At 32.6% G+C, this 51,107-nt stretch overlaps 6 protein-coding genes across 7 annotated transcripts in view; 2 read left to right on the top strand and 4 right to left on the bottom strand.

Annotated features, from left to right (window-relative positions):
- Positions 1 to 529: 529 nt before the first annotated feature.
- Positions 530 to 5,756, bottom strand: LOC132738362 (proton-coupled amino acid transporter 1-like). Its single transcript, XM_060725849.1, has 9 exons — positions 5,497 to 5,756; positions 4,512 to 4,602; positions 4,090 to 4,178; positions 3,494 to 3,586; positions 3,172 to 3,256; positions 2,331 to 2,606; positions 1,836 to 2,014; positions 1,176 to 1,354; positions 530 to 812 (listed from the first exon to the last, which is right to left on the bottom strand). Exons 1-9 carry the CDS (start codon positions 5,727 to 5,729, stop codon positions 589 to 591), a joined length of 1,449 nt encoding a protein of 482 aa, XP_060581832.1. The 5' UTR covers positions 5,730 to 5,756; the 3' UTR covers positions 530 to 588.
- Positions 5,757 to 7,350: 1,594 nt separating this feature from the next.
- LOC132738361 (uncharacterized) lies at positions 7,351 to 13,019 on the bottom strand. Its single transcript, XM_060725848.1, has 5 exons — positions 13,014 to 13,019; positions 10,459 to 10,740; positions 9,506 to 9,697; positions 8,697 to 8,844; positions 7,351 to 7,667 (listed from the first exon to the last, which is right to left on the bottom strand). Exons 1-5 carry the CDS (start codon positions 13,017 to 13,019, stop codon positions 7,528 to 7,530), a joined length of 768 nt encoding a protein of 255 aa, XP_060581831.1. The 3' UTR covers positions 7,351 to 7,527.
- Positions 13,020 to 15,157: 2,138 nt separating this feature from the next.
- LOC132738360 (uncharacterized) lies at positions 15,158 to 17,523 on the bottom strand. The gene is made up of 3 exons (XM_060725847.1): positions 17,316 to 17,523; positions 15,727 to 15,953; positions 15,158 to 15,328 (listed from the first exon to the last, which is right to left on the bottom strand). Exons 1-3 carry the CDS (start codon positions 17,389 to 17,391, stop codon positions 15,158 to 15,160), a joined length of 474 nt encoding a protein of 157 aa, XP_060581830.1. The 5' UTR covers positions 17,392 to 17,523.
- Positions 17,524 to 20,053: 2,530 nt separating this feature from the next.
- Positions 20,054 to 21,351, top strand: LOC132738359 (thioredoxin domain-containing protein 2-like). Its single transcript, XM_060725846.1, has 2 exons — positions 20,054 to 20,116; positions 20,854 to 21,351. The coding sequence occupies exons 1-2, from the start codon at positions 20,054 to 20,056 to the stop codon at positions 21,349 to 21,351; spliced, it is 561 nt and encodes a 186-aa protein (XP_060581829.1).
- Positions 21,352 to 39,719: 18,368 nt separating this feature from the next.
- LOC132738355 (plasminogen-like) lies at positions 39,720 to 45,557 on the top strand. The gene is made up of 4 exons (XM_060725841.1): positions 39,720 to 39,852; positions 40,892 to 41,068; positions 41,895 to 41,962; positions 44,481 to 45,557. The coding sequence occupies exons 1-4, from the start codon at positions 39,786 to 39,788 to the stop codon at positions 44,925 to 44,927; spliced, it is 759 nt and encodes a 252-aa protein (XP_060581824.1). The 5' UTR covers positions 39,720 to 39,785; the 3' UTR covers positions 44,928 to 45,557.
- Positions 45,558 to 50,511: 4,954 nt separating this feature from the next.
- Positions 50,512 to 51,107, bottom strand: part of LOC132738371 (E3 ubiquitin-protein ligase SH3RF3-like) — a 22,587-nt gene continuing 21,991 nt past the window's right edge. The window contains exon 16 of one of the 2 annotated variants that reach the window (XM_060725860.1): positions 50,512 to 51,107. This exon is cut by the window's right edge and continues 2,235 nt beyond it. The gene's annotated coding sequence lies outside the window, so the exon portion shown is untranslated. The other variant, XM_060725859.1, reaches the window with a different exon arrangement.

Genomic DNA, 51,107 nt, shown 5'->3' with positions numbered 1-51,107 from the left:
TTTATTCCTTTCAATTAACAAAGCATATCAGAAAATAAAATTAAATGTGCGACATTTAAGACAACAAATGTAAGTTCACAAGAACAGAATCATAGTAAATGTAAATGAATGGCTAGTGTTGCTTCTTTCATTGTCGGAGAAAACAAAAATAAAATACAACTTAATACTCAAATAAATTATATAATAAATGCATGTAGTTCATACATGAATAAAGCAGTCACTACTGTTAAACATTTCAACAACAAATTTCCATAAAAATGCAAGGCAAACATTTTACTACTTATTGATAGTTGCATTGCACAATTTCTTTTGTATCTGATAACTCATACACTTCGGCTTGATTACCTTTGAATGTATAACAGACACAGGCAATGCTAGAAAATTATTCATTTCACAAAACATTTTCGACATGTGAATACTTAACGGGTGGCCATGATTATCCTTGGAATTACGCTCGGTTATCACATTTATGGATTAGTGCACTTATTTATGTATTGTCAATCGATTTATTAGCGGTACAAATTGAAGTTCGTAGGGATAACTCTAATTTTATTAGTCACCATCTTTGATGTGAAAGGACAATTTTATTTAAAATGTTTTAATTATTTCTAAAAGAGAAGAATATGTTCCAGTAACGCATCCAACAAGTCCTAGTATTATGAAAATTCCATTTTTGATCTTAACATTTTTTTTGCAGTCAAATGTGGTTATTTCTATAACAGCCGGCAGAATAAGAGCTAGGAAAGAACTTTCACACGCGCCAATCAGTGCAATAAGAAGATCTAGATGTGGTACAAGTGCAGAAAGTCCACCTGGAATTGTAATAGTTAACAGTTATGGTTTCCTTGTCTAAAGTAAAATGGTAACTTTCAAACTGTATTTAATAAACAGAGTTGTTTAATGATGGCACAAAGTACGTACACACCTTATAACCGTAATGTGAAGTAAAATTCGTCGTGAACTTAAGCGCGTTTACGAAATTTCAGCAACTTCGCACACGTTAATCTATGTTAAGATCGATTTGTACATATGAATATAGAATATGTAATATTTTTATTGTACAAGAAGACGAACAATTTGCCCCTATATGTTATAGAAATGATAAATTAATCATGCAAACTTCCATGTAAGAAGGTGTCTTCTGAGACACTGTATAAATGTAAGAAAGAACTTACATGTTAATAAAACTAAGACTAATCTCAGTATATATTCTGCATAAAATGGTATAGATATTTGTCTTGATTTACTCCGTTTCTTCGTATAATGCCATATTATCTCAACAGGTACATAAAACTGTACAGCATAACTCAGGAACACTGAGACCGCAAAGAAAAGCTTCGCACACAGATTGTACCTGTAGATTGAAAGTAACTTTTTTTTAAAATGTTTATCAAAGAAACAAGTAAAAACTAAAGTAACTATCGTGACAATAAAAAAGTGGTTTAAGTATTTTCAACTCAACACAAGAATCATGTATTCGAGTCGTACTGACACAATTACTGGTCAATAACAGATACTAACCTCGATATAGGTTCAAATAAGTTGCAAGCTTTCATCAATAAATAATGCTAAATTTAATGGATGTAATACTTTTTTCTGCTATTCATAGCCAAATTAGTTATACCTTTAGATAAATCTACTTAGGTTATATACTTTGATTTTTGATAAATGTTAGTGTTTTATATCACTTTCTATAGTAGAAGAGTAGTAGACTAATTTTATTTCTAAATTTCTTTCTCAAATTTAGACAAGCAGAAAATGTGTGTTTTTTCGTTGAAAGGATGAGGAATATAAAATGCATGTTCTACTAATTTGGCAATAACGATGTTATATACCACTGGTCATTTGGAAGATTTAGTGTTATACTGCCCCTGGTATCTTCTCCATATTTCAGGTAGCCGTAGAAACCTACAGCATTGTCAAGTACTATAACTAAGGTTAAACCAAGATTGAGTACTCCAACTTTACCCAGAAACGCGTCTTGATCCTTCATCTTCTTGTATAACGGAAGTACCTGATCAAAATAAGGACAATTCATTGCGCAAGTACCGAGAACTACATATTAACAATAATTTTGTTGAAACCATATTGTAAGAACATCAGTTATTCTGACTTTTGTATTCAAGCTGACTTTATTGTATTAATTAAAGCACTGTGTTCGAAAACATTAATGCTTCATCATTAGTTCTTGAAGTAGCAATCACTTGTGGATGACAATACATGTATTTTATTGAAATTAACTTACAAAAACCAAATAAAGGTAACAAAAGGACCGGCGTTATAATACAAATTTAGCAAAATCGTGCACCTATTAGCGTGCACATTCTTACCAACCCGATACCTTCAAATGCAAACAAAACTTGTCCAAAGAATAATGGCAAATTCTGAACTTCAGCTATGGACTTTCGAGTACGAATATCTGGTATGTTTTGCCACAAGTTCACCATTATCAACACAAATCCAGCCAGGTTTAGAAGATTGGCAATAGCTGAGAATGGTGCTAGAATTTTTAGGCTTCTAACCATCGAGTACGGTATGAGCAGCGCCGTTACCATGACAATGTAAAGTTTTGTATCTAATAAAACTGGGGCAGAGTATTCAATAACCTGAAACAAAGATTATGCGTTACTGGTATTTTCAAGTGATAAAATGATTCAAATTTATTGAATACTTTCTTTTTATATAGTACGTAGATACTCAAAGTAGTTGACAATTTGCATACTCATTTTTCTTAAGTATCATAACATGCGAACAATTATTGAATGATAAAATAATTTTTCAATAGAAATCCTTTAAACCAAAAGTAGACTGATTAGTATACATAAACAGACATATTTGATAAATTTATATTCTTGGTCCCTTTCATCATCTCCTGGTTTTGCTATAATACACGTATATTCATTCACTACATTGTTTGCCCTGATTTTGGTATATTTTCTTTTTTTTCTCAGTTCTTAATAACAATTGCATTGTACTTTAATTTTTATGCTTTAGACATTGTAAGTGTCCAGAATGACAATTCTTGGGTAGAATATGCAACTTTCACTTTTAGTGCTGCATTCTTTGTTGTAAAAACTCTTTTTCAACTTTTGCAGTATTATTTTAATATTTAAACGTTTTCATTTGTCTTATTAAGTCGGTGTTAAATTTATAGTATAAAATTGTATTTACTTGTTTTATATTTTCAGCGATAAAGACTATATATGTACAACAAAACCCAAGTTGTGTGGTGACTAGAAATGTATTTACCATTCTCCTAGAACAGAAAAATAACACAGATATGTCGCTCATATTGGTCCATGATAGTATTGTTATTTTATTAACAATAATTTTCTTAAGAGTTGAAATCAAAGCAGTAAATAATCAGCTATAAAACAATTTAACAAAAACAGTTCCACTATCTAGAAAAAGTTTAACTTTACAATCGAAGAATTGTTGGATCGATGAATCCTAAAATTTATATGATGAAATAAAAAGTCGAAGTCATTCTTACCTTGCAAAATTGCTCCAATTTTTTAACCAATCAGTTCTTGTTTCAAATGCCGCCTCCATGACGCTTGCATAATCTAAATGCATGCCTTTATTTCTGTACAATAATTTTTTTAAAATTTCAAACTGTACAAAAGTTTAGTGAAATAAATTCATAATAAAAATGAAATATTTCTAAAAAGTAAGATGTTATCAAGTGAACAAAGGTAGCAATTTACACATTGCAAACTACACTAAAATCTACGAAAATTTCCAATGATAGGTCAGAATATGTGACAATAGCCGTTATGGCGTTAGCGCCGCAGTAAATATGGTTTTAAAAAATGCTGAATCAACCATTTATTTCATATAACATGAATATCGTTCTTGAATTGTGAATTTTTTACTTTTCTTAAAATCTTGGTACATATTTTCTCAAGGTTCATTTTGGCTAACTTTGAGGCAAGCAGCTTTAACAGACAAAGATACTGCATACTATATCGGACATTATTGAAAATACATGTACATATTATATATTTCATATCATTCGTATGCGTTTTAACATAAAATCTATTTAGAAATATAAGCATGTCATTGACCAGACATAGATTATTCACTCACCTCCTCTGAAGTTCGTTTCCAGACCGTATTAAAACGTGCATACAGTGAGTGCAAATCATTCCAATGACAGTCACAAATCCAAGACTCAGCTGAGACGAAATATAAAAAACAAAGTCTTGACCATAGCTAAACATGTTACGATTTTTAAATATGAATTGATTAACACACATATTATCATGTCCATGATAAATAGTCTAATGAATTTGACTGGTAAATACACTATATATACATTGTATATACAGAATTTAAGCCACTATGTGTCACTTAATAAGGTTGCATAATAAATTAGAAACGAGTTAAAGCCTTACAAAACAACATAGTAATTTGACACTAAAACAAACTTAATTTGCTGAGTTCTTTATTACAGTATGTGACTTGACATGATGAACATATGTTATTATGTTTTTAATGATCCAGCTTACCCAGAGTCCACCATTCTTATAGGCAACTGGCAAAGCAAGTATCCCTACTCCAGTGTTTCCTTTCAAAAGGTGCATAAGACATTCTGTATTCCTTAAAAAATGATAAATGACTTTAAATAAGTTGTAAAGATTTGAACTTTTCGGATGTTTCCTGAAAATTGTTAAATAAAGATTTTTGAAACATGTCATTCTACCTCTGATTTTTTTTTAAAGTTTTTAATTTTCCTGCTAATTTGTAATACATCATTTTTGCTTTTAGAACTGATGGAACATTAATTTCTTCTTTTTCTTCTCAAACGTAATGTAAGAGAGATTAAAAGAATGCAAAGACTTGTTAAATTATTTGATTGCGATAAAACATTGCTATTTTAAAGATAATTGTAATTTAGGAATAGGAATATTGAATTATATCTGAAAAAGACGTTGTTTATGACAACAATAAGTTACAAAAATATTGATAAAGGAAAACAAAAATTCAGGAAATGAGATAGTGTAGGAAACAAAGATGTTTTATACAGTATAAATCAGAATTACCAGTTTTTCTTTTCCATCTTGAGCTAAAAAATATATAATTATAAATTGTATAATGAAAAAGATTTATTTAATTGTGTGTCATTTTTTTTCTATTTTATAACTTGAATTCCCGTTGTCTGTTTCAAATGATTTATTGGCATCAATATTCTCAACACATGATTATGTCCGCTGAAAGCAAAGCACTTAAATAAATAGTTTTCTACAGCGTTAAGGGCTATGTAACAGATACTATCAGTGATGTTTCAAATAAAAGAAATCTAGCGTGTATTTTAAAAACAAACAAAACAACGCCACAACAAAAGTATAAGATTAACACCCGATTAATTTGTGAAATGTTCAACCCATGCGTGTGCTCTAGCTTTAATGAATGCACGGTCCTCTTACTTACACACTTAAAAACAGATTAGTGTAGGCATTCAGCAGCATTTATATAACCAAATTAAACCCTTACGTTGTAGTATTCCTAGGTACATCATCAGGAATCTCACCATTTCTCACATTTACGTGACCTCCGGAAGCAGTGTGAATTTCATACAGTATATCCTTCTCGTTAGTGTTTTCCTCAAAACGCAATTGGTGCTCTCTGCTACAACTGTTTTCTTGATCGAACCCTGCATTGATTTCTGTTTCTATAAGAGGGGTTCGCTCTGTGTCTAATGACAGCTCTTGTCTTTGATGCGACATGTTGAATTTTATACCGTCTTATTTTTAACTTTCCCTAACAAAGCTGGTTACATTTTGGCAGTTGTTTATTATGAAAATGTCTTACATTTCATATTTAGCTAATAACCACTTTAACTAGTTCACTTAATAGATCACAGTACTATTCCACTCATCGAGTCGACAACTGACGAGTTGACACAGTTTTCGTGAGTCTGCATATAATTATAGGAAATATTTTGACCTGATGTATCTTATTATTTCACTTAGTCATTTCATAGTGCTTCTTTTTATATGTGGTGCATGATGGAAGATAAAAATGTGAATAGTATGTTAAAAGAAGAAAAGTGTTCACGAATAGAAGTAACAAAAGTCATTTATTTCATTAGTTTTGCTAGTTTGACTGCGATGGTTATTGTATTTGTGTAATGATGTCCTTTATTTGGTACAACTACCTTTTATGTTGTTACACTTTAGTCATATTTAATTTACTGTTGTATTAAACTGTTGTCTGTTGTCACAGTAAGTATTTGTCAGAATAAGATTAAATAATAAATGGACACCTTGTTTAGTTCTTCTAGGTGTTTGGACTTTACACCTCCTGGATGTTTCACCCCTGGACGTTTCACCCTCAAAACCCTGGTCTTTTCATCTCCACTTTTTATAATATTATGGTATCTCTAAACAGTATTATAACCTGTTAGCACTATAGAAATGCAATAGAACCATTTGGTATTGATTGTTGCAAGTGTTATAAAATACACATTACACAAAAAAAATCAGGAATAGGTCCGTTGCTATATCTCATGACATGTTCATTTTACATTACACCTTTCATGCAGCAAACTTTAAGTCTTCACAAAAAGTAGTATGCAATCGTACCTATATTACATACGAATGTATGTAATATTTTTCTTGTTACATCTGTTTCTAGATTGTTCACTGTGTTTGGCGAATATCATTAAATTTCAAATCAGACAACACAAGTTATCAAATATACGTAATCAGGAACATGCCATAAACGGCAACAGTGACTGTTACTGTCAGTGTAGTTTGCTTATAATTTAGCAACTCACTGCCGCGGGCCATTCTTAAAAAATGTTCGTTTGCAGTAACGCGACCGACTCACAAAATTTGCCCCTGCTCAAATTTTTTTTCATGGTCTGGATGAAAAAAAAATATCAATCAGAAAATTATGCCTTGTGCTTTGTTTTGGTTCTTTTATAGGTTAATGGAAGAAATAAAATGTAGGTTTCATCAAATTAGAATTCAGTTATCAATTTATTAATTGTTACCAGATTATCAAACCATATATTGTCCAGCATTTTGAAAGTCCATGTTTATTTGGGAGTACAGTTCAATAAAAAAAAATCGACCGACCTACCCACCTTCAAAATTCTGGGTCGGGTTACTGCAAACAAACATTTTTTTTAAGGATGGCCAACAAACATTTGTTTTAAGGATGGCCAAGTCCAGTTTGAACTAATGTGCCCATCCTGTAATATGTTAAGTACTTCAGAGCATTGTTGTTGCACTTTTGAAGTACATTGTATTTACAGATATAAGGATAGAGTTATATAAAATGAAACATCTTTAATTACACATAACATTTGAAGACAATAAAGACAAAAGTAACACAGCAGTTATCTATATCTTTTTATTCAAAGGCTACAAATATAGTAAAGGAAATAAGTGAAAATAAAGGTGAACACCTTTAAACAGATGCACAGACGCACTCTGATTAAATCTTTGTTCCATGGTCGACACGTTCTCAAATTAAAGATGATTATAAATAAGCATTGATCTTTTAGTGTCTGTTAATTTATCCGGTATATTTCCAGTTCCCACACCTTGGGAAATTCTTAGGTACTTGTGGAAGGTCAGTTTCGTTTCCAGTATGTATGATTAAGCCCATACCAATATCCACATGGAATTCTATATGACAATGAAAGAACCAGAACCCTGAAAAACACGTTTTAGCAAATAATAAATGATGGCAATAAAATATTTTCATGTCACGTAACTTTCATTTGATCCCAACAAGTTAGAGTCGATGACTTCTAATCCAGTTATCTCTCTGGCGTGGGTTCGATCCCCGGGAGATGCTTTGGTAGTTTAGCGCGGAGGAAGGTAGTCTAGTACTGGTGTAACTCTCCAGGAACGATGGTTAGGAAACTACCCGCCTATATGACTGAAATACTGTTGAAAAAGGCGTAAAATGAAACAAACAAACAAACAAACAATTTAATACACTAAGAAACAGCATGCACAAAGATACTTAAAAATTCTGACAATTGCTATAAAGGCTATTTCTAATTTTACAATCTTTTGAGTACACACAGAGAAGATATATTACGTTACTATAGGTAAACACAGTATAAATACATGGTAAAATTTGAAAAATGGCATATTTTAAAGAAATGATCAAATTAACTTGACCAATAAAAGGGAATGAATCTTCCCAAACATAGTTTGTGTATTCTCTTAATCAAATTTGACATATGCAGTAAGAGTTTCCTAGATTCCAATACATTTCTTCATTATAAATATCTTACATAAAGTTTATCACAGTTTATCTTTGAAGAAAGATAACTGCTATGCAAATATAAGGATATCTAAATATTCCTGATATCATGGCATAGTAACATACAATGATGCAAAATTATATTTTCTCCATATATTTTTGTAAAATAATCTTTTACCAAACGAACGTTTTTCAATTAAGATTCAAGAATTCCACGATAATGAAAATACATGTTTTATATGAAGCCACCCTGATCAAAGATCGTTAAACTTCTTTAATTTGTATCACTACAAAAAAATTATCAACATTTTAAGATATTTTTTATACGTTTCCAGTGGTCCAGTGTGACTACACATTGTTGCGTTCCGTGAATTTTTCTCTCGCTGGTTAATCTTTGAATCCAGATATTTTAATGTATCAATGCTGTTGGGCTTACAAAAAGTACTATAACATAGAAAAAGGTTTACCCGGATTGTTTGCGTGGAATCGTATAATAGTGTACCCGCCATCTGGTATTGTAACCGTATCCTTGAAGACGGGATCTACAAAGTTTCTGTGTAGTTTTCCCTCGGCATCAAGCTGTTTCACTTTATCCAATGTCAGAGTGTCTCCTAACTGGAGGTAAAGAAACCAAATTTCACAATAACTTCTTTTAAACTGTTTTAGAATTCAATTAAATTAAAAGGAAAGTAGCCTATATTTGTTGTTATTTTGTTTTAATCTATACTATTTTATATTCTATTAAAGCAGATATAACGTGTGTCCTAATTTTATAATTAAAAGGACTTTATGTCCATTCAAGCGTATATACTATATAGTGACTAAATACTAGTAGGTTAAATTCAAAATAAGTGCACATTTTACTTAATTCCTTACAATTTCATAATTTGGATATTCATCGAAATTAACCTTCAAAGTTCAATTTATCAAAAGAGTGCGACAGTCGTTTTATATTTGGGGGAAATTTATATTTTATCCTAAACTTAATTTATATACTAACTTTTGATCAATCACCATAAGTCTATCTTTTGGTTTATATATAATCAATTCAGCTCAATGTGACAATGGCAAATGAGCATGTCATTTTAAATACAATACAACAAAATGAAATGTCACTTTAAATAGAATACAATACAATTGAAAACAAAATCAAATCAAAAGCAATACAAAAACAAAGGTAAAGATTCATGTGAAATGTGGGCTTCTTATCACTATGTATGTATCCAATATATATTGTCACGAAAACTAAAATCGATATAACTTAATGATTACATACTTTTTCCATTCCAATTACATTGAACTTATGGCCATGTAAATGCATCGGGTGATTTGCGTTGTATGTTTGACCTTCATCTAAGATCACCAATTCCACAACATCATTTAAATCTACATGCAGTCTGTAAACACACTCGCAGTAATTCTCTGTGCAGTTTCTATCGTCAACTGTTTCATAGTTGCAAAACAAGTTCTGATGATTTAAAACATTTACATGTAATTAAAAAGTGTAGCAAGTACAAGATGTTTGCGTTCTGTATGGAACAAAATTGGTTTGATTATCTAGATCAGAAAACGAATATCGGCTAGTCATACATCAGAAAAAAGTAATAAAAAGGTTTACACAATAGGGATTAATGCCAGGATAGATAAAATACAAATTTACACGTCAGAACATCACTAGTTCTATTCAGGTGCCCGCTCGTGCGTCATTTATTATAGCTTGTTAGCACATACAAGCAAATGGTATTACACGCATTTAATTGATTTTTTAATGAAAGAACATATAATAACCGAAATTGTATCATAGTATGGGGACTTTTCTGTTGAAAATGTGTCAAGAGTTAAATCGTATATATATACATGCACAGTTCGTTAACTGGAGTGCAGGTATTAGTTACCCGTACGCCACTGCATGTCAATTGATTGGCTTATTTTACTGGGGACGGCAGAGTAAAGGAAAGCGATAGAAAATCATATTCAGATGCTCGTTCATTGGTTACTCTTCTGGGTTTCATGTTGTGACGGCAGGGAATGCGTTCTTATGTTTATACACAAGAAAAAGAACATCGAAACACTTGGCAATCTGATTAATACTCGGGGGCTACACCCCTCGTACAAATCAGATAGCCTCGTGTTTCGATGCTCTTTCTATTACTAACATATCTGAAAAAGTTAATCTTGCTAATAAGGTGATAATGAGAAATAAAAATACAAGAAAAGACTTGAGCATACTTTATCTAAATCAGCAAGCTGTGTGAGTGGCGGCGATGGTGGTAGGATTAACGACACGTGGTTTATCTGTGGTACAAACAGTCTCAGTGTATCATTGATTGCAGACAGTGGATAATATTTGTTGTCATGGTAGTGAAAGTCATCAACCTTGTTAAAGTCCATAGCCAGATAAAACTTCTTATCAGGTATAGGTTTCAATGCAGACGTGTCGTTGACTAGTGACGTAAGCTTAGTTACAGGAACATGCGTGACGTCTTCCTTATGATTCCAGGGGTTCAGTTTCTAAAACAATACAACGTGGTTGTTTATATAGAGGATATTTGTTTGTTTGTGTGTAAGATGAAATTTTATTTCATCGAGTGAGCTTTAAAAACAGTATTCTCACGAGTGGCGTAGCCACGAGTGAGAATACTGTTTTTAAAGTTCACGAGATGAAATAAAATTACATCTTACACAACAAACAGACAAATTTTCTTTTTATTTTATGCTTAAAAACAAGTTTAAAACGAAAATTTCCATTATAATTTTAAACGTTAATATTAAAATCTGTTTTCCCCCATTGTAGAGCCCCATTTAGACGGAATTTCTCATTTAAAACAAGAAGTCTTGAGCTGAAAAATAAGTCGCCAATCAAGTTTAAATGACGGTGATATTTATTCATTTTATTAAAAAAATATGAATGATCGCTTGTCTTAATAATAAAAACAAACAATTCTTGCAGGAGAAAATTCCAACCATCCATCCATATTTCTGTTACTTACTGCGAATTTATATTAGACCTGGCTTTCTAAAATGTAAACGGCAGCCATTTTTTAAAGTTGTGTATTTCATGGGAGGAAAATAATTGTGTAAGATTCAGAAGGAAATAATTTGGATTTGTTAGTCATACACCTTTTTAAAAGAAAGAAAACTTATTTGAGGATTGTAACAGACAAAAAAAAGTGTTGACAGAAGTAAAAACATTCAGAAAAGGAGCTAGGAAAATGGAAAACTTGGAAGCTTGTTGAAGGAACGCTGGGTTGTTTTACTTATTTTACGAGTGATGGCTGTCAATGCTTTTCAATTTTTCAGAAAGCATACGGCAGTTATTGCTCGTAGGATACTTTAATATGCCCAAATGTCAGTTTTGCATAGGGAAGGAATGTATTTTTCAGACTGTAAAAACGAAACAAAAAAAAATTAGAGACGAAATTTGGTGATTGGAATTTGAAAGAATAGAATTAAGTTTTCTCTCTGTGTTACTTTTGACATTTAAGTTATTTATCTATTTCAGCTTTGCTATTTCTTTTAACAGCCTGATATTGTCAGAATTGTTCGTAAAAATAAAATTGAGGTACCACTTGGGGAAAATCTTAAAAAAGTAGTTTCGTCATTGAAAAAAGTGAAATTATATTTTGATAATTTTCACTGTGAAATTATCAAATATAATTTTCACGGATAAATCAGTAATCCACTGAAAAGCATAAAATAAATCACTATATTTTATACATGCTATACAAAATTTTCAACAGTTTAAATTTTAAACGCCAAAAGTAAGTACATGTATGTATCATAAGTAAACATAATACTGTTATGACTTTGTTATAATATTTCTTTCGTAAAATAAACTCAATCAAATGTATCAGATACAGTTTGCAGTCATTTGAGAATATATAAACGCAGACGTGTTTGAAGCAGCATACAAAGATATTCTACTACATAATTATTCAATCAAATGATGAAACATAAATTAAATCGATCATCAATACCAACATAATGGGTTTGCGACCAGCATGGATCCAGAAAAGCCTGCGCTTCCGCGAAAGGTCTGATCAGGAAAAACATGCTGGTCGTTTATCACTATTTTGTTATAAACGGTTTTAGCGAACAGCAAGACCCGGGTCAAAATGCAGGGGATGCGCGGGCTGGTTAATCATCCATGCTGGTGAAAACGCTTTATTTTGGGTTTTTTGGTCCTGAGGGCCGGAAAAAATTTAAAACGATCGTAAATTTAATCCCTTCCCCCACCCCGAACGGGCACCCTGCCAAAAATTTTCCTTCCTTGGAAAATCGTCCCATGCCCCATTCATACCGAAAAAATGGAAAACCTTAAAAATACCAAAAGGTCAGTATCTTAACAAATTTTTAGCAAAAGTCATAAAACATATATTTTACCACAGAAAAGTTTTTAATTTTTTTAAAATAACTCTTTTGCCCCAGAATTTGGGAAATAGCCCGCCTAGTACAAACGCTTACTGGCGTTAATTTGAAAAAAAAAAAAAATTTTTTTAAATAACAGGGTTGTCTAAAAAAAATTTTTTGGGTTCCCACCCCTCGTGTTTAGTGAAGTTTGGGTTAAATTTTTTGCAATAAAATTTGCCCCTGTAAAAAAATTTCACTTCTTTTTTTCCACAAAAAAACCCTTTGTAAACCACCCGCCTGAAAATAATCTGGTCTATAAAGGCCCGGGCCCTCTATAAAAAAATGAAAGCTTAGGAAATACAAATTGTAATGTTATGTTTAAGACCAAACTGCCCGCAAAAAATTTTAAAAATTTCATTATGAAAAAGCTTTACCCCCATACCTGTTGGGGCTTTTTTTTTTGGGTTCACAGTTTTTCCCAAACCCCCGCACTGGGAAACCCAGTTTTTTTGCCTACATTTGTTGGGGGTTCAACCCCAAAAGCCCTTTTAGCGCTCCCCTGCAAACAAGTTGAATAGTTGCTATTTCCCAATTTCCCCAAAAGGATTTCCCTTTCAAAAAGCAATAAATTGGGGAAAAGGTTTGTGGTGTTTGTTGGGAAAATTCTAAAAAAACCCCCAAAGGTTTTTAATATAGGACTCTGATATCTTAAAGTAAAAAAAATTTTAAAACAAAATTTTTGCTTTTTAGAATTGTTAAAAATGCTTTAAAAAAGGCCAAGTTTTTAAAAATGATATACTTTTTACCTACACATTTTTTTTGTAAATGGTAAAGTTATAGAAAATTTTAAATCAAAAATGGACAAAAATGATAAAAAGGGGAACCCTTTTTGGACTTTTGAGCATTTCCGTTGCTGAAAAACCCCAAAAAGGGTTTAATTTTCCCCCCCCTTTTTCCAAAAGCGAAATATTCGACAGGTGTTTTGAGTTTTGGTTTTTTAAAATTTCAACCAGTCGTTTTTTTTGAAAAAAATTTTTTTTTTCCCCTATCATTAGTGAGACACGGAAAAATACGAATCGTTATAAAACAAAAAAATGTTTTTTTGGGCATAAAAAATAGGAGAATCTAAAAATTTTTTGAGTGATATAAGATAAAATAGCATAAAGGGTAAAGTGACCAACAATGACTAAAGTACAATGAAAATTTATGCAATTCCAGTGTCATTTATTTTTTCGCCCTTGCAAGGGCGATTTAAATGCGATGACACGATGATAAAACGCGAAAAATATGTTGTTGTTTTTTGTTGTTGTTTTTGTTTTTGTTGTTGTTGTTTTTTTGTTTTTGTTTTTTTAATGCGAAATTAGGAAGAACCTTAAAGACATTAGGAGAGCTAGATTGACATCGCCATTTTTGTCGTCTTATCATGCATGCTCTCGACCAAGTACGTACGTGCATAGGGTCTGATCAATATAGAAAAAAGCGCATTAATCAGCATTTTTATCGTGCATGTCATCAAAGTTTAACATTAACTACACGACAATGAAGACGGATACTTTTATTTACTTTGCAAATATCTCACTGAAGTAAAATAAGGCTCAATGGGACTTAACGTCATTCAAAATGATCTTTGCACATACAATTTTACTGCAACTGCCCTTTTTTGACTATGGTGTAAAAAATTTCGATCAATTTTAAATTTAATTTTATGTTTGAAAATTTGTAAAAACAAGCTAATTTGGGTTTCCCTTTTTTCAAAATAGATTTTGGGGGCTGTTTATCTCCCTGGGGTGATGATGGGCCGGGGGCAAAAAATTTTTTTTCCCCTCAGTTCCCCCAAAATATTTTTCAAAATAGTAAAGTTTAAGATGTGGCGATACAGTCCCTAGTGAGGGTTCAAACTCGTCATTTTACGGACAACAAAGCCAAAAAAATTTCCATCGAACGCCCCGAAGGGCCCGAATGGGCGTGCCAGAAATGTGTACCCCGGATATTTGCTTTTAACCTATGAAAAGTAAAAGGGAAAAAATGAAAGGGTGCCCAAAATTCGTTTTTAAAATTTTTAAACAGACAGTAGCTTCCAAAATTGTCAAGAACGAAAAAGTCATCGGGGGTATTTGGTGTCAACGCTTTGAAAATAAAAATCCCTTGACGACAAGGCGGAGATTTTTACAATTGGTAAATACACGTAATGTTTTTTTGAATGGCCTAATGAGTGGTAAATGCACTGCTGGGTAATTATTTAAAGAATAAACATACAAAAAGTAAAATACTTATAAAGAATGCAATGTAGTCAAAAGTACTGAAGGTCCACGTAAATGCGCCTTGAAAGGAATATCGAAAATAAATTAGTTTTCATGCTAAATAAAACTTTATGTTTTATGTCATGATAAAGTATATTTTCTTGATGTAACAGTGTTTAGTCACATCAGTACGGTTTATTGGTAAAAGGATAACTGCAAGTGAATAACAGTAAATCCCCGCTAGATTCTTCAACCTACTCTCATTACTTTTTTACGCTTAACTTTGCTTGATAGGCTTTAAAGTTTTCAAGCGCGTGTCTGGTCTTTGAAACAATAACCTACTTGTATTGAAATGAAGTTGCTACAGGTATTGGACACTGCGTTACCATGCCAACGCCATCCATGTACTGAGACCCATGCTGTAATACCCCGTGCCAGTGAATGCTGGTTCCCTCACCACCAGTTAAGTCGTTAATAACGTTAACAATGACTGTGTCACCTTCGCAGACCTTATCGAAAGAAAATTATTTTAATTTCAAAACTTTAATGGCATTATAAAAAACGGTACAGCGATAAAATAGTCCTGTGTTTACTGTGTTATCAGATAGAAAATCGTTTGTACGTTTAGGTATTATCGACAAAAAATGATGACAAAATAGATAAATACATGTATGTGTTAAATTTCACAAAGCAGAGCATTTGATACAGTATATTTGAAGATATAAAATAGAATTTCAAATTTTAAATTGTTTGAACTTTGAAGAAAATAATTATTTTCCAAGTTTATCTATGAAACTTTGAATCAATAGTCTTAAATGCGGACATTTTTTAAAATCAAGTTATGATGGCAATGAGAATGGACAAAAAAAGAATATATGTGAAGTGACATTCGTCATATTTTACTCACATGTATTCCTGGTCCGGGTAGCATCCTATTTACTACAAGAACACCGCGCGGGACCCCATCAGCCGCAATACAGTGAGGTCGGGAGCAATCTGTTTTGTTGATTGGACAATTATAACACGCCTTTGAAAGTGTGAAATAAAGTTCCAATGTGAAGTCAAAAGAACACGTCATTGTTTTGTTTGCAATGCATGATCTCCGGCATGGATGACTGGTATATGTGTCTAAAACTTTATTCAAGTAAATATACTTCAATATTATCATCATATACAGTAAAACGAGTAATATCAAACGAGAATATTTTCTACCACATGTTCAGTGTCACAGTATCAGTTTCTGCTAAAAGTGTTTATGCATCGCAGAAAATTCATCATGAATCTAATGTTAGGAAAAATCTTTGATTTCAGTGTATCAAAAACAGTTCACTTTTATGATATTATTAAATAAAAAATAGAAACATCATTTAGCGTTGAATGTGTAATAATGTGTCGTGAAGATAGCACAAATTAATATAAAAAAGTAGTATTTAGACTTCAATACAAATTACTTAATAACTATGATAATACCAATAGCCAAAGAGTAAAAGAAGCGGAAGATAGTTCATCTAAATTGCCAATGAGTAATGTTTTGGATAACAAAACAGCAATGATAGCATTCCGAAGGCTTAATGGGCCTTCAATCATGTATTTTATTTTTTAATATTCAAGAATTTATGCATTTAACCTAATCATGTAAGAAACAACAAAACCATGCCACTGATATTGATACATTTCTGTCAATGTGTGACGAAACTAATTAAGAAATAGTAGATGACCGATCAACCAGCCTGTAAACATTTGTGCTATTTCTCTAATTATACTGCACTTTGCCCTACCATTATGGTAAAAGTTAAACGATGGACCGGAAGAATTCATTTTTATAAACATTGCTGTAAAATGTACCGTAAATATTTGACATTTGAATATGCGCGCTTCGTAAATTCCATCAAGATAATGCACCGCTTAATTTTAGATGTCCGATTAAACTCCCAAAGCGGACGCCATCGTGATTATTATACTATTAAAAGGTTTGCATTTATGTAAAGTATTATAGTTTTATTTGTTGAACTCTTCCATAAAGATGTTCAATCGCTAAAATACAACTTCTCACAAATATTTAGTAAAGAATTGAAATGCAAAAATGAATTTAAAATAAAAAAACAAAGAGAGGAAAAAATATAAGTGAGGATTGATTGGTTAGAAATTGACATTAATAAATGTAAACTAAGAGTGGCTTACACACTCGTTCTGATGTTAAACGAAATACAGTACCTTATAGACAGTTATTGATATAATACTATACAGCTTTCCTGCTGTCGTATTTTCTCTTAATATGTACATTTTTTTTTAAATTCAAAACTGTAAAAGTTACTGCTTTATTTCACTCAATACAATATAAAATGCTTTACTATTAACATTTAAGTATTATCAATAAAAGAAACATTTTGATAGCTTTCTTTATCACAAAATTGTCAGTATGTTAAGAATTTACATTTTTTCTCTTTATTATAACCAATGACTTTGTGTTTTTATAAAGTTATCTTAATTTCTTACCTCTGCAATCAAACCAAGGCAATAATACAGCAAATACAAAACATATTTGCAATATGATAAATAGTTTATAGTCCATATTAAATGTATGGCATTACAACAAATGTCCGGTTACTTGTTTTGATATAAGTTAGTGACTTTCTACGTTTATATAACATCTGATTTAAATAAACATAAACTTTAAAGTCCCGCTAAAGATTAAATTTGATAATATGTCCGCACTGATAATAATTCTTCACAACTCAGTGTGTACTCAACGTTTTGAAAATGATAATATTAATATGACATAGATAATCAAATTCAATGGCTTCGAATATTGAATGTTTATTTGTAAAGGTTTCAAAAGAAAAAGAGTGTGTGCAAATCGTGTTTTCTGCGATATGAAAAAAAAATGAAAATTAAAGTGACATTATGCTCATATTTTCATAGTCAAGTTGAGCTGATTTAACTTTATATTTCAAAAGATTGACTGTTAAAATGGTGTTTGACCAAGAGTTGATATTGGTAAACGTTCAGGATAAAATTATAAATCTGCCTAAAATATAAAAAGACTGCCCCACTCTTTTTATAAACCGAACGTTAGAGGTAAATTCTAATAGATATTTAAAGAATTTTATTTGGATCTGTGCATTATTTATTGTTTATGGGAAGTAAGTTATAAATTTAAAGGAATTATGATAAAATTAAAACTTATTTTGATATTCACCTGTTCACTCACTTTATACCCTTGGATGGGCATAATGTCACTTTAAATTAAAACAGGTTTTACATGGACAGCAAAATTCACACTCAAGCAACAATTAAATAAACTCTTGTGCTGCACGTATTATTATATACTTTCTCTAATTTAAACCGTATATTAGAAATAACGTTACATTATACCTTAATTAATGTTTACCTTATTTTTTGAAATGTATACTGTTTATAAGTATCAGCGGGCACTAACATTATTTGATTTCTGTATGTTTTTGTGGCTGGTGGATATCTACAATGCTCAAAGAATAGTAAAGTAGTTTATTAAGTTCACCAGATAAAGCCTTGCTAGATGAAAAATTGAATCCATGTAAGTTCAGTTTTTACTTTTGGTTACAGTAAGTCAGGAATTACACATCATACAGTATTTATTCCGGATAATAAACGAAACAGCACTTAACTTTATGAGTAACAGTTTGAATATCATATATCATAAAATACACTGTAATTTGAATGATCTTATTGTAACAAATTATCAAATGCGTTCCTCAAAGGGATTCGATATTCATTACATAATGCCGAACTTATATATGTGTAAGATCAGAGTGAACACCAAAATCACCAGATGCAATATTTTTATGAATGTCGTGGCCACGAGTGAAAATAATTTCACATGCATAACAATTGTCCATTTATTGTATGCTTTTTAGTGGTTTCAAGTCATTTTTGGCTGATCTTTGTCGCGTGAAGTCATAAATTATCCTTCTTGATGCCATAGTGTACATGATGACAAAAAGAATTGTGTAAAATTTCTCGAATTTTTGTTATATTTTATTATGTTGTGTGCAAATATTTACAGTTTTCCGTAATCATGCAAATTTAACTTCTGACGGCATTCAAATGCAGTTTGGTTCTGAGGTGCTCGACACACAATCAATATACCTTATTTTACGCTGATCCTATACTATATATACAGAATATTCTGGTGTCTTTAATAACGTACAGTAGAAATCTTACGGAAGACCATACCACCTCGGATTTAAGACCACTCCGCTAATAAAACTAATGTTAAAGTAACGGAAACGTCTGTTCTTTGTTTAAATGACAAAATGATCCACAATCACGACCGCTTAAGTAATACACTTTTAAAACCACCAGTTTTTTGTTTGTTTATTTTTACTCCGCTATTAAGACCAGTGATGATAAAGTCAATAGACACCTATACAAAGTTATTTCCTGTTTTGAAGGCATGAAACCTGATGAAACAATGTATTAAAACTGTTCTGAATGAAATGTTATACAAAATTTACAATCAGGTGAGAAAAATAACTTTAGTGTTTGTTCTTGTTCTACTTTGGATGTTTGTTTTTTGGGGGGGGGGGGGTTTGTCATCACCGTCGTCGTCGTGGATGTTGTTGATAATGTTGTCTTTCTAATTTTTACCTTGTAATGAATTTTGTTTCTCGCATCAAATAATGTTAATTCATCATGTCTCAGTTAGTATTTGAGCCAAAATCAGCCAAACAAGGTCAATAATTGATTAACTAAAAGTACATTCATACATAAATAATACTACGTATGAGACTTACCTGTCGTATATTTACAAAGTTTGATGTTATTCCAAATGAACAAAATACAAACAAACAAAGTTTTGGCAAATAAATGTCAATAGCGATTTCATTTAAAACACTATCTTAAGAATACAGTATTGAACTGTATACTACCTTTCGATTTGGCAGCATGATTTTACATTTTAACTTTCAGTTCGACTAACCTTGTGTATGTAACACACATTCTATCCGCAGGTCACTTCCCACGACTTTGTACATTTTTATATAAGATTCTTTAAAATAAATGGTACCAAAGATGCCATAATGCGATTCGTAAAGCAAGGTCACGTTCCTTTACTGCACTTCATATGCGTATACAAGAAAAATAATTTCTCAATGATAAACTTGAATTTCCGAAACTGTAACGATTCTTTAGGTAAAAACAGCTTACATTCGCTATAAATAAAAACAACAAACAAATGCGTGCTAAGCCAGGCAATGGGTATACTCATGATGACCGGAATGAAAAAAACTCAACAGATATATGTTGTACGGTGTTCCGTTTGTGCAATCGGAAATCTGTGATATACTTACAACGCCAAAGCGACATAGAGTGATAAGCTAAAGCGACGAGGGGCGTCCGTGGCCGAGTGGTTAAGGTCGTTGACTTCAAACCACTTGCCCTTCACCGCTGTGGGTTCGAATCCCGACAGGGACTTTGGATTCTTTCATCCAGCTAGCTTACGGAAAGTCGGTGGTTCTACTCAGGTGCCCGTTCGTGTCTGAAATAATGCATGGAAGGGCACCAGTAAAGCTTGGATGTCGCGATATGACCTATACTGTGTCGATGTGACGTAACCCCCACCCCCCCCCCCCCCGAAAAAGAAAAAAAAAATAAAAAATAAAAAAAATAATGAAGCGACGAGACGATACGCCGAAATAACGAGACGATACGAGAACGCGAAATAAGTATCGTGACGTCGCATTGTCTCGTCGCTCTATTGTAATGCCTTATCGCCTTGTTGATTTGGTCTATCATCTTTACACTTCAGCATATCGTTTTATTTTGTCCCCGCATTACCGTGTCATAGTTGTGGCGTATCGTTTTATGTTGGCATCGTCTCGTCACTTCGGTTTATCGTCTTGTAGCTTAGATGTTTCGTCTCGTTGCTTCGGCATCTCGTTTCAAAGCGACAAATCGATACACGGAAGTGACGAGACGATAACGCAATGGTAGACAAGACTTTGTGCCAAAGGCACGAGACGATGTAATAAAGTGACGTGATGATGCGGCAAAGCGACAAGAGGATCAAGCAAAGACACGACGTGATGATGCGCAAAGGCGACAAGAGGATCAAGCAAAGACACGACGTGATGATGCGCCAAGGCGACAAGAGGATCAAGCAAAGACACGACGTGATGATGCGCCAAGGCGACAAGAGGATCAAGCAAAGACACGATGTGATGGTGCGCCAAGGCGACAAGAGGATCAAGCAAAGACACGACGTGATGATGCGCCAAGGCGACAAGAGGATCAAGCAAAGACACGACGTGATGATGCGCCAAGGCGACAAGAGGATAAAGCAAAGACACGACGTGATGATGCGCCAAAGCGACAAGAGGATCAAGCAAAGACACGACGTGATGATGCGCCAAGGCGACAAGAGGATCAAGTAAAGACAAGACGTGATGATGCGCCAAGGCGACAAGAGGATCAAGTAAAGACACGACGTGATGATGCGCCAAGGCGACAAGAGGATCAAGCAAAGACACGACGTGATGATGCGCCGAAGTAACGTGGCGATACGCTCGAGCGCACTGTCTCGTTGTTTTGGTGCATCATCTCTTTACTGCAGCATATTGTTCATCATGGGATCGCATTATCGTCTCGTTTAATCGTGTTATCGACTCGTCGCTTCTGCAATTTTGATATATCAGTAGCCGATGCCATAGATCGACGGCTCCAACAGAACACCGTTACGGGCTTAACGTAATTAGTTCATGTTTCTATGCTTGTAGTATTTTGTCGTCACCTTAACAAAATGTTACTTTGCAAATACATTAAAAGCACCACTTCGCCTTGGGTCATTAATGTTTTCAAGTATATAAAGACTATTCTAGAACAAATGATTATCTTTCAAAACATTAAACTTAAAATAAGAATCGTTAATAACTTTCAAATATCAAATGCCACATTATTCAATTTCTTTAAACGAAACAATTTTTTCAACCTCTTAATAATAAATGAAAAGAACTACAAGGAGCTTTTGATTAGAATTTATTTCATGATCAGCACCAAACAAAATTTAAAATAATAACATGTTTGATTTACGATTATGAGTTACACTAATCTTTTTAGATATGACTGTCGTGAATATATTGCCATTGTCACAAGACGAAAAATCTCAATAAAAACTAATGAAGATATATGGATCGTTCAACATAAGCATCACGTCTCCAGCTTTCTTATTTCAATATTTTGTGTTTAAAGTTACCAATTAAATAAGATATTTATTTTACAAAATGGTACTCTCTTTGTTACTCATTATGCTCAATAGTTGAAACACAAAAAAATAAAGAATTAATGTTACTCGTATTAGAGAGTTGTCTACTTTATACTAAACAAGTGTTAAAATGTTAATAAAAGTGAAATTCAACACTTTTATTTAACCTAATTAAAAGACGTGTACATGTATCTTTCCCATACATACATTTGTAATTACAAAAACAACCAACAACAAAAAACAACAATCTAGTAATTAAAGCCTTCATTAGCAATGACTGGGTAAATATTACAGCAAAACAGATCATAAAGAAAATATATTTCCCTTCACGAAAATATCAGTAACTGGTGTGATTCAAGCAGTACGTGATGTGCAGTCTATCAGTTAAAATTATATATAATTAGTAATCAAGAAAATTAACAAGTCATTTGAGTAAAGCTTTGATAGCAATAAAGTTAATTTCATAATCGACTGAAAGCAATGGTTTGTCAACGTGAAATTTTACTACTTACGGTTTTTATTGTTTCAAGCAAAGGTAAATGCAGTTTTCTTTTTCTTTTATGTTTCGGATTTAAATTAATCTGTACATGTTTCAAATATTCTTTATTATGATTCTTGTTTGTCACCCAACGCAAACCATATAATGAGAATGCGCGATACAAAACCACTTAAAAAATTAATCAAATGATATATGCAAATTTTCTTTAAGGAAATATATCTGTTTATGTACAGGATGCATTTTCTCTCCGACATACAATGGTACTTTGAACATTACAACGAAGGGATATACTTGTCAACGATGGGACAGACAGATACCACATAAGCATTATAATACAGAAAATTATCATTTTCCGAATGACGAAAATATACATCACGCCAATAACTATTGCAGGGATGCTAGTGGATCATGTAAGTTCAAACTGAAAATTTTTTCGTATTTTTTTCTTTTTATATTAAAATGTAACATCAATTCTCCTTCTCCTTGTTCGAAAAAAATATTGTCTTACAAAAAGTGAAGTGCTAGTTTTGGCAATTTTGACCGTTTGTTTCGTCAGGATTAAAACAATAAATAATTTAATTTATGTTTATTCAGCGCGATACTAGATCTTAATTTTATTGGGCCAGGATCGCACGGGAGGCGAAAACGCTGGATGAAATCACACTATGTAAAATCCACGAGAGAGCTAAATACAATTCTAATCTCAAGGCACACCTAAATTGATTTTAATCATATAGATCAACTTGTTCTTATAAAGCAATTAATAAATCTAAGTGTTTCTGCAGATGTTAATGCACAAAAAAGTCGCATTAACGCTTATCTTGCATAAAATATGTACGCCCAAATCGGTTATTCCGCATTTCGTTACCTATATTTCGTATATATTTTTTCCATGTGTGATGTGAAGAGACAGTTATGATTTGATAATAAAACTACCGGGGCCGTCATTGCATTTAGCAGTTTAAACATGGCACCCGGAGTCACGCATATTAAGAACCAACGTACAGTCACACTTCGTGTGCTGTTTTTTAACAAGAATAAATGTTATTCACGCCTTCGAACGAAACTTCAACCGTGTCTTAAAAATAAAAACACAATAATCTTTGAAATGTATGACTTCTATACACTCACAGATTGCTATAAAATAAAAACAGTTCTATTTCGCCTCTCCAAAGTTAAACAAAAAGATAACAATAGTAAAACTCAAGACTCTACTTTTAGACATAAAAATACGTTAGTTATTTACATGTCCTTTTATTTAATTATAAATGATTCCACACACTTTCATCAAAATATAAATTAGAAAATATTTATGAATTTAAAACAGTACAAGAAATCATATACATGTATTTATTTTATTATATGATCTAAATGTATAGTTGTACATAATATCATTGGCCCAAACAGTAGTCAACAGAACATCTTATAAAATCATATTCACTGGGTGTAGTATCATATTCAAGGGCTGAATTGGAGACTTATATTCAATGACTGTTAATTACGCGTGCGCATAGAAAATAATTGTTGCATTTTTGTCCTTTTTGGAATAATTCTCGATTTCTCGATATATTTATTGCTTTACTAAAATTGTTAAAAGTTCCATTGCAATGAGGAGTAAAAACTTGAATTACTTTTGTTTGCGCAACGTTCGCGTAGTCGTTGAACGACAGACATGTTTGTTGTTTTTTTCGCGCGCTTCAATGAAACAGGAAAAGATTTTGTGATTCTTTTAAGTCTTAGCCTATTCATATACTAAAACAATAACTGACTAGTGTGTCATTAAATATGATGTAATATTCTGTCGCCTCGGTCAATATGTACCTTTCTGTTGAAAATGTGTCAGAGATAAATCGTATACATATACATGCACAGTGCGTTAACTGGTATATGTTACCCGCACTCCAGAGTATGCCCATTGATTGACTCATTTTTGCTGGGGTTTAAATATTGTGACGGTAGATATTTATAGGGAAAGCGACAGAAAAATCAAATTCAGATGCTCGTTCATTGAATACTTTTTCATGGGATTTCATATTGTGACAACAGGGAACGTGTTTTATGTTTGACTATGATAAAAAAGAGAAAGAACATCAAAACACTCGGCAATCTGATTAATACTCGGGGGCTACGCCCCCTCGTACAAATCAGATAGCCTCGTGGTTCGATGCTCATTCTATTACTTATTATAATCTATAAATAGCTTTGAAATGTCTCTCCCTGATTGGCTAACACACAACTTTTTGTAAAAAAAATAACAGGTCAATATTAGAGTATATTCACTGTTTTTTCCTAAAAAGATTTTCAGAGTATAGTCACTGTTGATTCTTCTAGAAAAAAGATTTTCTGGAAATCCCCCCGAAAGACGCGATACTATGACGTGACGTCACGCCAAGTTTGTTGTTATATATTATTCTGAAAAAAAAAACAACAACAAAAAACATCGGATGACTCTTAAATAACAGTCAAATTGGTATATTTCAGTTTCTTTACATTTTTAAGAACAATAAGAATGTGTGTGCTAATGCGCTTATTTAAAAGATAGGGCCAATTTATGGAAAAAGTAGACAAGCTGAAAAATGTCGATTTCCGTCGCAGGCAATGGCAGATTTAATAAGCCATATAAAAGCTATTACATAATAAAACAGCTATCGCATCGGTCAATATTTTTTTTTTCCAGTACATATCATATCATATTCACCAGCCAAAAAGTCCATATTTGTGTAATATTAAATGGCTTACAAGTCAATAATTGTGCAACACAGCAATTGAATAATTCTCTTAATGTTTGTAACATGAATGCAATGCGCATCGCCAAAATGCTGTGTTAGTTAGCAAACGATAATTCAACGATGAATAAAACTATATCTGGTTATGTTTACGCATAATTATCTGTCTCGAAATTAGTAAATATCCCATGAAATTCAATACCAATGTCGACATTCAAAAAAGCTTTGTCATTGTTATAACTAGTAATTTGATACTTAATAAATATATTACAATTCTATTTAATAAAAGTACTAGACGTTAAGACATCTCAAATATTACGCGGTGAATTCAGTAAATAATGAAAAATGCATCTACATAAAAAATACTAATGCGTGTATTTTCATAAACAATAGTAACCATAAATAAGAGATATCCAAGAGTATGTTTACTTTCAAGTTATTTAATTACTATGATTTATACCAGGGATATTCCTGTGGAATACAATTGTACATTTCCATGCTTTGTTTAAATTTGTAGATTAGTCAGCTGTTTTTACAAACGCAACTTTTTCTTTATGTCTAGAACTATGGTAACACTGATTCTTTGCAAATGAGTTTTTAATTGTTACACTTGCTCAGGATTATTTTATGTCCTTGGCCTATAACAATAGGACAACAAAATGATTGAACAATGATAATTTGAAATCTTTCAGTTTCGAAACCAATAAGAAGAAGATAATTGTATAAGTAATCTTTAAGTCCATTTATCAACCCTTTTTCTTTTCTATAATTAAATTTACAAATGAACAATGTAAAACTGGTACTGCAAAAATCTAATTATTCCCTTCTTGGGAGAGAATAGAATAAAGAAGAAGAAAAAAATATTTATTATAGTAACTTGCGATACATGTATATAGTACAAACAAATATAAAACAATTACAGAACAAATAAATCGTCAAAATTAACCAATCTATTCCAGAATCTAAGCATATTCAACCACCTACGGTAACGACTTGGTACCCACCCCAAGTCCCTGGAAAGTGCAGCTATTGGTGCGTAACGGTGTACCCCTAAATAATATCTCATAGATATATTGTGAACGTTGTCAATTTGCTGGTATGTTTTTTATCCCCAAATAGATGAACAGTAATCCATGACTGGAACAACACAATTAGATACAAGTTTTTCATATGATTTGAATCCGAAATCCGTAATACCGTGGCTTTTAAACGATAACATTTCAACAAATATAACACCAAAATATATGTATTCAGTAACTACATACAATGTATTGCTACCAGCATGATAGTTGAATTGTGTTCTTGGTAGACGCGGTTTTCTGAAGTGCAAACATTTTTATTTCTCCGCATTTATCAAAACGCGCCATTATTTACACCACTCATGAAGTTTATCTAACATTGTTTGTAAGTCAATTTCTGATTTTGCGATCAGAGCAATGTCATCTGCGTAAAGTAAAATAGAAATCGAGGCATTGCTAATAGTCACACCAAGTTCAAGGTCATCAATTTCTCGGACTAGATCATTTACAAAAATTGCGAAAAGCGTCGGCGATAAATTACTTCCCTGAGCGACGCCTGACTTACAGTCAAACCATGATATAACGATGTTGTTTATTCGAATACATGAAATTGTGTGTTCTTACATACTTTTCATTGCATTGTAAACTTTCCCGTCTATTCCATTAAGCAGAAGCTTGTAAAATAACATATCTCTATCAGCAAAGTCAAAAGCTTTCCGAAGATCTATAAAGGGAGTATGTAAGTTGTCTTGGTTACGAGCAAGACTGTTTAAAGTAAATATATGATCCTCACACGATCTTCCTCGCCGGAATCCATTCTGCTCATCGGCCATTAAGTTTTCGTTTTCTAAATAGTATGTTATTTTTTTGTTTATCAAAGAGCTAAATAATTTACCTACACATGACAGTAAATTTTAAGATACACCTCTATTGTTCAACGGTAATCGTTTGTCAGAATTCTTGTCTTTTAGAATCGAACAAATACTTGTCTTTCTCCAGTCGCTAGGAATAACACTTGCGTCGTTGAAAAAGTTTCAAAAGCAAAAAGTTTAAGCAATACTGCTATAACCGAGGGGGGGGGGGGGGGGGTGATTTTAAAACTGCATAAGGTATGTTATCGATGCCACAGGCCGACTTCGATTTGGCACTCATTACAACGTTAACGATTTCTTCGATGGAGATATTATTATTCAGCAGTTCTTGTGGGCGTAAAGAGGGTCAGCAATGGACATTTCAAGTATATGTTTGTGTAACTTCGCTCTTTTGTAGAATTCAGAGACAAACTCGTCACTTCCGGTGCTATTATACAAGTTTTCGAAATTCCGTTTCCATTTGTCAAAAACTGCATTTTCATCTTTATCAATGCGCCCTTGTTCATTTACTATTTCAATTGGTATCGAAGAGTCACGGTTTGGACTGAGGTGCTTAATTTTATTCCAGAACTCATTTGGGTTTGAAGTTGACATGAATTCTATTTCTACTGAAAAGCTTCTTTTATCTCTCTCCGTTTTTCGTAAAAATTTATTGAAGTTATTTTGCGCTGCTAGATATTTTGATCGCTTAACCGTTTTTATTTGTCTCGTGTCGTTACACTTGAGAAAATCATTTTCGGCTAGGCGCATTTGGTTCCATTTCTCTGTCAAAGCTTCGTTCCAGTACGGCTTAGCATTTTTGTTACGCTTACTTGTCCGGCGTGATGCATTATAACGCGGGATGCTGTGATTCATTTCATTGGTAATTGTTTCACACAACTTGTTATACAATGAGTCTATTTCATCTTGACTTTCTGTGGTGATTCTATACTTTCTATAATTTCTAATAGAGCACGTTTTGCTATATCACTATCCATGAAATTGTCGGGAATGAGTTTAAGTTTATACCTTAACTGTGACGGTGTATTTGTATTATTATCAAATTGTCCGTTTTGAGGGATGAAATAATCACAATTCAATGAGGCGTGTGTCAATAACGCCGAATGATCTGGTAGACATGATCTATGACCGATATATCCGTGTAATTCGTATTCATCAACAAAACATTGCATTGATAATATTTTGAATATAATGCACGTTTGAAAAACGTCATGCGGCACACATATATAATCCACTACTGATTTTTCCTTTGGCGAAAAACTAGTAAATGCGACCTTTTCGAAGCGATAATTCAAGGTGCAAAACTTTGAATCTATCAAGAAATCTATAAATTCTCGTCCATGTTGATTGATACACTTATCAATAAGTTTTCTTTCATGCAAAGAGTCAAGAGTTTGTAATATATCTTATAATGTCCTAATCTGGCGTTAAAATCAGCAGCAAGAAAAATTGTATCATACTCACTATTCAAGCGTATTATGGAAAGAATGTGTGCAAGAAAAGTCTGAGCATCTCTTCCCCAAACTGATTTTTCCGGTGATAGATATGCAGATATTACCATTAAACAGTAATCTGTATGTTGACATTTAAGATGCAGAGAAAGGATTCCTTCAAATGAGCTTTCGATTATTGAAATTTCAAACACCTCAAATAAACGCGCTTTTACTAGAATTTCAACACCTCCCGAACTTTGAACTGCATTAACATGAATATTTTTACTATTATTCTTTCAAATATGTTTTTGTCTCGTTTATTCGTGAACCTAATTTTGAAATATTGCAAATGCGTAACAAATATCAAACAAACATTCATTGGTTAAATAAATCCAAAATCTATAAGTTTAGAAACTTTCAATGACTTCTTTAAGAATAGAGCATCTGAACTGTCTTTCTCAGCTGGACGCCTACTCATCGATTCGTGAAATCTGGTCACCAAGATATAGGTGTTCACGCTACTAAATGTTAGCTTGGTTATTTTCCGTACTTTAAGGTCGCGTACTGATAGAAGGTCACGAATCGATGAGAATAAGTCAAAGTTATACTATTTGATAAATATCATTTAGAATTTACCCGTAACGTTCAATTTATAAAAAAAGTGGGGCAGTCTTTTTTATATTTTAGGCAGATTTTAAATTTTATCCTAAACATTTTCTAATATAATCTGTTGGTCAAACATCATTTAAACAGTCAATCTTTTGAAAAATAAAGTCAATTCAGCTCAACTTGACAATGAAAATATGAGCATAATGTCACTTTAATTTACAGATTTTTAACTTGTTCAAATGTTTGTTTAACAATTTTAGATAAGCTGTGGTGCTATACAACAAATCCGGCAATGAGATGGGACACGTGCAATATACCTTTATGCGAGGTAACAATTTACCATCACTGAGTTTTGGTTTCTAATTACTGAGTATTAATATAAAAGATATCCGGTTTAAAGTGTTTAAAGCTATGTAAATGCTGAAATTCAATGTAAGTTACAAACTTGTTTTTGGAATTTTGAGATTTAATATTTTTACAATTATTGTATGAAGACTTGTTTCTTTCCCTAAAGGAGACTGGTGCATGTACGAATTAATTGCTTGACGCTTCCTTCGAAAGCAACATAATAGTTTGCTACGGAACATTTTATTCCATTTACGGTCAATTGTCATGAGTGTTAAACAACCGTCATATTCGACAGAATCAACATTATGTTACCGTTTATGAATTTGATAATAAAATATATTTCATTAGATATAGCTTTATACACCTTAAAGTATTGGGACTCTGTTTTCATTCAAATATTTTCGTATAAAGTTAACATAAAATAAACATATTTTTCATTAAAACAAGGTAACAAAACAAACAAGAATGACTTTTACAGTTAAAGAAGTGTGAAAGTATTTACAAATCGAGTGAAATAGAAAAAAAATGTTACTTCTGTAGATGTTATGTGTCCATGACTAGTTTACTTTACAATTATTAGTCTCATTTGTAAACATTTCTTTTACTTATTTCACCAGTCTTTCAGCATGTATCAAAGACGTAAGTCGATTTGCAGCTGTCATTATGTCTCAATGTATTATAAGCTCTTATCATCAATAAAAATATGAAAACTTTAGAAGCAGTGATTCACAGAGAAAGAAAACTGTTCATGTGAAATGGAAAAAGACGACGCAATGTATGCAAAAAAGAGAAAAATTTGCAATGTCCAAAAGCGAATTCTTTTAGATTTTAAACGGTTACCAAATGAGAGATCAATTTCTAAAACTTACGCTTATTATCATCTGTTATTCTTATGTATGTATATTTTATGTTTTATTTCATTCAAGAGATTACCATGATATCACGTAGTTGAGCAACAAATTAGTATTTGTATTCCAGGCGCCAGATCAAGATGAAGCTAAGTGCGAAGAATTACCAGCGAATATGACCTCTCAAGACTGTCCTCCAGGAACAAATTTTTATATTTGTTTCGTCGGTATTGTACCTATCATAAAAGATATTCATTACCACTTTGAGTGTGCTCGTTATCAATGCTGCACTATGCCTATGGATTCTACAATATGCGTAAATAAGATTTTGGCAACGCCGTCGACAGAGAATGGATCAAAGTCATTGAAATTTGCCAGTAACTTTAATGAAATCATTTACTTTATTTTGGTATTAAAGGTCGTTAACCTAGTCGTAGTTACAGTTCTGTAACACGTGTAATTTTGAATATTGTGTAACAGCAAATTTCAACAAAGATTGACATTGTTTAGATAATAGGAGAGAGAATATTATGTAGCACAGAGGTAAATGCAATGAATATTTAGAAAATCTTGTGTGACGCCCGATGGTAAATGGTAACTTTTAGTATAAAGCTAAGGATAGGAGGGGACCATCGACCCTCCCTTTATTCAGTATAATATAATATGTACAAATATGTACTTTGCTTCTTTAAGTTAGTGAATACAATTCAAATATTCTGATTGTCATTAGCACATTATTATGTTAACTTTTTCTCTCTTTTTTCTTTTTCAAATGGACGCTTGTCTGTTGGTTCCCGGTGATGTTGTTTTTTGTTTTTGTAAATTTGTTTCTATTTATTTTATTTCCTATGTTTTTCATATGTTATTAGTCTCCTAAAACTGCAATTTGGTTATGAGCAATCTTTGATAAATGTGTTCTTACAGTCATGCCATATGTAGTTAAGAGATTTACAAAAGTCCCCGGTATTTTTTAAATCCTATTTCTATTTTGTAATTTAGTTTGTATATGTATATTTTAATGAAATAAAATATTGTTTGAACTAAATATGGTGATAGAAGTTTGATCTATTTTTTCCCCTTGTACAATACCTAATATTAAGTTAAACAAAGGTTTCATTTTGTGTCCAAATTGAACTTAAAAATGTTCTATTATGTTTGTAGTGATAATGTTTAATGTTACTTATTTCTATGTTTCTATGCCTTCTGCCTTTTAGAGATAGCATTCTATTAACTTTGTATCCTCACTTTCAAAAAGGGCGCTTTTATCATATAAATATGGTATATTTGATATATTATTTAAATTAGTTTCACAATTATACTTTCTTGGTTGGATTTTACTGTAAAGGTCATACGTCGACTTTGCAGCTTTACTGGTGGTGGAAGACCTCGGTAAGTTGGATAGCATTCCTGGCATAAAAAAATCAAGTCCATAGCAGAATTCAAACCAACAACATCGAGGGGCAAGTGGTTGAGGCCAACGACACGGACGCCTTAATTTCAATTTCACGAATTGTCTTAATACCCATCAGAACTAAATTGACTTAATTTTGTCTTCTACATTGCTTCGTCGGGCCCTTGTATGTGATTTCTTGTTACATTGTACTCTGTCTTTCTGTTATGGTCATTGGTTTTACTTTATGTATCTGCATAATTCTCTAATTCTCTGTTTTACTTATTTAACCTTTTGTAACCGTTAGAATTTCACTTGGCGGGGATTCATTTTATTTACATTGTCTCGTTTAATAAGAATATGGTGGGACTAAGAGTGAGGTCTGATGCACCATTAACAGTTTTAAACTTCCCAGCAGTGCTTATGCTTCCGGCGCCCCTCTGTGTTCCTCAGATGTATCAATTCTTGTTTGTTTTGTTATACCATTACGGTGACACTTTTTGTCCCTTCTTGTTGTTTTCTCGTCTACGGTAAGTATCTTACCATTGTCCCTAGTTTTGTTTTATTATTTTATTTTTAATTGATGTTTTAAATAATGATAAATTATAACAATGAGTTAAACACTTATTTACCTTTTAAGAATTGTGATAGCAAGTTAAAGGGTTTTAAATACAATGTAGTTAATAAATATCCGTACATATATAATGGGATGAAAACTATTCCAATCGTCACATCTTGATATGACAAACCGCGTACACTGCTAATTATTTAAGTGTGTATATTCTGAATAGGGGAGAATCCACGAGGGCTATGAGAACAAAGTAAATAGTTGACAATTGCGGCTTTGTTGATGAGATGTTGTGATTATAAACACTCTTAAAACAGGGGAAATCTCTCGTGAGTTATAAAAAGACGGAAGTAATATTTGAAAATTACAGAAACATTATAAAAGCTTTTTTGAAAACCACCTATTTGTACAAAAATCGTCTAGTGGAGTGCATATGAAAGAAATAGATTGAGTGTCATATTCCATCCTGAATTAGAAGTTCTCTTTTTAAAAGATGATGACCTTTTTCTCCTAGGAAGGATAAAACGTTTCCTTAAACTCAAGACGAAGTAAGATACTGTATATGTAGTTATAGATATGTAGATACATGTATATAAGTAATAACGAGACAAGAATTGTTATAACGCATTGCATTTTATAGAAAATCATTGACATTACTTTGCCAATACAAGTTATAAATTCCGTTACGTATGCTTTTACTTGTAACTTGATGAAGATTCTAATCACACCAATTGTCAGCATTTTAAAGATAGTAATACTCATGCCACACCAAGCACATTCGATGAACGTTCTTAAGCATAACCGAGTGATTAACCCCGTCAGGGGCAAGCCAAAATGTATAACTTTTTAACAAGACCACAGTCCATTCAAGCTTATTTCGAGGGTTTAAAACTAGAAGCATAACTAAAAGATTCAACCATTGTGTAAACGAAGGACTCATCGAATCAAAATGGTAAGAGAAATCGAATGGTATGGAATAAACTATCTACACTTTGTCTATAGCTGTAAGTTGAAGGATAATCATCAGTGAAATAATGTAGATTTAGCTTGTATCTCTCAAGGAAGGCTCTTATGTATGGAATGAACCTCGATACTTTTTAACGATTTACGGAATGTGTATTTTGTATTTGTGTATTATGAAAGAGAGAATTGTGAAAGAGAACATTTTGTATATGTCAGATGTGCGCAAGGGTTTTTTTTTAACAATCTGATTAATGTTACGTGATTTATGGGCATTAATGAAAAAAAACCATAATATTCTAATTAGTTTCTAAACCAAATAACAATTATATTGCAATTCAGTGATTGAGTAGACCATAAATAACACAAAACATTATCACCATTACATTGCACAATGCATTGTGTTAATTTATCAATTTTTCATGGCATCGCATATATTAGAAACACTCGAATTGCACATATATTATCTATGTAGACATTATGTTACTTCCTGATTAAAATCAGATTATATTATAAAAATCTGGATAAAGTGTGATCTCTCGGAAGCATTAATCACAACAAAATTACATGAAACTCGTTTTGATTGAGTCTATACACAATAGTATTACTATGGAAAGCCAAGGCTGTCTTATACTGTTCTTTTTTTACTTTGGTACAATATATTGAAGACCTGTTATCATATAATGTGATACTCAACACATAAACATATAAATTACTACTTTGGTTCAATACATTCACAAAATTGTTTCATATATTGTAAAAATGAATTAATATATTGATAATTAAGTTCCATATAAGGACACCTGCCATGGTTCCATACATAGTTAATTTGGTACCATATATCGAAGTATGGGTAAGATATAATGTGAAATCAACTTATATATTGATACTTTGGTCTCATACATTCACGACATGATTTTATATATTGGAAAACGAATCAATATATTGATAATTCGGATTCATATAAGGATATCTGGTTGCATATATGGCTTCTTTGATACCATATAATGAAGATTTGGTAATTGATAAAATCAACTTATATATTGCTACCTCGGTTTCATACACTGACGGTATGGTTTCAAATATTGACTATGGATTTATATAATGGTTTCCGGTTTAATAAGAAGGTGTTTTCAATACATATATTGACGAAGCGAACTTATATATTATCCAAATGGTTAAATTGATTGAAAAAGAACAATTTAAGACAACCATGGCTTTCCATATATAACAAGTAATTACGTCACTATTGATCCTATTTTGTCTATCTAAAATTCTTTGTCGAAGAAAGGAATACCTTGCAAAATTTAATGCAAAATCATACTTGATAAATCTGGCATTGGAACATTTTCATTATATTATACATGTAACATCTTTTGAAACTAGTGCTAAAAAGACTGAAATATGAAAAAACGTTGTTATTTTTATGAAATACACGACATTTTTTTCTCCAAAAATTGCCTTGAAATAAAAGCATTGCCAAAATTTTCTCTTTCCAAAAACTTAAGTCTGCTTCTGACGCCCACCAAAATAAACTATTAGAAATTATACATAATAGATATAATATCTATACAAAAAAGATAATTCATATTACAAATATCATTCATTATTTTGACTGTAATTATAAAAAAAATGTACATGTACCATACATACTTGAATCAGTCGAAATTGTACATACTTTATGATTAATTCATCAAAGTAAGATCGCGAAACTTGCCTTTTGGATTAACGGTAACTGGCAAGGGGACCCGAATGTAAATTTGAATGGGAATGATAATGAGACGTAATGAGACATGAATCCAAAAACTGATTCCGGCGTGATTCGATAGAAAATAGAGCAGGTAACCTGCTAGAAATTATTCCAGTCGTGCTCCAAATTAATAGGACGGTGAACCAAAGTCGCCTCCGATGAACAGCAGGAAAACTTATTTTCCATAATTTTGCTGTACTTCCGGCGAAAGTATCCAAGTCTATCACTGTACCAATCCGTTTTCATTAGGGAGGACAAATCCAGCATCCCAAATCCTGAGGGCGAACCATCCCCCACAATGCCTGACATAGAGATAACCAACGAGGGAGTGCTTACACTACTTAGGAAGCTCAACCCAAAGAAGGCAGCATGCCCAGACATGATCTCTTCGCGCATCCTGAAGGTGATGGCTGAACAGTGTTCGTCATACCTGGTCGTCATCTACAAAAAGTGCATCTTTTCTGGTAGCATACCTGAGGTGTGGATAACAGCCAACGTGTCAGCCATATTTAAGAAAAGGGAGCGTTTCAAAGCCAGCAACTATCGACCGGTATCCCTCACCTGCATAGCCTGCAAGATGCTGGAGCACATCATCGTTAGCAACATAATGAATCATCTGGACAGTCACAAGATACTAACCGACAGCCAGCATGGATTTAGAAGAAGGCGGAGCTGCAAAACCCAGCTTCTAACGCTGACACAAGAGCTCACCAAGTCTATGGACCGGCGTAAACAACATGACCTAGCAGTACTGGACTTCAGCAAAGCCTTCGACCGCGTCCCACACAGTCGCTTGCTAGTCAAGCTCCATCATTATGGCATCAGAAACCATACCCTAAAGTAGATTGAGGCATTTCTCACAGGCCGCACTCAGCGCGTAGTTGTTGATGGAGCATCGTCCGACCCAGCACCCGTTATCAGCGGAGTCCCGCAGGGAAGCGTGCTCGGACCCATACTCTTCCTGGTCTACATTAATGACCTCATTCGGAACTGCCTCGGCTATTATCTATAATAATAACCTCGGAAACAATACGAATTGAAAGTAGTTCTACCAAGTGGTTTCAGATGTAAACAGAAACAGAGATAATGTAAAACGAATGTATATATTTGACATCTAATGCCTGTTCCGGTACTCTTTTGCTTGAAAATATGTCTGACAACAATTTGTAATTAAATATGCCCACTGATGTTCAATTTTAAACAAATCCGACGAAATGTCAACAGTTTGGTTTTTTGAACTTTCGGTTTCTACAACCATAATAATAAATATATAAATAATGAATTGTTTGCTTTTGTACCTATGATATCACTTATTTAAGGTGAACTTTTACTACATATATAAACTTGTAAACAACTCCCAGCATTAAATTATTATTTGTTTACATGTTTAGTTTCTTAGCGTAGGTTAGACCGAAATACCGCATCCGTTCTGTGTATTCATACTATTTTGTTCGAGGTACTTATCCGAAGACAGACGGAAAGGGTCGAGTAGTTGCGGTTGCAATGACCTGCCACTTCATGGCACGTCCAAGGCCAGATTATTTGCTGACGACTGTTAGGTATACCGGGAAATCGCAAGCTCGAGATGGTCAAGAGGAGAGCTGCAAAATATGTGACGAACCGTTACCACAACACCAGCAGTGTATCCTCTATGATCCAACACTTGGAGTGGGAGACATTAGAGTCACGACGGAACAAAGCCCAGCTGATCATGATGTTCAAGATCACCAATGACCTTGTGGACATACCAGTCAGCGATTATCTCACCCCTGCCCCGAGCCGCACTAGAAGTGACCACTCCAAGACGTTCCATCTACCATCCACATCTACATCGTACTACAAGAACTCCTTCTTCCCTCGTACAGCCACAACGTGGAACAGCCTACCTGCCTCCGTTGCAGAGGCCCCTGACTTGGTATCCTTCAAGTAGGGGCTATCAGCCCTCACATTCTAATCCACCTTAGGGGCCCAGCTAAAAGTACCCACTAGTGATATCAAAGGCTGTGCCGGCCGCGGCCACCGTAACCGGAGAGGTTTGGGTTGAAGAGGCGAAATGTAGCTGGCCAGACTTTTTGTCTATATCTCTTCCTTTTGACCTATCCAACTCTTCTAACTTTCTATCATTTCTTGTATATTGCTTTTTCTTGACCTAGCGTTATAATCAAGTGTGATTGCGCCGACGTACGATGTATATGTAGATGTATTAATTTTCCCATAGACTTACATTATAGCAAATGACCATTAAACTACCATTAAAATTTAGTATTTGTGCTAAAGATGTGAATTCTCTAAAAGAATGACATGCCTGACACATTAAACTGATCTTGTTATATAGGGTTGTTTGACAATTATTTTTCGCAAAATGTCCCTCAAAATGATTACCCCCTTCCAATTTACTGCCGATAACAGAACTGACATATATTTTTAAATGCAAATATCCGAATGAGAAATTATCCAAGACACTATTACACGGATCATTTTCTTTCAAAAATAATGCAGTGGAAGTTTCTAAAATAATTTTCACACTGGTAAACATTACATTTTTCATCCAATCTGCACTTTTTACAGCCAATCGATGGCCATGTTACAACACAATAATCTGACCTTTAGAAGTTACCGTAATTCGCTCCACTCTTCGGGCATACGATATCTTTCGACAATGATTTCTGCATGTTTTTTTTCAATTTCTATCTGTTTATCAATTAATTTCTATTTCGCTATACTCGCATCGCTGGTATTTGAGTCATATGCCCTACTTGCCTCTATGTCCGTTATATTCTGCAGACATTTGCTCAGTTTTGATTCAAGTGAAAATATTCGATTGTCCATAGATGTCATTTTCTGTGCCAAATCATTAATTTGTTAATTTCAATTGTGGCCAATTTCCCGAGTTTATTTTCTAGAGTCTCAAATTTTCAGTCTGTCTTGTTTTCTAACTTTTCAAAAAGCAATGCAAAATCCAAAGAGGTTGCCAAGGGGGACTGCCAATGAATTTTATACAATGTATAACAATTTGTAAAATAACAATATATATTAATGTTAGAAATCCGGGATGTCATAATTTTAAACTGTTATGATAAACTATCGAGATATGGAGTCACAAAGCAGTGTCGGTAATGATGTTTACTGTCTTGATTTGTTAGCTTTAAAATATATCCAGAGACTTATGAAAATACCATCCATATTCTAAATATTGTAAAAGTGTACAATTAAATAAACCATTTTTTCAAACATAAACAAGTTAATACTTTTAGTGGATGATTAGAACATCAAAATACTTTCAAATTGATGAGCAAGATACATTTTCCGTTGTTAATGGCATTGCAACCGTTTTATCTACAGTTGCAACACAAGTATGACAATATTATTATAAGAATAATTATATAATTTGTACAAAAGTAAGTGTAAGTCTCCTAATATAGTAGCAGAACATGAGAACAGGTTTTACACCATCCAAATTTAAAAGAAAAACAGCATCAGCTAGCAAATTATGCAAAATACTAGTATACGATTCAATCTTGATAGTAGGTTTCAAATATTTAACCCATTTATCTGAAAACCTGGTGTGACAACCTCCCATCGGTTTTTAAACAAGAAAAACATTGGTCTGCACATTAATTTTATTTTCTTAGATTTAAGGGAAACTCCCTTTTGAAACAAAGACGCAAAATGCCATATTCATTTTCTATATCAGGACACTGAAATACGATGCATAGCAATGTTGCATTGTTATACCGTTATATTAATTAAATTTAATACAATATACAATATTTTACGCTGTTATTTTTCTGAAACAAACTTGAAAATCATCGTGCACATTACTTTTTCTCTTCATGTTTTACGCAAGAGTAAACATCAAATTAGACAGAGAATTTATATATATACAAATACTTGTCAGAGTTATAGACATTCTTCAGATCCCCTCCTTCAGCACGGACAAAGACAGCATGTGGCTCATGTTATATTGTGTCCAGGTTTCTAATCGAAGAATGAGCCTGAAAATAATTACTTTCCTGGTAAGAGCGGACACAAAACTACCAATGGTCGGTTAAAAATCTTTTGTTTTTTCAACGGCATTTATTATATTTGTTCTTTAGGTTCTGAAATTCAAAAAACTTTTGAAAAACCATTAATTAAATGAGTTTATCCCAGTTTCGTTAACCTGAAATATTTGCCATCGACGAGTGTTTTAAAATGTTCCGATACTAGTATATTATTAATTCAGCAAATATAGAAAGGAAGAAATCGTGTTTGAGCCACGCCTTGCATTAACCATTTACAATTAAACAAAAATTAAATGTCTTATTTTATAAAAAGGACAGCTAAGTAACAAGATGAAACGCATGCCATGTTTGATTGCAAAATGCCATCTAAAATAAATATTAATGATGTCGTTGATTTGAAACATATTTCATTTTCGTATTCTCTAATCATGGCTTTCAAGCATATTTCAAACCAGACATGAATTTTTGTAATTAAAATGATTTATTGTTATAATATTATTATAAACAAACGTAATTCAAAACCATTTTGAAATAAAGCTCAACATTAATGTTTAATGGTACATTTTGACCTGTTGACAATTTGTTACTAATGCAAGCAAAATTAATGCATTGCGCCATCTAGCCACGGTTTACTGTTGGTATTATATGAAGGAGGTTCCAAAGTGCAAGTTTAAGTTACTTAAGCTGCAAACATCTTAAGATGATTCTTTTGCTCATTATTCCGACTATCTCAGCTATTTCTGTTATAGATGAAGCCGGCACGAAAGGTAATTTATTTTGTCATTATTTAAACTAAAATCTAAATCAGTAATGGCGACATAAGAAATGTGTTTGTAAATCATATACAATATCCTTTAAATAAATCTGAGACAAATCATAGGTTCAATTTAAGCTGCATGTCTCCAGAAGAGAATAAATATTGAAACAAAAAATGACGTGGGGTTATAGTCAACATCACTATTTTTGCGTAATCACTTATTTCATGGTAATGGTATATTTCCATGTCACCAGAGTTGAAATTGACTTATTTTAATCATATACTAGTACCTAAACACTGAAGCTTTAGTGTAAAATATTTAAATCTGTATATTCTTAAGTAAAACAGAACTTGTACTTACATTTGCAAGAAAGTGACGATAGTAAGCTGAAATGTATGTGTACGCCTGGAAAAATCATCATTTACCAAATATTCTTGTTTGTTTAAAGAAAAATAACATATGTTTGTATTATGAAGGTAAAGATTGTTTGAATATTTGAAAAATGGCAATAAAACAATAAGTAATCTAAACCGAAACAAAGCTGGCCGATGGTCTATGTCTAGTCCATTAAATCTGTTTTTGATTAAATATTTTGTTGTTGCCATGTGTAATATAGCAAAAATACTTAAACGTTAAAATTGACCGTAAGTTCATTGTTTGTTTCTTGTGTTGTTAAGTAACGAGAACTGAGAGGAACACAGTATACTCGTACCAATACCCTTGACAAAGTGTTTAAAATGACAACAGTCTTGTAGAACTGCCGTAAATCAATTAGATATTTAAGGGATTTTTTCTCAATATTTAAGCAGTAAGTCCGATAAAGTAAAAAGGGAAAATATAATATTTGATGCATGTATTCGTTTTCAACACAAATACATGTATTGGCGTCCCGTTAAATATGTATAATGTCAACCAATGTCAAGAGATAAACTAAATGGTTGAATATTCATAGATTAGAATGTTTCTGTTAAAACTGATATGGATATGAATTGTATGATTTATAATCCAGTTTTAAGAATTTAATGATGCATGTAATCATTCTTTGTAGGATGTGTTTATTCACCCAAATATAATGGTACGCTGAATGTTACACGAGATGGATTTCCTTGTCAACGCTGGGACAGTCAGTCACCGCATGAACATAATAGAAATAAAGATGACAACTTTCCAAACGATGGTTCCGTGTCCGATGCCAACAATTATTGCCGGGATGCAGACGGTACCTGTGAGTAGCAGACACACTTATACATTTAATGTTGCCATGATCACAGCATCTTATTTGCCCAAAACCTTATCAGACATTCATTTGTTAACTGGTGTCATCCTGCCGACTAAAATAACACCTAGTCATTTGCTTTTAAACGAAGATTGCCGTTCTTTTAATACGTTTTGTACTGTTAGATTCGAGAATTCCATAGTACATTAGATATATGGGCAACGACCATACATTGGTAATCAAAGATAAAAAAACCTTTTCTCGACAATGTGAAATGTATGTCATATGCACTTCATATGTAAACTTCGTACTGAGAGTAAATATTGCGATGAAAGAGAATGGTTTGTGTTAGTGACCGAAGAGAGATTGGTCCAAATAAAATGATTTATCACACACCCGTGCCGATTTTGCGACTCCGTAAAAACGGTATTGCACGGCCGTGCATATATTTTGACGTGACGTCATTAGCATTATACAAACATAGTGTAAAGACACGCTAAATGTTATACTATAGGCGCGTCAATGAAAAATGACTCTTTTTTCACTTTCAACCGTCTTTATTTTGGGTATGTGATAATAATATTAAATTCGTGTAAGTTTAATACTGAATTCAGTATTGAACTTACACTCGTTCAATATCCTCTATTTATAGTTTTGTTGACTGACTGTAAAAGAATTTGCTTTTAACCGACTTCGTCCTTGGTATCTATCTTTAATGTTTATCTGAATCTAGATACCATTATATTTTCTTTCTTTAAATTAAGGAAACGTTCATTTTTAATACTATGAGTACATGATTTAGATAAATTTCAAATAACAATTGTTGCAATTTTAGATGAGCTTTGGTGCTACACAACAAATCCTGAAGTAAGGTTTCAGAAGTGTGATGTAAATGTTTGCCAGGTATGATATTGTCTTATTCACACTTTATAAAGTTTTAGCGGTTGCACCACGTGATGTCCTAGCTAATAGAAATTATCGTTGGATTCAATATTTTCAATTTTGTCTCGTTTTCTTTTCCCGTGTCCAAACAAGTCAATATATAATCCATACTCCGTGTACTCCGCCTCACCTCGTTTTCATTTCCAAGTCCAAAAAAAGTCATAAAAAATCATATTGCAACCCATCTAGTCTCATTTTTATTTTCCGAGTTCATCTCGTCAAATATAAGTTTGTCTAAATGAGTTTAGTATTGTACAATGTATAATAACCTCAAAATAATATATATGCCGACTTTTAACCAAATAATTAAACGTTTACCTGAAGAATAACGATTTTTAAACTACAAAAATGTACTTTTTACAGTTAATCTACTGCGCTATGTGAAACATGGTCTGTTGAAATCACCAAGTCCTTGAAATGCCCAAACGACAATATCCCCACGTTATTTTTGGCCGCGAGGCTGAGTTCTGTCTCAAATCTCAGTATTTCCACTTGTCAGTGAACATTCTGATTCAGCTTTTTTATCAATCAAATAAGTGAGATGTGAGTTTGAGCCAAATTAAACAGCATATCTTCCGTACTCATTAGTAAAGGGGCACATATTTTGGTGATCGCGACTAATTAGAATGTAATTTATGTAATATCGACGTTATCTTGAGGGAACAGTATTTTTTATACGATTGAGTAATTAGTAAATAAATTATGAGTACTCGGCATATTTGAAATACATTCGAAAAGAAAAACATGCGCACTTTATTTGTAAGCAATCGCTTGTAGAAACGATCGAGGAGTCTTAAATTATATACATATAAGGTTATCCCGCTCAATAATACAACCATATTGCCAGAAAAATCAAGATTATTGCTGAAATTTCACGTCTTTGGGGCAAAACGATAATATATAAGTTTTCTTAATCCTTCAAAATATGAATATTTTTAACATTTTATGTATTTTATTGTTATGAATATTCTCAGAAATTATTATCAACTGATCTGAAAATTAACAGGTTAAATCAATATCTGCCATTAGTTGTATCTCAAATTGCAATCAATTTCTTAAAGAATATGGTTGTATTGCAAGATATGACCGGGCTTCTTTCTTAACCCTTCCTTAACCTTCACTTAAACGTACTTTGAAAACTGGAAATGAGATGAAACAAAATCAAATCAAAGTCTGCAATATTTCTATTTTTGCAGTATATCTAACAAAAACTATGATTTTCCCCAAAGGACTGGGTCAGAATAATGAAACTTTCCATACTTTTCGTACGTATCTGTTGAGGTCAAATACTTCGAATTGTACAGCTTTTATACAGAGAGATAACATCGAGCAGATATTTTGGATATTTTGAAATGTCAAAATTGTCTTTAAGCTTGTCTTTATAACAATGGGTCGTTTCATGCTTTAAAGCTAGTTTATATAACAATCAAGTATGAAATTATTTTCTTGCACTAGCTGTCATATGAAACAGACTTACAGGACTTTATGACTATTTAACACTCAAAAGGGAATCTTCGGCATACAGCGTAATGATTTATTTATTTATTTATTTATTTATTCGTTAAAGAATGTTGTGTAAATTAAAAATGTAAACAAGCAGCAGTCACAGACTGCCAAAATCCCCAGCAGAACAGGGGAAGAGTTATATAAGGAGGAAATGTCCTTTTGCATACACTGACATTTTGATTCACATCAAGGGGGATAACGTCATAAAGTACAAAGTTATGAGAGTTATTTATCCCTTAAATTTCAAGCTGACAGTTTTCTAACCATTTTGAGTTTTATCCTGGAAAAGATAGCAAAATAACAAAGGGAAATCACTCCAAATTTATGACATGCAGAGTTGTCATTCTTGCCATCTGTATTTCTTCTTACTGTGATCTATCATTCAATGAAGTTTCGAATTAAGTTAACATGTCGCAAGTTTTACGAGTTATGGTCTGCACATAAATTATGCAAGAAAAGAAACTTAGTTTAAAACTAATGCTAAAAGGTGTATGATTATTTTCCCTTCAATCCTCCTCAATGAGATCTACCCACCTATAAATGCTAAAAACTGCCCGAGTTGTGTTCTTAACAAAATAAGGCATGAAAGATAACAAAGTGCAATGACTATAAAAACTATCACTGCATCCATCATTAAATTTTGATATATACAATTCTTTTTGAGTGACACTCCGGACAAACATGTGGAATATTCTTGTCTACATGTGGTTTTTTGCGAGTATTTCAAAAACTTGGGTAATGAAATAAATATCACACGAATGATATTAAAGCAAGATACAAAGATGGAAACTTACAGAAATCAAATTATAAGGGCATAAATGACATAAAGTACAATACCTTGAGTGCATTAATTATTTTTCAAAGTGAAAATCGTTATATCCGTAGATTTAGATACAAATCCTGATACTATTAAATAAAATATATTGTAAATAACCAAACAGTTATATATACCAACTCATCATGATATTTTTAGCCTCCAAGAGTCAGACAAAGCGATTGTGGTGACAGACTACCATCAAACAAGACTTCTAGACATTGCCCAATAGATACAGTATACTACATGTGTTTCCTTGGTCCAATGTCATTCCCAAGGAGTATAGAATACCACGTCGACTGTGACTTGTATTATTGTTGTAATCCGAACATGAATGATACGACTTCAAAAGATCCACTAGTTACATCGAAAGTTGATTACATAGATTCAAATAAATCAGAATCTTCACCAAGGATATATCACATCACAACTGAACTAAGTAGCACTAGTGAAGTGATTACATACACTACTACAATGTCAAGATCGTCGAAAACGTTCGTCTCAACTTCTGACACAGTGAATGGATCAGATACAAATTACTTCAAATTCAAGTTGAATGACTTGGTATTCTGTTTGTTTATATTCGTTTACAAACGTATGCTCTAAGTAAACAATTATTATCTTGGAACAATACATTTAAAGTATTCCAAATTTGTGTGATGTAAAGTAAATACTGTACTGCGTATTACTGTTAGAGCTACTTAATGGATGATTTTAATTTGTTTGAATAATTTATAAAGAATGCAAATGTTCATAAAATGCAGTGTTTCAACAGCAACAACACCAAAAGAGAGAACTTACCGATATTTATGTTTATTTGAAGCCAGTTGTAAGGTCACCATATCTTCAAGATTGACCTCATTTCATTTTGTAAGCTAATACGCAATATAGTATATAATTTTCACTTCCAAATGTAAACAATGTATATATTTTAGCTAGGGCTAGTAAATTTATTATTTTCGATCATCCGAGGGTATTTCTTCATTTTAAAGTGTATAAAGCTATATCAAACTATGTAGGGCCTACATAGTTACATGCCAACGTTATTATAAAACGAATACTTCCAAAATGCTTGTATAAAAGAAAAATAAAAGGATATTGCCTTAAAGCGAATGGTCTATTCATTATTATTTAAATCGCTTTTAAATACATCTGTATGCTATTTATTTATTGATGAAGTATGTATACTTTTCATTACTGTAGTGTGTATGTATTGTAAATAAATCTTATGACTTAAGTCCAAAAAGATCAATGTTCTGTTCTGCTCTGTTTTGTCCTTCTGTGTGATTTTAACATAATTATGGAACAAGAACAACAGAGTATAGTAATTTGACCAATTCACAGCTCTTTGCATAATGAACTTGTTATGCTCGAAGTGGAGACTGCCCATTGTAAGAATGATATTGAAATAGTTGGTGTAAGCTGCAAATAGTATATAACTTGGTTTAACGTCAATAGCGACGGGCACGTATTGACATGGTACTGGTAACGAAAAAGAGACAAACAAAGCATTGTTTCTGATATTTAAATGATACAGCTTTATTTCAATATTGCTCTGGATTAGAAAGTCTAAACACGATGGCCCTAACGGTATTCCGTAATATTGTCACGTTATACGAGTTGTCTATGTTTATCACTTTACCTGTAAAGTTGATACCCTTGATACAGACAAAAGCACCGTCTGTGTATCGTCTATTACCTTATTGAAATATAAATCCTTGCGAGTATCTATTTTGCTTATTAAGATCACAGAGAAATGAAAACAGAATTTGTCAGATATAAACTGATATATGTAAAGTTTTACAATGTTGTGATATCTATATTCTTAATTATGCTGTCTCGTTTTCAAAATGTTTTACATTAATTTATTAAAATTCAATAAAATAATGTTTGATTGTTTTTGATTAGATTTATCAAACTTTTTGTTATGTTGTAGTAATATGGATTTGTAAATGATATTCTTTGTAAAACAATACATATATATATAGATCTACCTGTCTACAAACGTGTTATATCTGCTAAGAAATTCAGTATTTAATTAAATGTAAACTTACACTATCTTTCATGACGATGCAATTTTGATGAAACACTGCTATATTCTATCATCTATGTTCATACTTTGTATGATGATGTACTTTGTACAAGTCTGAATTAAAGTTTCTGTTCTGTTCTGTTAAATTGATTTATTACATATAAAGCACCTACAAACGTGAATATTTAAATAATTTTACGAATATTTCAGTTTATCCGTGAATACAAATATTTTCAAAATTTTTTTAAATTTCGGTAAATTGCTACATAAATAGTTATTTCTCTAATGATTTTTTTCTAATGGTTGTAACGATGTTAGTAGATAATTCGCTATTACAGGCTATATAAACTGTACATTTATCAAATATGAATTGCGCTAGAAACGATTTACCTAATTTTACTAGCAATTTGTTTGTATTTCTCAAAGTATAGTTCAAGCTGTATCTCACTTTTATAGTAAAATGGAGTAAAAACAGAATCTCTAAAGAAACCCCAATTAACACGGCAACATTGAAAATGCTGCAGGCTCGGTTTGATAGAGCATGTTCATAGACGGTACTGTCAAGTGCCAAGTTACCGTCCACGCCCTCTAGCACCGGCTTAAGCAGAATTCAACATTTAAACACAAAAATGGTGAACTTTTAACTTTAGAAACATCCGTAGATGTGTTCATACGGCGGTTATCATGGAACCTTCAATGTGACACAGTAGTGCCATTCCATGAAAAGCGGCGTATGTTCCCAAGTAAAAGAATGCGTGTGCCTTAAACGAGAAAACTATGGGCGGAACTAAAGAAAATGGAATTTTGAAAGGGGATCAGAGGTTATGAAGCCTGCATATCACAGATAAGACGTCAAAAGACAAATTTAAAAAGCAGGCAACATATCCTAAGGTTGATATACACTATTCAAGTAGGAATAATGGAACCACCTAAGCTGAAAAGGCGAAATTGAAGAAACTAAAAACACCACACGACATGTATACACAACAATAATGCCGTGTTGAAATCGAGAAATTTACAACGCCGTTGACTTATTATGCCCCACCATCCAAATTAAGAAAATAACTTTCAAGGTTACTCTCAATAAACAATTTCATAAGGCTCACATTTCAATAAATGATACGAATAAAGCATATAAATATAGGAAAAAATGATCCCTTAAAACGTCCAAACGACAAAATTGTCGTATGCTCGGTTAGATTGAGCCTGTTCATTCAATTAAAGCTGGCGTAAGGTTTTAATGGAAGTGGTTTCTGATAATGCTGATTGTATTCGATTTCTTCAAATAAGATTCCGATTGTTCGTATAAACTTTAAAAGGTATACTTTTTATTTATTTTTTTTCGACGAATCGGTATGAATTAGATATCTTACGTGTTGTTACGTTTCATTAACGAATGAGTAATTGTATGTTATTATAGTTGAATATCGGGTTTTTTTTACATACACTGGTTACTATATATGGTAACAAAATTGCCTACGATGGGTCTCACGTGACTGATTATGACCCATCAGTTCCAGCACATTGTGTTTAAGATTGAATATATTCAAGTCGGTGCAAGGAGGTGTGAGAGGCCACAGACACTTGGGGTTATGTGCGTGGCTCCCCTTCTTGATCCGCACTTGTATACACCATGTCTATTTTTATCGTGCAAACCGTGCATCAAAATATGTTTGCATATTATTACGACCTGGTCGCATGCCTTGAATATAAAACTTGTTTCCCGCTATTTTAACAACGTTTAAAAAAGTCCCTAAAATATCATAATTTTCATTTTGAAGCGTTGGTAAAAAATTGACTTTTTTAAAACGTTCTGAAATTCTATTCAAACTTGTTCACGTGTTAGACACTTAGCCGTCTCATACTAATATAAGCACAAATTTAAAACTAATTCTTGTAATAAATAATACTTTTAGTTTTTAATATTCAGGGGCGGAGAAGGGCGGGGTCTATACTCCAAGTGTCTGTGTGAGAGGCATGCCTTTATCGCATTAAGTATGCGAATTCTGAAATTTTTACATGTAAATTGACCTGTTATAAAAGACGGTAACCTTTATAAACGTCTTGGCCATTTTTAAAATAAGTGCATTTTAATAATTAATTTTAGAATTTTTAAACCTTGCCCCATCTTCCTCCCATGGCAGAGGTTGTACATAGAGACTACCCTGTCATGGGGGATATGGTATGCGCATAACACATGTACGGATATAACAATAATAAAAGAAACATCAGCTCCCCTATTATTAGGTTATGCTCGCTCATATGGTCTCTTTCCGGTGGCGAGGGTAAACAAACGCAAACACACACACAGAGGTGTGAGAGTTGTTGCGCCTTTCCATATCTCACATGAACAGACTCGATTTAACCAGAGTGTGCAATTTTCGTGTAAATTTGTTGATAATGTGTCCCATCTGATGTATGTTGCATGGGTCTCAGTAGAGTTTCTTTAAGATATATCAAGTCAACCTTGTTCACTAGTTATATGCTCGGATTCATGAATATCACGTCAGCTTTAACGTTTCTTGTATAATTGTGATGAAGGTGGCTTAAATTTCTTTATATAAGATACCAACTGCTTGTAAATAGCTCCGAGATGACTATTTAAGATATTTTGTCTGAGAATAATGTACAAAATAATGTAGATTTTGTTTGGTTTAGTTTCAATAACATTATATTTTTCCGTCTGGGCGGTACATAGCCGGTGTTCTAGCTGTATACTTACAGTCTTAACTTAATGCCGAATACTATATATAAATATACAATTTAATACAGCACTGACTGAATATAATTAAGGTGTTAGAATGCGGACATCAACCATATCCTCATGATAAAGCATTGTCTACCAAGATTAAAACGCGTTAAGTTACACTCCATAGTTGGGTTGCTGTTCAAGTCTTCAAGATGTTAGTTCAATGAAACAAATCACAATAACAAAAGTTTTTTTTTATCAAATAATGTATTTTCTTCTGCACTTTTTCTCATAATCAGAATCAACAGATAGATTGTAACAAATATATTTGTAAAGAGCAAAATATACATAATTAAAAATTTGGACAAATAAACAAAGGCAAAAAGTGGAAAAAAACCTTGTGGATGAATATTGTCATTGAACATGCTCATTATAACATTAATAAAGTAAGTGTAATGAAAGTAGTTTGCTACATCTATATCAAGTAAGCTGCCTCTAGTTGAAATTAACAGATATTTGTACACAGAAACATAATTACAGTATTTAGACATATAAACAGTGTATTTAGTAAAATGGACATGATAAATGGTAAAAAAACCTAAAACTGTTCTAGGGTTTAAGCTCCATATAAATTTGATTGTTTCATTTAATTTTTGACTATAAATATGCTGTTAACTAAGGAATTTTCTTGAAAATAGCACTGTCTTGAAGGTTTCATCTACAAAATTTACAAACACATTTATATGTTAACAAAATACAAGACATTGCGTGAGAAGAATTGCATCTTCTAATCTTTATGCTATTTTGAACAAACACTATAATATACACAATTCATTTTATATACATACAAAATAAATTGTTTTCACAGTTTTTAGATGTTTTTTTTCCTCCTTCATGGGTATATGAAAAAAATTATATTTCAACTTATTAACATATGAGCCCCGTCACGACGAAACATACGTAATGAGTTTGCAACCAGCATGGATCCAGACCAGCCTGCGCATCAGCGCAGTCTGATCAGGATCCATGCTGTTTGCTATCAGTTTCTCTAATTGTAATAGGGTTTGTAAGCGAACAGCATGGATCCTGATCAGAATCTGGTCTGGATCCATGCTGGTCGCAAACCCATAATGTTGGTTTTGTCATGTCGCGGCTCATATATATTTTTCTTCTGTAAATGAAAATTGTGTGTTAGTGACTGACCTTTATTGTTGCACCTAAAACAAGATTTGTCGTAAAGACAGCAAGCATAACTTTTTTCAGTGCTTGATAGTAAAATGAGAGGCTGGATAATGTAGAATTTAACAAGAGCTGTCCGTAAGACAGCGCGCTCGACTTTATTATTGCTTGCCAATAAAAAAAGTTTTTGCAGTAAAAGGCAATACAAGAATCTCTGTATTTTTAAAGTGAACAATGGCCATGAGCATTAAGATATTTAGTGAAGAATTATTTTATTATGACATAATTTATGGTAAAGTGAACAAGTGGATAGGAATGAATTTTTTTAGATTTTTTAAGTTTTTTAGTGCTTGCCTATAATACAAAACATTGACAGTTAAGGGCCATAATTCAAATAAAATCTTTGACAGAATTACCTTCTCCTGGACATGTTTGGGAATCATGATTGTAAACAAGTATTCCAACTTTCAAATTAATATCTCAAACAGTTCAGTCAAAAAGTGGACTGGTACTAAAAACTTAACCAAGATTCTAAGTCGATAAAAGGCCTTAATTTTTAAAACAAATCCTTGACAGAGTTACCTTCTCTTGCGTACAGATGGGGGTAATGATGTGAAATAGCATTAAAAGTTTCAAAGCAATATCTCAAAGGGTTAAGGCAATAAGTGGATTTTACCCATATTCAATGTATTTTCTAAGTCAAAAAGGGGCATAATTCTGTCAAAAACCTTGACAGAGTTATGTCCTCTTGTCTGTTGATGAAGGTCGTGATGGTAAACAAGTATGGTCAGTTTCAAAGCAATACCTCCAATGGTTTTGAAATAAAGTGAGGTGGTACAAAAAACTTAACCAAGCTCAATACACTTTCTAAGTCAAAAAAGGGCCA

The sequence above is a fragment of the Ruditapes philippinarum genome, unplaced genomic scaffold, assembly GCF_026571515.1.
Source record: "Ruditapes philippinarum isolate M1 unplaced genomic scaffold, ASM2657151v2 ctg869_1_1_1_1, whole genome shotgun sequence".
Lineage (NCBI taxonomy): Eukaryota > Metazoa > Mollusca > Bivalvia > Venerida > Veneridae > Ruditapes > Ruditapes philippinarum.
The sequence above is the reverse complement of the archived record's forward strand: the minus strand, read 5'-3'. Positions and strand labels throughout refer to the sequence as shown.

Coding starts and splice junctions, on each gene's coding strand:
- LOC132738362 (XM_060725849.1), bottom strand. CDS start 5,729: ATGTCGCATCAAAGACAAGAGCTGTCATTAGACACAGAGCGAACCCCT. Junction 4,603..5,496: donor GTACCTAGGAATACTACAAC/GTAAGGGTTTAA, acceptor TCATTTTTTAAG/GAATACAGAATGTCTTATGC. Junction 813..1,175: donor AGTCTTAGTTTTATTAACAT/GTAAGTTCTTTC, acceptor TTACAATTCCAG/GTGGACTTTCTGCACTTGTA.
- LOC132738361 (XM_060725848.1), bottom strand. Junction 8,845..9,505: donor ATGTAATTGGAATGGAAAAA/GTATGTAATCAT, acceptor CTTTACCTCCAG/TTAGGAGACACTCTGACATT. Junction 7,668..8,696: donor ATTCCACGCAAACAATCCGG/GTAAACCTTTTT, acceptor CGTGTTTTTCAG/GGTTCTGGTTCTTTCATTGT.
- LOC132738360 (XM_060725847.1), bottom strand. CDS start 17,391: ATGGACTATAAACTATTTATCATATTGCAAATATGTTTTGTATTTGCT. Junction 15,954..17,315: donor GCCTTGGTTTGATTGCAGAG/GTAAGAAATTAA, acceptor ACTTGAATAAAG/TTTTAGACACATATACCAGT. Junction 15,329..15,726: donor TACCCGGACCAGGAATACAT/GTGAGTAAAATA, acceptor TCTTTCGATAAG/GTCTGCGAAGGTGACACAGT.
- LOC132738359 (XM_060725846.1), top strand. CDS start 20,054: ATGGGTATACTCATGATGACCGGAATGAAAAAAACTCAACAGATATAT. Junction 20,117..20,853: donor TATATGTTGTACGGTGTTCC/GTTTGTGCAATC, acceptor GATGCGGCAAAG/CGACAAGAGGATCAAGCAAA.
- LOC132738355 (XM_060725841.1), top strand. CDS start 39,786: ATGATTCTTTTGCTCATTATTCCGACTATCTCAGCTATTTCTGTTATA. Junction 39,853..40,891: donor AGATGAAGCCGGCACGAAAG/GTAATTTATTTT, acceptor CATTCTTTGTAG/GATGTGTTTATTCACCCAAA. Junction 41,963..44,480: donor GTGATGTAAATGTTTGCCAG/GTATGATATTGT, acceptor TGATATTTTTAG/CCTCCAAGAGTCAGACAAAG.